The 72089-nt window shown below is 36.1% G+C and overlaps 1 protein-coding gene across 5 annotated transcripts; it reads right to left on the bottom strand.

The window, feature by feature from the left end:
* Positions 1-18827: 18827 nt before the first annotated feature.
* Positions 18828-61254, bottom strand: LOC121327007 (kinesin-like protein KIF2C). Of its 5 annotated transcripts, XM_041270745.1 has the most exons (23): positions 61068-61254; positions 52366-52589; positions 44509-44572; positions 26624-26718; positions 25946-26050; positions 25507-25555; positions 25338-25376; positions 23970-24098; positions 23749-23849; positions 23446-23532; positions 23184-23238; positions 22673-22835; positions 22303-22393; positions 22039-22102; positions 21857-21948; positions 21614-21756; positions 21238-21442; positions 20820-20930; positions 20567-20634; positions 19934-20030; positions 19730-19831; positions 19469-19571; positions 18828-19313 (listed from the first exon to the last, which is right to left on the bottom strand). In XM_041270745.1, the coding sequence occupies exons 4-23, from the start codon at positions 26663-26665 to the stop codon at positions 19237-19239; spliced, it is 1923 nt and encodes a 640-aa protein (XP_041126679.1). In that variant the 5' UTR covers positions 26666-26718; positions 44509-44572; positions 52366-52589; positions 61068-61254; the 3' UTR covers positions 18828-19236. The 5 variants fall into 5 exon arrangements, with proteins under 5 accessions (XP_041126679.1, XP_041126680.1, XP_041126681.1 ...); XM_041270746.1 differs by lacking the exon at positions 44509-44572; XM_041270747.1 differs by lacking the exons at positions 52366-52589; positions 61068-61254 and adding an exon at positions 45087-45377.
* Positions 61255-72089: the final 10835 nt, after the last annotated feature.

Raw genomic sequence — 72089 nt, 5'->3', positions numbered from 1 at the left:
GTTAACAAATTATAAACTAAACAAATGATGGCCATTATTTTACAATCATAACTCTTTAAACCCTCCCCAATTTATTTAATCTGTATTCAATAGTGAAAAAAAACAAACACCACACATTTTGAACTAACTGTCAAGATCAAGATAACAGAACTTGTCCACACTGCCAGAAACGTTGTAGAGTGCAGGCTGCTTTTTATTAAAGGACACTTTATTGATTTTAATCCTAGCTTTGTTTTATTTTACTTAGAAATGTTGAGTAGTACAAAATAAAAAATAAAAAAAAGACATTTTGAGGCAGTGTGGTCAGTCACCCCTCAGTGTTTGAGAAGGCTGGTGTCTATTTTATTTTATTTTTTATATATTTAATATCGGCACTCAAAATGATTCAAAACATTGCTATAAGATTAGATTTTTTTTTTTTTTTGCTGCTTGCCTCCCTTAATGTAGACCTTCTATAGACTGTGTCTTTGTATTACTTGAATAAGCTGTCAGTTAAGGAATTTTAAAATGTGTCTTGTGTAAGCTGTACGTTGGGTAAAGTTTGTATTTTGTCAGCTACAGGTGTAAAATTTTGAATACCTTTATGTTTTGACAGATGCAATGTTCACATGGAAATTTTTGTTTTTAAAAAGGGAATCTGAACTCTTAAAGAGATGTGTCTTGTTAAGACTCTTGAGGGCTTATTTGCAAAGCATTTGTGCCAGTTGTAAATGCACTGTGCAGATGTTTGATGAATAAGTCCCTTGGTTAGGGAGCTTTTATAGTTTTTGCTAAGAAGATTCCCTTTCATTTAAGCTACAATGGGGTAAGGGTGCTGTCCATATTAAAAGAAGCCTCATTGCAAGCCAGTTTTTTAATTGTATTTCTACCTTTATTTTAATTTTACTTTGTCAATAATAAGGAATAATTCAGTATTGGTCACATCACTGCCAATTTGAAATGCAGGGAAAATGTGTATAATTTAAATGGCAGCTTCTGTTCTTTTTGTATAAAATTGTGAAACAGTAAGTAAAAAATATGTAGCTACTGTAGATTCTGGAAGACAAAGAACAGCAGAAAATTATATCCACTCCTTAAACATCAGAAATGTCATTATTTGTGGGAGAGGGAATCGGAGGCTGCAGTGGGTTGTAGTTTTATTTCATGTTTGTTATGCCATATAAATTATTTATATAAATTTTTTATTTTTGTAGTTTGTACAGAAGTTAGCCATCTGACTGAAGTTTTATTTTTAAAGAGTAAAAATATATATTATATATAATTATATCTATTTGTTGCTGGGGGGCGGGGGTGGGGGTGGGGTAAGGTGAGGGGGGTTCAGTCCAGGTGTCAAAGTTGGGTTTGGTGGAGTGGGTTGGGAAAATACTATCAAATCGCCCTTTCTGGAATAATTGTACACTTGGAAAATGAAGGAGAGGTAGAGCAATCTGCTATCTCCCCATTTCTTCCTTGCCTTTCCTTCTTCATGTCATAGTTTGAAGTGTTTTTTTTTTTTTTTTTTTTTTTTTGTCAATGTCTAAAACACTGACTGAAACTGTGTTAGGGAAAGTTCATATGTGACCATCCTTGTCCTGCACCCTTATAGGAGCTGAACTAACAAAATAAATTGAATGATTAAAAAAAAATGCTTTGGGCTATTGTTTACAAGTCTAGTTTTCTGCAAATCTATACCTGCATTCCCAGTGAAATTACTTGGACAGATGACACAACATATGTATGATGTTCACATGAGTTACACACAAACAGTCAACAATGTCATGTAGCAATTATTACAAGTCATAACAATTAGTAACCAGAGGAAGTGAATAAGACCCAAACACAGAGTTCATGTGAGCCCCTCCCCCATCCCCCGTGTCTTTAAAATCCCTTTAATTGGAAACATTGTTTTTGATCGTTATCAACCCCTTTTATCTTAAACACGTTCTTCAGTTGGTAAAAGGTGCGACAGCCATGCTTAATGGCTTGTTGTAGGACTTTGTGGCAGCAGGTACTGTACCAGTTGGTCCCCCCCCCCCCCCCCCTTGGCCCCCCCCAAACCATTAGTTGTGATATAGCCAACACTTGGGCCTTAAAACAAGAAACCCTGCCATTTCCCAATCCATTGTTCCAGCTGTAAAACCATCATCTCCGAATAGCAGGGCCACCAATAAAGATGAAAGAGATGTGCTGTAAATTCCACAGCTTCCCACAACAGCATCTCAGGTGTCAACCACCTCAGCCTTGTCTGAAACTGATACTGCGAGGGCGGTGGGGGAGGATTCAATAAGCAGTTAAAACACTGAGCTGAAATGCTGGTTTTTCCAGATCAATCCAAACCTTATGGGTTATTCCATCTTGAATTACATGATTTGGATGAGCAAAAAAAAAATACACGTTATTTGTGAGCACTTGTCCAAGTATTGGAGCTCAAGCAACTTCTACAGGTTCTGTTCCTGTTTAGATGTTTCCCTGGTTGTCTGGTATTTCAACTGCCCTCCGTCTGCAATCGGGTTTTGGGTATGAGGACAGTGTGGTGGGAGGGGAAAGTGGAACTGAGCCAACAACTCCCAGGAACATGACATTTTTGTGTGGAGTGCTGAGGGAGGAGGCTTTAAAACAAGGAAGCTTGCAGGTAAGATTGAACACAGCATATCAGGGAAAAAAGAAGTGAAAGAGTGTGGTTTTCAGTGTCTTTTAGAACCACAGCAAGTCTTCAATTCAGGTCGGAACAGCTCTCATAAAATGCATGTCAGAAGCACTGCCTCCACAGACAAACACAAAGACGCTTTCAATACCTGCCCATTCAATTTAAGAACTACCCTTCATTATTACATATAAACAATTGAACTAAATTGTTAAAGTGCTACAAGTTAACAGTTAAACAGCCCAGCAGTGAATGCACAGCAGGATCATAGTGTCTCATATTTATAGTATATTTGTGTGGTTCCATTTTGGTATATCCTATACATGAGAGAGAGAGAGAGAGAGAGAGAGAAAGAGAAGAGAGAGATACATAGTATATCCTCTGAATATCATATTTACATATATTAAAGGATTTAATTAAAAGACATACCAGACAGAATAAGATCACTGTAATATATTGTTTATGCCCACTTGATCCACTGGTAACGGGTAAAATAATACATTTATATATCTATAATTAGCATAGAGTATTCTATAGAACCTCTGAAATACAGAATTATATGATTTCTGTGCATACGCCTACAAGGAGTTCCTCTTAAAACTATTAGTCTGAAACAGTTCTGTACAGAAGAAATGCAGAACTGCTGTAATGACAAAGTCAAATTTCCAGAAATGAAGGCTAGTGCCACACACATTTCTAATAGAACTTTAATAGTCTCTGTTTTATATCTTTTAGTATTGCTCCTTGCTATCAGAGCATTTGGCAGCAAATGGTTGGGGGCACTGCTTATGCATGCCCCTCCATCCTTGTTGCTTAGTTCAGTTCCTCTCTGCCAAGAATCTGAGGGGTACTTTGTGAGACTAAATGGAAGGTCCATTTTGTTTGGGTCTTTGTGTTATAATAGATATATATATAGATTATAAATATATATAGATAATATATTGATATATATAGATATATATCGCTAAGGACATTGCAATAGTTGTCTCTAAATTTATCAACAGAGATTAAAGCAGAAGCAGAGAGAGAGAGAGAGAGAGAGAGAGAGAGAGAGAGAGAGAGAGAGAGAGAGAGAGAGAGAGAGAGAGAGAGAGGGAGGGAGGGCAACCAAAGACAGCAGCAGTTCAGGAAAAAAAAGCAGCTGGCACTAGCTGAGAGAACTGATCCCCTTAAATAGAAAGTGATGTGTGGATGAGATAACAGCTGACATCTCAAACAACAGACAGCTCAATCTAGGTGGTTCAAAATCACGACAAACCGGCTCTTTTAAAGAAAAACAAAAAAAAATGTAGTAGTAAGAGGACAAAAGAGCTAACACATGATCTGCTATCAAATCTTCTTGGGTGGCCAGGGGATGGGCGACTATTGTGTGAATATAATAGGGTTGATTAGTAAGATGTGTGTGTGTGTGTGTGTGTGTGTGTGCGTGCGGGGGTACCCCCAACCCCCCTGTGGGGGGGGGGGGGTCTGCCATTTTCTGGCTATTTTGTCTCGGCGGTGCCTCATTTCTTCTGTTTCTTTGTTTCTACTGTCATTGTGATGCTAAACTGAAATGAAGGGTGTCAGTTTGAGCTGCAATGCAGAAAAAAGGAGAAATTAGTAACATGCAGAGGTTAATGTAATTTGAGGCTTGAGAAAGGTATGGGTGGGTGTCTGTGTGTGCTGATATGAGTGTCTGTGTACTATTGGCTCAGCACTATAACCATTTGTAATGATATTCGGATAATCCAGTGTTAGTAATTGAGCTCAAATAAGTAAAAAATGTCATTGTTTTTGGATCACCTCAAACAATTGTGAGACACAAGTGAGACCTTCAAAATAAGTGTTAGAACTTCAATTTAGGGACACATTTTGCAGACCATCTTTTATCATAGTTGGAAATATTTAATTAAGTATTCAGACACGGTGAGGACTAACAAAGTCCTGAGGTGGATTTCTAAAACTAATATTGGATTGGTCTTAAACAGTGGACCAAGTTAAGTTTTTATATTTTCTGAAAACAAAGTAATTCATTTTATAAGAGCTCTCCTGCTCAGCTGTATATCCTCTGGATACTGAACACTAGGTGTCACTGTATTGTACATGTCACAGTATTTTGGCCTGTGATTTCATACACTGTACACATATATTCCAAATGCAGTTACTAAGCTGCAGTCACAGTGCACTGCAGCCAAACCCCAATTTAATGCACTTTTACAGATACTGTTTACAATAGTGTTTGTACCATGATAGAATCTGCAGAGCTTACTATGAGACCATGGTAGGAAATATATTTGAGGGAAATTAGCTATTCATGAATCTCAAAATATTTAGGCTGTACCCCCTGGTGGGAGAAAACCTCTGGCAGTCCCGCCGGAGAGATGGCCCCCACTCTGGGCTGGGACCAAGGCAGAGCACAGTCAAGGGCGAGGAAGAGCCATAGACCAAAGCAGAGAAGGACTCTTTTGTTCCTGCGACAACGGCGGCCGTTGACCGAGAAACTCTAATTATATTATATAGGATATATATATATATTAGGATATATATATAATATTATATAAATATATATTTATAAATATTTATTTTGGATAAAACTACATCTATTGAACAAGTTACATACTGCAACTAACTATTTTATTATGCACGTTTCCCTGACTTTAGTCCATTATGGGGAGTGAAAATCATTGTTTATAAAATTCATTCCAAACTAACAAATGTCTTCACAATTTATAAGTTTACTTTGAATGGAGCAACATTTTGAATTTTTAGGCAGTCACGAGCAATGTAAACATGTTTTAAATAAACAGGAACCAACTTAATGCCCTTTTAATTGATTCATTCTGGCTGGAAATGTTTACAGAAGGGCATAAATATGAGCTTGTAATGTAAACCCAGTGCTTAGAAAGAGTTGGTTTGGTTAAAACAATAATATTTTGAACATGAGCCATAGGCGTGAAACTCCTACACTGCTTTCACAAAGTAAAAGGGTGCTTTAGCTTTTTCCTAGAACTTTGTTCTACTTTGTTTCAGCTTTTGCATCAACATTTTTATATATTCTCCCTAGCTCATTGATAGAACATAAGAACATAATGAAAGTTTACAAACGAGAGGAGGCCATTTGGCCCATCTTGCTCGTTTGGTTGTTAGTAGCTTATTGTTCCCAAAATCTCATTAAGCAGCTTCTTGAAGGATCCCAGGGTGTCAGCTTCAGCAACATTACTGGGGAGGTGGTTCCAGATTCTCACAATTCTCTGTGTAAAAAAGTGCCTCCTGTTTTCTCTTCTGAATGCCCCTTTATCTAATCTCCATTTGTGACCCCTGGTCCTTGTTTATTTTTTCAGGTCGAAAAAGTCTCTCGGGTCGACATAGTCAATACTTTTTAGACGTATCCACCACCGCGTGACCAGGTACAGCGCAACCCCACCACCGCGTGACCCAGTACAGCGCAATGCAGCATGACCCCCACACCGTGGGACCCCTTACCACGGGACAACTTTACAGCGACAGACCACCACCGCGAGCCCAGTTAAGCGCATCATCGCATGTAGCTATACTTGCTGCCTGCCTGAGATACATTCAGGGTCTTAAGTTGTTGTGAAGTAGCTGCATGGTTTGTTTCAAGTTATTGTTATTATTTATCATTTATTATTTTTTTACACATTACCTTAACATTACCTTAAGCACTTTTTAATTTTTTTTTAAAAGGCATACAGTACCAAAATAAATTAATAAAGTCAAAATATAGTGAAACGATTCTCTGCTTCCCTCTGTAACAAAAATAGTTCTAGTGTCACACTAATGTCTGCTCGGTTGGAAAATAAAACTTAAAAAAATACCACATAAATAATAATAATAATAATAATAATAATAATAATAATAATATAATAATAATAAATAATTTTAAAAATCGTAGGAAACGAGCAAAGGACATTTCCAAGTTAAAGGGCCAGATGGCCCAAATACTCTTGGCCAGGCAGCAGGCTCTTTCCCCAGTGCCTGCCCAAGCTCCACCACCAGCACCTGTCCCTGAGCAGACCCAGGCTCCACGATGGTCGCTCCAGGTGTTTCAGAGCCGGACGTGGTGATGAGGGAGGAAGAACAGGATATGATTTTTATCATCGCTTCCTGGGATGAGGAGTCCCTCCTACAGGAAGAGACACAAGAACAAGATCTGACCCAATAAATGGTCTCCAGCTCTGAGCTTACCTCAGAGCCTGAGTTTCCAGCGCATACTTCAACCCCCAGCCTTTTCTGGTGTTCCCGGACTTTCTGGAGGAGGTCAGATCCCCCTGGCACCAACCAACCTCAGCGCCCAGTGTGTCCAAGAGCGCAGCCTCACTGGCCTCCTTGGAAGGTGCAGAGGTGATAGGGCTAGCACAATTCCCACCGGTGGACTCCACCATAACAGCCTTGGTGCCCCAGTAGGAGGCCTGTCCAAGGATCCTGGCCAAGCGCAAGTAACGCACTTGGCCAACACGGGAGGTCTCTTGACAGCCTACCTGGATGGCAAGTTGCAATCTGTAACCCTTCCCAAACTACTGGTTTCAGAGCTACGCTTGGTCTCGGGTACCTTGCTACAGATCTCTGGCTTCCAAGAGCAAGCCTTGGGTAGAAGCCTGGCAAGCGTGGTGGTGGCGCGTAGAGAGCTGTGGTTGTCTCAGGCGAGGGTCCCAGATGCGGACAAGTCCGCCTTACTGGATGCGCCTATCTCCCCTGGCCACACGTTTGGACCAATGGTAGATGAGATACTGCAACACTCTCACAGAGAGCGAGAGGCATCTCAACAAGTGGCTGCAATGCTCCCCTCCCATGCCCCAGCAATTACTGTGGTAACCCGGACTATTCAATCTCCAAGAAACCACTGGTCAACCTGAGGCACTGCCTCCAAGCCTCTACGGCAGCTAATACATTGGGCTGTCAGCAAGGATGGGGAAATGTCGGTTGTGGGGCCCAAGTGTACCAGCACTTAGGGAAACAGTACCAACGGAACTGCCCCAGGCAGCCTCCAAGGCAGCCTCTGTCCCAGCCCCAGCAGAGGCCTTGAAGGCTTGCGGCCTCATACCCACCCGTTTGCACAACACTAGCTACAATACTGGCACAATTGCACCTCAGACTCCTGGATGCTTGCCATCGTACACACCGTTTACGCACTGCAATTTCACTCGGGACCTCCTCCCTTTTGGGGATCACAGTCAGATCTTTGAATGACCCTCTCCAGGTCTTGGCTCTCAGACAAGAAGTAGAAATACTACTTCTAAAACAAGCCACTCGTCTCGTAGAACACACCTCTCTTGGTGTCAAAAAAGGTCGGCAGCCTTCGCCCCATCCTAGACCTGAGAAACCTCAATGGATTCTTGAGGGAGAGGAGGTTCCAGATTGTCACACATCGCCACATCCTCCAGTCTGTCCGGCTGGGCGACTGGTTTACAACTGTGGACCTGAAGAACATGTATTTTTACATTCCTATCTGTCCAGCGCACAGGAAATGTCTCCGTTTTCTCTTTCATGGGAGCGTCTTCGAATTTTCTGTGCTGCTATTTGGCCTCTCTTTAGCCCCCCACATGTTTTCAATATGGATGAAAACATTTCTGCGGCTGCAAGAAATCAGGGTTATGAATTACCTAGACGACTGGTTGATTTGTTCCCAGTCCCAGGAAGGAGCAGTGGCCCACATAGCAATTGTGACACAGCAACTGTCGAGACTGGGTCTCACCCTCAACGATGCCAAAAGCCAATTAATTCCGGTACAAAGTACGGTCTACTTGGGTCTCCGGCAGGATTTCTTTACAATGTGAGCCTACCTGTCAGACGACAGAGTAGTTGCCTTTCACAATTGTCTGGCCCTGTTTCAACAAGGTCCACAGTACAAAACTATTGGGGCTGATGGCTGCGGCTTCATCAGCCGTCTAACTAGGGTTACTTCACATGTGCCCGCTCCAAGAGTTGCTCAGTGCCTTTCTGCTACACCCCAAGCACAACAGACACCATCGGCTGACCGTGGTGGAGGCAATCCCCTCATCTGAGTGAAGGCGTAAGGATGGGAGTGATACACAACCATCAAGTGGTGACAAAAGACACATCCAATTGCATTTGGGGGGTGGTCTGGGAAGGCAGAGGAGTCCGTGGATGCTGGTCAGGTCACAGGACATCCCTGCACATAAATGCGCTAGAGCTGAAAGTGATTCACCTCGCGCTGCAACATTTCCTACATGTGCTCCAGCACAAACATGTCCTTGTCAGCATGGACAACATGTCAGTAGTTGCATATGTGAACCACAATGTTTAAAATTCACATCCTAGTCTTTTATTTAATGTATTATGCCTATATGTAATGTATTTGCATTGTTTTATAATGTTGTATTTAATGTACTATGCCCTGTATTTCACTGGGTATTATGCATTGTTCCTCACTATCTAGTATAGCGCTTTGTGATGGTGGTCCACTACGAAAGGCCCTATATAAAATAAATATTGATTGATTGAGTGATATACTGCTGCTCCCTGCCTTCCTCGAGAAGGTCAGGAGAGACAAGTCAACAGTTCTCCAACCTCTGCCAGCTGCTGCAGGGCCAGCCTTGGGAGATCTCCTCAGTAAGACAAAAGGCACCCTCTGGCAGCCAGAGACTGACAGACTTTAGCTGTAAGTCTGGCTCCTGAACAGGATCGTCTGTCTGCCTTAAGGCTCTTAGCCACAGTCGTCAGTACACTGCAGAATACTACAGCTTCTTCCACAAAAGCACTGTATGCCTACAAGTGGAATTATTTTCAAAAACCAGAGGTCATAATCCCATCTATTGCTCTTTAGCAATTATAGATTATCAGTTTCTGCAAGATCTCTTACAAGTGGGTAAATCCCCCTCTATGTTGAAAGTGTACCTTGCAGCCATATCTGCATGCCATGTCCCCATTGACCCAGTATCCTCAGACGCTCATATACTAGTGACCCGTTCTAAAAGGTGCTTGGCAGTTATGTCCATCTAGGAAGAATGGAGTCTAGATGTGATATTGCAGTCTCTCACTAAGGCCCCATTTGAGCCTATTCATTCTATAAAGCAGAAATAGCTCCCTATGAAGACAACCTTTCTATTAGCTATCACCTCCTATCGTTGTGCACGAACCATGCTTTCCTCCCTAAGGTGATTACAGATTTTCACTTGAATCAGTCAGTGGAACTAGAGGCTTTCCATCCCCCTCCCTTTGTGGAGGAGACGGATTGGAGATGCAAGTTCCTCTTCCCGGTTCGGGCATTGATAGGTTATGTGGATAGAACGAGAGTGCTGCGTCAGTCCGACCAGCTCTTCATCTGTCATGGTGAAAGGACACGAGATCAAGCACTCTCTATGCAGCAACTGTCCGATTGGATTGTGGACACGATTTTGACTGCGTGCACTAATGCCGGCCTACCACCACCTGGGAGGGTGGATGCACACTCTACCAGAGGTGTGGGTACGTCATAGGCTCTCTTCAGAGTTGCCCCGTTGACTGATATTTGTACGGCAGCTAGCTGAGCTGATTTGCATACATTTACCAGATTCTACCAACTTAGTATGGTAGATCCCTGTATGCCCTCATTAGGCACAAGGGTCCTTGAGGTTACTAGAGTGGTTACTGGTGGTAGCGAGATGTCCCTCATGTGCTGTCCGCTCATTCTCCCTCGTGACAGCTTTGTTATACTTTCCCAAAAGTATTGTTTTGGTGGTCATCTTCTCTTTCAGGAAACCGTGGTTACATTCATAACCTATCGCTTCTTTGGCTGAGGAACATTACCTTCCTGAAGGCTTCCTGTTTGTTTTTATAAAGTACCCTGGGATCACACAGTACGGCAGACAGACGCCACCTGTGTGACAGGTACACCTGACAACATCCTCGCTATTGTTCCAGAGGAGATTGAAATTTCAACTTCAGAGTGTCACACGCTAAGGGTGTTCAAGAGTGGTTTCAAATTAACTGAAAGCTTCAGTTTACTAAAACAGCATCAAACAAACCACAAGAAAGGGAGCTCCTTCTAATTTCAAACTACTTGAAAATGGTTTTATATTTGTATACAGTGCCTATTCATTAAAATCAAATCCCAAGATCACACATGGTGGGACATGCCTGTCGCCCACTCTTTCTGTCTGTGTACGGGATTTGGTGAATGCTGTACCACTGTATTAAAACTATGCTGGGTTGATGTCTCGAAAATAAATGTAGAACCCTTTAATTAACATTTTATGTTTTTCTTCTTTAATGACATAACTGTATACAACAACAAAATGCAATATGTATTTTGAATGACAAATGACATCTTTCCTTAGAATTGCCTTTAACAGCGCAAAACCATCACAGCCAACTCATGGTTTAAAAGCTAAGACAGTAATTAATTCTAGTTATAAGGAAGAATTTACCTTCAAGCTGCCTGAATGTTTTTTTTTTTCTCTTCACATTTAACACTATTTGTGGCGCAGCTAGCCTGCCCTCTAGTGTTCATTTAGCAATCTGCACAGCTGATCCATTGCCCTATATCAAAATTGTTTATTCCAGTTATTTAAAACAGTTAAATACAGTTATTTAATTTGCAGTTTTTTAGGTCAAGAGAAAAGCACAGTAACATTACAAGACTAGCAGTTTTTTTTTTAATTAGTTGTGTAAAAAAAAATCATATTTTATCACTTCTTATCCTTCTATTCAGCATTGATCCCTGTGATTCTGTTTAACCCTCTGTCATCTGCAGCTATGTCCAAACGTTTTGCAGCGCCCTATAGAATTAACTAATTTTGCTTCACAAAGTCAAATGAAAACTGCTGAATAATGTCACGTTAACATTTTGAATTATCTACTGCTTCACAGTTTTTCCACATACTTAACAAAATAAATGACAAAAATTGAAAAATGTGACATTTTGAAATCTAACATGAAACATTGTGTTACTATTACAACTTCCGGCAGACTTTTTCAATATCATAATTGCAGTTTCTTTGATTACATGATGTTAAATAAAATATCTACATTGATTATGTCTCAGTTCTAAAATTCTAGGTGATGCAAAATCTTTGGCCATAGCTTTACATTAATCCCAGTCATGTTTAATCACACCTAAATGAGAGCTAAGTGTTGCCAGATTGGAATAACTTTGTTCTCTTTACAGTCTGAATGCAGATGAAACACTGTTCCCAGAAAAGATGAGTGCATGTGTAAAATAAGAAATGTACCCCAGGAATCTATCTATCTGTCTATCTATAGACCAGTCCAGTCTATATCCCACAATAGATATCCTGTTTAATAAGGGGGGCTCTCCTTGTCTTGGAATATATCACTCTTTTTAAATTGATCTGATGTGTCAATAGAGACCGGGCAGGTTGTGCGGAGCTGCTGAGTGCTGACAGATATGGGCGGCAGGTCAGTTAGTACACTCAGGGTAGGAACAATTCTACAAGAGAAAAAAAAGGGTCCTGCTTTCTCCCCAAACGCTCGCAAGCTCACTGGGTGGGACATATGTTTATTTAGTCTGTCAAGGTGATGGGAATAGAGTTCTGACCACTGCCAATTTTTTTTTGCGCTGAGAAAATATTCATCTCGACAGCTGGGAGCAGAGTCAAACACCCCTGCAGCCAAGAGATACAATAGTACTCACATAAACACATTTCCAGATAGAGAATAGAGGACCAGCCTGCTGCCAGTAGAACTGATCATGGGTGATTGAGCGGAATATCTGTGGTCTACCTGATATTGAAGATATTTGAACAGGATTGATTCCCTGAGGCAAAATATCTCTTTTTTTTCAGGGCCGTTGTTTCCCCAGCTGCAGGGGTAGGGGAATGTCATACATTGCAGATTTAATCAAAGTTGAGGGAACTAGTTTATTCAAGCCGTGCATCTGGGGTTGACTTTTAACACCCTGCGTTTCTTAGAAAAAATGACCTTGGTTTCAAGTTATTCCATGTTTTGAGTCTCCTAACACCAAGCTGCGTGTTCGTTGAGTTCAGGCCCAAAGAGTATGTACAGAGGCATGTTTATTTTGAGGTGTAAACTGCAATTTATGCAGAGATATGAATTTAGCTCATAAGTGCACATACGTTGGTCATATACACTGCTGTGCAAAAGTCTTAGACATGTTGCATTCTTCTACTCTGATGCATTATGAGCATCAACAATTTACACAAAGCCTCTAGTGTTTTCTACTATTATAACAACCTTGACTTGCATAAAGAAGGACAAACAATGATTGAAATAGCTCGCATTACTCGATTTTCAAGGTGTGGTATCCAAAGCATAATCAACAAGTACAGAGAAACATCATCTGTAATTGACAAACCCAAAAAGCTGTCTAACAAGGACGATCAACACTTGAAGATAATATCCTTAAGAAAGAAGACAAGCGTTGAATTGACAATAGAACTGGCAGAAGGCACAGGTGTCATTGTCCATCCATCAACAGTCCAAAGCACCTTTGACCATTGTTCTATAGTCCAATTTCTGTGTTCTTGCTCATTTTTTAGACTTTTAGTCTTGTTCCCCTTTCTTAACAGAGGTATTCTTACTGCAACACATCCTTTAAGTCCTTATTTCAAGTGACCTTTGTACTGTTGATTTAAAACATCACTGTCACTGTTTTCTGCAATTTAAACAAAGGCGGCATGGTGGCGTGGTGGTTAGTTTTGCTGCCTCACAGCTATAGAGTCCTTGGTTCAATTTCAGCATCAGGGGTATGTCTGTGTAGAGTTTGCATGTTTTCTTCATGTTCAGGTGGTTCTTTTGTCCAAAGACATGCTGCCTAGATGGATTGGACTCTCTAAGTTGCCCTGCGATGGACTGGCATCCCGTATAGGGTGTAGTCTCGCCTTGCGCCCTATCTCACCACAACCCTCTATAGGAAAAGCGGTTAAAGATAATGGATGGATGAAATTCAAACAAATTCAACTCGACAATGTAAAGAAATATAATGGGCGGGATATAAACTGGATTATGCAGCATTTGGCAAATGAGATGGAGACATGGTAAAACATTCAAAAAGATTTTCTGTTATTTATTTATTTACTTATGCTGTATCAGCTATATTTAAACAAAATATATAAAGTCGTACTTATTATCCAACCTTGCCCTTTGGGAAGACTATTGTTACCTCCATGGTTATCATCCCGTCGGCAACAATAGTCAATAATTTCTACTATAGCCCTCCTCTCCAATCCATATTTACTATATATAGTTCATCATCATATATATATATATATATATATATATATATATATATATATATATATATATATATATATATATATTGAAATATATAGTAAATATAGTCTGGAAACATTTTAATAAGACTTGCATCTGGCTTAAAATATGGAACTGGCAACCACTTGCATACAGAACTAACGCTTCTCAAGGGACTTAATAACTAATAGAAGAATGTTGATGTAACAGTAAAGTTTTAAACAACATTGTTTCATTGTTTCATGCAGGGATTATCAGATTAGTGCTGTATTAGCACAAAACAGAGCTGTTTGGATTTGGGCACTCTTAACATTAAGACACTTCGAATGCTAAATCCTAATGTCACCCATTTTATCAATGTATAATAAATCCTATTGCATTACATGCATCCCAAGACCAAGTGAAGGCAATAACAACTGTATGTTATGGAATAAAATTAAAGCATAATAAACAAGTTTTTTTTTACAAATCTATGTTCTCCATCTTGTTTCCACACCGTAGTTTCAAAGCTGCTATTTGTATTAAGATTCAAAACTTGATATTTTGTATTGGGGTGCTATCACTATGGAAGTAAGATTTCCCCAACACCAAATTACTCTACTTCAAAGTGCGAGTGACTGATAGGTTCGCGTCCTGAAATCCAGTTACGAAAGCATCTTAAAAGAGAAGCCCAAAACTGCAGTGAAAGCCAGCTGTGAAATAACATTTATTTGGGAGATGGCTTTTATACCTCCCTCCTTACTGGTCGAAAGTTTTACTTTCAGTGGGATCTGTACAGCTGAAACATCGAGAACAAAAATAGATGATATAATGAAATCCATTGGCAGAGTTAGATGCGCTTGTGCTGGACTCAGTTTAAATTTAACCTCCTTTTTCCCCTTGACTATTCATCTGAGAAAGCAAGGAAAACTCTGACATATTTTAATATATGATGTCAGTTTATATTCATTTCTGAACTTTGGACGTGCAATACAAATGCTCATGCTGCTGGGACAATTTGTGAGGCACATAAGGTATGATGGAAACACATAGTAGGTGTGATCAAGAGTAGACTGAAGCTACATACAGGAGGAAAGGAACATACATGTGTAAAGTTGATATGCGACGAGTGGGTTGATTTAAAAAGTAGGTTTTCTTTTCCCCCTTATTTTTAGAATTGGAACATGAAGCCCATTGTTCCCTTGCTCATAGAACACAAATTTGCCTTTTCGAGTATTCTACAGACTGTTTGACCAAAAATGGCAAGCTTAGGAAGAGCTTTTTGGGTGTTCTCTGTAGAGTTGATACTTAAAACAGTTAAAAATAAAAGTAAACGTATTCATGGGACGTGATTATTTAGATATCGTTTCTTGCCAATATGAAAGGCTGCAGGCTGGCAGGTGGGGGAAGGAGGCTGGAGGGTATACCACCCACAGAGACAAGGGCCCAGGCTGCTCTCATAAGAAACAGTTGCACTGTAGGCCTCACACAGATATCAGGGGCCACCCAGCCGCCTTTGGAATCTGTTTATTTCATCCTTTAGGTAAAATTGTTCTCTGAGACGTTTATTAGAGCTTTGATTTGTGATGTCAGCTCTTCAGTTCAGACTAGTATGTATACACGATTATTGCTTGTGTATAGTAATACAAGTTTGTTTAAAAAAAAAAACACAGGAGACCCCACATGTGAGACCACTAAAGCAAGCATTGGGCATTTCTAATACAATTACACTGGTACACTCCTCAGTGTATAAAACACACTCAGACACACACACACACACATATTACACATTTCCAAAAAAAAAAAAAAAGTAAAATGTGTAGAACAAACCAGTAATTTCACTAGATTGTAGATTATGTTTTATTTTTTGAACACAGGCTATGCTACGGTTAACATTTTGCACAACAGACCATTATTTTAACCAACCTGCATTTTAAACAGGGTACAATTACTAATTAGACCACATTTGTATAAATGAACACACAAAAGTGATTTGGTATTTACAGATATTGCTGTTGACCAGTGAGAAAGAACCTGCAGCTTTTGATGTCAAACTTTATTATTTTACTCATGAAGCATAATTGCAGATAAAAAACAAAAAACAAAAAATATGATCAGAAGCAATTTTATTTTCATACGTGTTTCATAAGTGTTACATGTATTAGCATTACTAACTTAAAATATAACCCCCCAAATAACAACTGCTAAGGATAATCCATGCAATTTTATGACACTATGCTTGGACAGCACACTAGCACAAGCTTCCAATAACTAGCAGTGTGAAGGTTTAACACATTTCCAGCGATTGTGTGTGTGAAAATTCAGCCCGGCAAATCAGTTAGTGTGCAACAAGCCTTTTTTTGTTTCTTTTTTAAATAAATAACAATCTAGCCTATTTTTAATGATCAATTTGGAATGTCCAGTTATGTTTTTCTCGTCACCGCAGTGAGTTCTGAGGGTGTGTGAGGATCCTCCAGTCTCACAAGCCCAAAGCCACAATCGAACCGAGCAATCCAGAGCAGAGGTGGGTGGGCTACCGATCCCGGAGAACAGCTTTGCTTTTTATCCACTCTGAATGTGCTTGGTGACTGGCCAGTAGGGTTCACTGTTGTACGATGAGAATGAGTCCCTGCCAGTTACCATCCCCCACCCCAAGAGTCAGACTCAGAGCCAATGTGACACCACCTTCGGAGTTCCCAGCACAGTTAAGCCTCTTTGCACAGTCCAGACACAAACTGGCACCATCCAAGTTGCATGACTCACCCTGCGGTGCCAGCCATGGGAGGGCGGCTTGTTTTTATTAAAAGATGGAATGAAAAATTTTAAAAATATATAAATTTTATATCTACGCCCCCTGTCAAAATTTTCACCTTTTGTTGCCTTATAACCTGGAATTGAAATGCATTTTTATATATATATATCATTTATCTACACATCCTACTCCACAACTTCTAAGTGAAAGGTGTAACCAATCACCTTCAAAATCACACACCAAGTTAAGTGGCCTCCACCTGTGTTACATTGTTGTGATTCACATGATTTCAGGATAAATTCAGCAATTCGTATAGGTTCCTCTGCTGGGTAGTGCATTTTAAAGCAAAGACGCAACCATGAGCACCAAGGTGCTTTCAAAAAAACTCCAGGACAAAGTTGTTGAAAAGCACAGATCAGGGGATTGAATATCCCTTGGAGCATGGTGAAGACGATTTTTAAGAAATGGAGGGTGTATGGCACCACCAAGACCCTGCCTAGATCATATCGTCCCTCCAAACTGGATGACCAAACAAGGAGACTGAGCAGAGAGGCTACCAAGAGGCCAACTGCAACTTTGCAAGAGCTACAGGCTTTTATGGCCAAGACTGGTCAAAGTGTGCATGTGATAATATCCAAGCACTCCACAAATCTGGACTGTATGGTAGGGTGGCAAGAAGGAAGCCATTACTCAAAAAAGCTCACCTTGAATCCCATTTGAAGTATGTTAAAAAAATAAAAAAAAAAAAAAAAAAAAAAAAAACCCTCAGGAGATTCTGTAGCCATGTGGCAAAAAGTGTTGTAATCTGAAGAAACTAAAATGGAACTTTGGCCTAAATGTAAAGCGTTACGTTTGGCACAAATCCAACACAGCACATCACCGAAAGAACACCATTCCTACTGTGAAGCATGGTGGTGGCAGCATCATGTTATGGGGATGTTTCTTACCAGCAGGGACTGGGGTACTTGTCAGGATAGAAGGGAAAATGAATGGAGCAAAGTACACAGAAATCCTTAAGGAAAAGCTGCTGCACTCTGCAAGAAAGCTGAAACTGGGACAGAAGTTCACCTTTCAGCATGACAACCCAAAGCTACACTGGAAGGGCTGAGGAACAAAAAGGTAAATGTCCTTGAGTGGCCCAGTCGGAGCCCCGACCTAAATCCAATTGAAAATTTACGGCACGACTTGAAGATTGCTGTCCATCAATGCTCCCCAAGGAACATGACAGAGCTTGAACAGTTTTGTAAAGAATAGTAAAATATTGCCAAATCTAGGTGTGCAGTTGGTAAACCTAGACCTATAAAAAAAATCAACACAAAGCAAACAGAACCCTACCACTACCCCTAGGTCTGGTGGTGAAGTGATATACAGTATATTTTACAAACCTGTTTTCTGTAGAAAATAAATAAATACAACAATGTGATAGAGTAAGAACTGACAGATCTGTAATTCCAGCAACCAGAACATCTGTTCTGATTCCCACCTCTACATTATAAAAATGTCTCTGCCTGTTCGCCACTTCCATCTGTTATATATTATTTGCTTTTCTTCCTTTAATAATTGGTCCCGTCCTGGAACTTCCTGGCTGATGAAGAGATTTCCCAAACTAGAGCGAAATTTGTAGTGTACATGTCAGGAGCAAAACGTTGATTCGTTTTTACTGGAGTCTAATAAGTTAGACACTAAAGTAACCACAGATACAGGCTTCCTGCCAATACAAAAAAGTAAGCATAAGATGAGACCAGGTGGCTTGGTCTTCCTTACTATAGGGTATGGTTCATCGACATATTTCAAAATCAACCCCCCCCCCCCAAAAAAAAAAAAAAAACACCACACACTCTACCCAAATTAAACTTTACACCTTGCAAATGTACTTTATTACAAAATATACAACTAGCCTCCCCATGCTAGTGTTGAAAAAGGGGTAACTACAGAACCACCATTCACAACAATCGATTCATTTTCATCATTGTCAAAATGGAACAATTTTTAAAACACCCTTTCACAGTTTAACAATACAAAACACAATTATATGGTCTTACTTCTGCATTGCCATAAACACGACGAGGGCTTTTAATGTTGGTGTCTCACATCAGGGAGAAATGAAAACAGATTAGACCACGGGTAGAACTTTGTAAGTGTTTGTACAATTTTTACTTTTAAATATCTCATAGAAAATGAAGTCTCCAAATTGTCTAAATACATATCTTATTTAACATTTTATATATCTCGACTATGGATCTAAACTGTTTGGTTTCAACCCTGGTTTCAACCCCTAATTCCCCCCCCCCCCCCCCCCCCCCAATGTAGAATCCAAGCAAAACTGTTACCATCAAAGAGATTTTTTTAATAAAAAACATGACATTTGGGTGAAGACAAACAAATGTACAAGAACACAGGTGTCACAATACTATGTTAAATATTATTATAATATACTATAAAACTAACTCATGAATGGCAAGGGTGGGATTTACATAGATTGAAATAGCACCTCATTTCAGGTTTGCGTAATTGCCAGCCCCATTCCATTAAGGGAATGCCAAAATGATTCTAAAACACCAACACTAATATTCATGTTCTGGAAACATTTAAAAAAAAAAAAAAAAAAAAGAGGTACTTGAAACCTCACATTTCTAAATTAACACAGTGGAATATTAAAATATTATTTAAACTGGAAGTATAGTACAAAACCAGCACTGCCCTCTTCAGGTAATTAGTGGCGTCTGTTTTTCAGATGTGAACTTGCCTTCTCTTCAGCTACTATTGCAGATTCTAAAGACTTCACATTCTCTGAAGAGAAAACAGAAATCATAAAAATGTTAGTATATTAAAAAAAGAACGGTATCTGTTCCATCCTCAAAAAAACACATCTTCCTTAGAACTCTCAACCAGACGATCCCCCCCCCCCTTGAAACCACTAAACCGTCAAACAAAACTAAACTCACCTTGTAGTGCCACTGCCTCCATCAGAACCTCTTTAACTTGTGTTACAACAGACTGCAAGTCATAGCTTGGCTGCTCAACCATCTTTAAGACCTGCATTCCTCGCTTAAAAAAAAGAGTCAGCATTAAAAAAAAAAAAAAAAAAAAAAAAAAACATGCACACATTCAGCTACCACCCCCAAACACACAGGATAGATGCATTTCAATATTTCTAAAGTAATAGTAAATAAACCCTTCACCCTCACCAGTGTCACTATGCATACCTGTATCATTTCACTGAATTCTTCCACAACTTTCTCTTCCAATTCAGAGACAAAAGACATGGCATCATAGAAACTGGTCATCTGGTTCGACAAAACAGTATCCTTCAAAAAGTAGACATTTAAAATTCATGGATAAAACAGAAATTGCCGTACTACAAACAAGTTTCACTGTGGTGAAAAAGCAAAATGGCAAATGAAGCTCACCTCATCCATAGCAGTGGATTCTTCACCAATTTCCATGTCTTCCTTATCAGAGCTATCAGAATTGCTACCGTTGGAGGTTTCATTCAGTTCCTTTACTCTATATATAAAAAATGAAACAAATTCAAAAATTGTTCTCTGTACCTCACCCAGCACTCATCTATTAACTTTAGGTTCAGGAATATATATTTGAACATGCTTTGAACAGGTACATGTGTATATATAATTGAAATGAATTCATAATACCAGGGAAGTTTCCACACATGTGACAACGACAGACATAAGGAATAATTGTATTGGTCTTTAGTCTTGATTGTCCCTGTTCCAAAAGTAACCCCGAAAAGAACTTAAATCCTTTCAAATCAAATAAAACTTGCGAATACAGCATTGTTTATATTTTAAAATCATTTTGCTAAACTTGCCCAGCTCAAAAGTGCAGAGTGTTTCAGATTGGGAAATTAAGCCCTGCATAGCTGAAGATTAATGTATGGTTTCCAGATTCATCCTACAAAGTTCAAATTAAAGTCTTTTGCATTTAGTAGTCCCTGGAAGACCTTGCTTAGAAACTTCAGCTTTACTGGACTTTCATGTCAAGTTTCCAAGCATTGTTTAGAAATAAATAAATCAGCACTCTACCTGTCTGCATATCTGAGGGTGTTCAGTGTGTATTCACAAGAGTTAATGCCAGGAGAAACCATGGCGATCTATGGGGAATAAAAATATATATGTTTAGGTAACCTGCTGTTTAACTGACACAGGTTGGTTTACAGATCTATTTTAAAATACAACAAAATATTTTGGACCCTCTCTTTTGCAGTGGATAATTTAATGTAGAACAAAATGATGCAGCAACAAGATTCTAAAGATAACCAACATGCAAACCCCTTACCATGCATGTCCTAGAATTCTCCCCTATAAAGGAATCTCTCAAGACCTGGGTCAGTTTACTCATCCTGAATGGGGTGTGAGTTTGGTTGTGCCCCAGAGCTCGAATACACTCCTAAAAAATAAAAACACAACAGCAACAAAGATCTGCATTTATTTCAATTTCTATTAGCTGACTGACCTGATTTTGTCAAGTTGGGTCTTAAAAGATCTGATTCCGCATCAGCAACATGCCTAGGTAACCCATTCCATACCCTCACCATGTCCACTTGATTTCCAACTGTGTCCTCTGGTCCAGTTTAAGCTACTCTAAAATGCATTAGTTAAGGTTAACTTAACGGGTTCTCTTTGTTAAAACAAAGAAATGAACTGAATAACCCAACTGATTCTAACAATGGGGGAACATATTTAAGAGTTCATACCTTTAATGCTAGGAGGCTCCTGTTGATCTCTGCCCCTTCCACTAAAGTTTGTCGGTCAGAGCTGCAGACGTCAGCTCCACGCTCATTCCCTGCCAGATCCACCAATGAGAACTTGCCGTGCAGCTTTCCCCTCCGCCTCAAAACAATCTGCAAGATGGCGTGAGAGCGAGACGAGCTGGAATTTGCAAAGGTCTGTCCAGACGTCCTGCAAGAGCAGATAAATAAAAACAAAAAGAAAGTGTTGAGCATCTCGGTGAAAGGGCAACCTAGGCAATTCTGAAGTATTGGAATTGTGTAAAATTTCCCCTAAGCACCAATCCTCAAATAGTCAATAGCTGAGGTGTAGTTAAACAACTCAAAATGAAAGTAAACATACCTGCATGCACTGCCAATATCAATGACTTTGATGACATCTTCAGCTGATGCGACCTGCCTCTCTTGCAGCCCAACAACCTGGACTTGCTGCTTACCATCCTCTAGAACACGGAGTTTTGCCTTCTTGTTTAACAAATCAAACACCTATTCAAATGCACATCAATTAAAAACAGGAGTACATTTGTTAACTTAACAAAACATGTGCACTTTTGTAAAATATTCACTTCTTAAAATCAGGTCTTGCCTTTCCATTGTAGATCTCAAAAAATGAAACGCACGGTTCCAGGCCAAGAATGGAATATCTGGGCTGACTCAGGAGCATAAAGACATCACGTGCTAAAGTATAAATGGGAAGAAAAGAGCTTCTTGTTTGGTTTAAAGGTTTGCAGAAACAAAAAAAGAGAGGAAGAAATTCAATCCATTTACCTGCAAATGCATAGATCCCTTTTGAAGTGTTTTGGCTTTTGCCACAGAAGTCACCACCCATTGTCTGTCAAAAGCAAAGTTTAATAAATATAATAAATATATAAATATATATATAAATATTATATATATATATATATATATATATATCATTTAATTTGATTTTAGTAATTAAATAGGTGTTATTAATTAACCAAAATAAATGTTACAGAAAAATTTGGTTTAGATTTTAAAAAACAAACAAAAAAAAAAAGTCTACTGACTTACATGAGTTTTCCCACTTCCAGTTTGGCCATAGGCAAAACAAGTTGCCATGCTGCCCTCAAATATTTTTTGTACCAGTGGTCTGGCTGTAAACCTAAAAAATATGATTGAGTCAAGTGATAAGCATCTTAGACACATATTTGTACATTTCTCATGGTTTTACCCAATAACGGGAACACTACATCAAATGTGCCTAACTGCTGAATCAGAAACGGCAAAAATAAGTTAAAGTATTGGCTAAAGGATTCTCCCCCTACACATACTTAAATGTATAGGCCTATGGCAAAAAATAATAAAAAAACCTCTCTTAACCAACAGCAGGGTTGAAGATTGCATTAAACAGCATATTTTTCAACATATTGCTTTAGTGTACCTGTAAACCATTTCATTTGTTGCTGAATCGTCAAAAGAGTAGTCGAATCTGAACGTCTGATTATCCAAGTACTTTGTGAGATCAACTTTCTGCTTGGGCTCATGCACCAGAAGCAGGCCTTTTTCAGGAATGGTGATTACATCAATTTCTTTCTTTGCAATCTCTGTTTCAAAAGAAAGATTGCAATGGAGATGCACAATATTATACAAAACACACACAATTTAAGCTTGGACTAAACAGGTTATTCAGCACGGAGAATCAGATATGAATGAATGGCAATGAATGATGATGATTATTGCAGATGATTTATGAACTGAGAAGGGCGCTCGGGGCCCAATGACTGTGGAGGGCACTCAGGGCACGAGTGAAAGATAAATTTGGCCAGAGGTCTCGTCCCTGGGTGCCCGATGGCTACCTGCATGAGGCCGGCTAGAAAAACCCATGAACAATTACATGCATCCCAGTGTCACAGATAGAAAGTGGCTGTGGCTTCTGTTTTTTGTATTCATACCTTTTTTATTAAGAGGTCTTTTTCGGACACAAACACATATTCGGTGATCTTCGCTCTAAAGAAAAAAAAAAATGTTACAAAAACTGTTACCCAACATCTAAAGTTTCAGGATACTGGTTTTGGCTGTACACATTTTTAAGCACAAGTAAATACGACAGATTTACAGGAGATAGTTATTTTTATTTTTACAGTTTATAGTACTGTTGCTGTACATATAAAACTTGTACAAAATGAAAAAACAAATTATGTGCTGCCAACTTACTGGGTCAGAGAACGAGAGAGGGGTGTACTCCAATGAGTCTCTGAAATCTTCAATCATCTTCTGGAATTCCCACTTTACATCACACTCCTGAAGATGGAAATAAACTTGTCATGTATTCATTCACATCCCAACACAGCATTACTGAGAACGTCATAAGATTTAGAATTAATGAAATGACATACAAGATGATATTAAAAAATGGCACATGGCTGCAGTCAGCCTTAACAAAGTAGTAATACCTGTACTCATTGTACCAGAACACAAATGATCAATGAATTCAGAACTAGAAGTCTTCATGCATACCTTTGCACGCTTGGCCCGCATCTCAGTGTTTTTGGCTTTATTTGTTTCTCGCTTGCTTTTCATTTTTTCCATCTGTTGAACAACAGTGGACTTCCGCCTGGCTGGAAAACAAAGTCATACAAGATGGAGACTTCATTCACCTCAAAATTTGGGTTTTAAAGCAACATAAATTCATACATAGAAACATACAATCTACTGCATGCATCATGCCATCTCCTCACCTGAACCGTTAGGAAAAGAAACCTTGGCTAGAGCAGGGGGTAAAGACTCGTCTTCTGTTTCATTGACTTGCTGAAGAGCGGTTGGCTTTGTCTGAACACTTCTCCTCAGTGAATAGGACCTTTGAGAGACTAAAGAAAAAGGTTTCAAAACATTAATTGTAGTACACAGGATAAAGAAGTTAACTAACTGATCAGATTATCTGGAATTAAATTTTGAAAGATACATTTGAAAGGGACCTAATGCAACATGACAAATCTAGTCACACACAAATTGGACAAACTAAAGTTAACAAATGCATCCTTATATTTAGTGCTCTTTTAAATTGACACTAATACCTCTGACATATGTAACTGAACTCGCACTTTAGCAAAACCACTTATAAAACACAAAAAGGTAAATTGTATGCAAGCAAACATAGCAGGCATGTTTAATTATATAATTCTCTCGGAAATATATATCATTGCTCATCTCATTGCAGTTTTATTATACACTCTCTGCCAGTATATGAAGCACTTTATACACAGGAGCATGTCCTAGTAAGGAAAAAAAAAAGAATGATTACAATTTTGGTAGCGAGGACAAAAGCTTACAATTAAAATACAGAGCAGAAAGACCACTTCATGGTGAAAAAAAGGTGCATGCTGGTATTTGCTGGCAAGACCTGCAACATTGTGCTTTTTACATTGACAAAAATGCTAAAATAATTAAGCACATTAAAAGAATAGCGGCTAGCACACACCACCACAACACACCAGAATCCAGTTTTGTACTAGGCCTTGGAACGAGGAACCATGATAGATACTGGGATCTAATCAACATTTACAGCAAGAGCATCTTAATATAAAAGATGAACTACAGGTTTGGTTCCAGTTTAATGGAATTGTAGCAGAATTGGAACCACCACCGTTTGATCAAATTAATAAATAAGAACAGACAAGATTTGTTTAAAATCACCCCAAACCTAACAGAATTTATTAAATTAATGAAAGGGCCTCCACCATTTCTAGAAGCTGTGAATGATCAGTCAGGATTAGCACAACAGATTTTCAAAAGTTCTATTTCATTTGCTGCAGAACTTCCAAGTCTACAGCTCAAGTACACAGATTATTCAAACTGTTTGATAGCCAACTTCCCTACAATCATAAATCCAGTTTACATATGCATGCACAAGTTTGTTTTACATGCTCTTTCAAACTGGTGGTTTAACATTTAAAATGTATCTTTTACTGAACAATTTTAGAAATGACTCTGAAAATGCCGATTTGAAGTTCACTTATTTGTACCATACGTCAGTCTATGTGAGAAGTGCTAATTCTGACAGCTACTCTCTTCGACTGTGTTAAGTCCATGCTTTGTGCCAGTGTTACCTGGTTCTGGTTCAGCAGTTCGATGTGAATCATTTCGCGCTTTAGAAGGGGGGAGAAAATTGTTTAGCACCAGGGAATAGTATTAAGACTGTAGTTTGTAAACATGCATTCAATAACCAGTAAATAGCCCACTATAAAAGTTTCAGAAGACAGCAAAATATCTACTTACATGCTGGTGGAGCTGGGATTCTTGACATCGTTTGTCTGCTAATCTTTTTCTGAAGGAAACAAAAAAAAGGAGTACAATATTAGGGTTACAATGCCATCCACTTTGGTTACAACTTGAATCAAATGTGTATACAATACTGGGTCTCAATCATGGAAATGCATTTATGTAAATAATGAACAAGAATCCAGGCAAGTCAAATATCACACCACAAACCAAGACTGCCACTCCACACACACTTGGCCTCAGTTAAACAGTATCAAATCGAAGAACAAAGATTGTCTGAGCTCAATTGCCACTTCCACAGAGAGATATGTGGCAGTCTGGTGTGGAGGATGCAATGGCATTCTTTCTCAGAGCACCATTTGATAAATGCATTGTTGTTATGAAATGACACCCTGGCCTTGTGCAGGCCTGTGGTGTCTTCCCTCATCAGACCGACCTGAATGTCAACATTTTCCTTCAATGGTAGTACTTCCGCTTGGTCAACAGAATTCATATATTCAAACAGATCAGCGTTCAAACGAATTAGCTCTCCAAAGTCAACCTGTCAACAAAAAGAAAACATTCAGTTCCCCATTATACAATCCTAGTCTTGAAACAGCTTTTGTGTATAGTACATATATCAATTCACAAAAATGATTAACGTTATATACAAAATAAAAATCTTTAATTTTTAACCTTGCTTAAGATCAGGGGCACACAGGTTCCCAAGTCATGAAAAATTAATAATTCAGGTTGTTATCACCAAAAGGTAGTTTTACAGTGTTTTTCGTTGCATGTCCAGTTTTGGTAGTACTTTTAAAAGGTACAAAAAATAAAAGATCATTGATTTTGGAGTTGTGGACTCACATTTATGGTGTAATTATTAAATTATTTTACAGATCCAATTTTTATTAGATTGCAGTTAGGGGAGATGGAAGATAACATTGTGTGTTCTCACATCATCCACATGCAGCAAGACAAATGCATGCATTTCTTCATCACTTTGGCCTCATTCAGCTGACTGCCTCAACCATATTTAGCAAACAATCTTATCTGTGAAAATTATTAAACACACATCTCACACAAAGTTCATTCTTTTAATTGCCAAATGGATGAACAGATTTTAAAATCTCACCTCTTTTCCTTTAGTAGCTGCATTTTCTACCCATTCAACCATCACTACACCTTTCTGATGGTTGATCCCTGTTATATTAGCACTGTGCACCCTCCCTAAAAGAAAACACACAAATATTTAAAAAATGTGTAACTCTGCAAAACAAGTTATTTTATAAATGCACATTTATAACCGACAGACAATATTAACACTTTCTAGAGAGAAATCGTAGGAGGCACACTGGATGAAATACAATGCAATGGACACTTCAGGATGTGCATTGATACCGCACTCGTATGAACAGGTAATACGTTATAAAATTAGTTTTAAACATTTAGGCGATGAACAGAACTAAATGCACTTTTTCACTAAAAATAACTAGGTTGCCTTGACCATCAATTTAAATTATAAAATAAATGTATTAAATAACTCCCATTATGTGATGTGGATTTGTGTGAAATAAAATGACACCCTATTTTGTAAATAAATGAAAACGACCTGAGGGTTCACCCAAATCATAATCGACTGATTAAATTTTTTTTTTAATTTATCCCGGTGCAAACGTTTGGCAAAAGTAATGTAATATATATATATATATATATATTATATATATATAAATATATATATCTATATATTATATATATATATCTATCTATATAGCTCTCTATAATTTTATATTTATGTGTGTGTGTGTGTATATATATATATATATATATATATATATATATATATATATATATATAAAAAATCACCATAGCAGTTTTCAACAGAGACACTACTAAGCATGACCGAATGAAACCTATCCCTTCAATGAGGAGACAAGATCGCCCCTCTGCAGCCAATCACTATCGTCGGGAAGTGGCATTTTAATTTTGAAATCTTAACTACCATGTTTACAACTTTTCCGAAGCATTTTCCTTTTGGATAAATGGACGTTACTATGTTGAACCCAGTGAGTTGTATGCACTTACATAAGTATATAAACGATGAAAATGTTTACGTTTTTCTTTAGGTTACAAACTCTAGTAGAAATAGACTGACAACATTGTTTATATGTTTTACCCACAACAGTTGTATGATAACTTCCTGCCCGTATAATTTTCTTTACGACTCGCACTTAAACAGACTATGCTAGTCTTTTACCTAAGGTAAGTTAATATCGTAACATATAAAATAAATACGTTTATCTGAGCAACATCTGCTAAGCGAAACCGATCGTAGTTGTTGTCCTACCGTTACTGCGGTTGATTTTTATGGACAATCCGGTGGTCAGTCTGCTGATTGCTGCACTAGAATTCATTTTTTCAACGGTTCTTTATGATATTCGGTCTAAAATCCGTTTTGAACTCAGTAAAATATATTTATTTAATGTGTTAATCCAATTCTTTTCACTGAACACTAACACCACATTCACAGACAACCGCCAAACTTTTGAATAAAAGATACGACAGGAAGTACTGCTGGCATGTCGGGATTTAACTTGAATGATGTCGGAAGTTGTAGTCCAAATGGTTGTAGTCGTTTTGTAGTTCTGAAAACCATAGATGTATATACATTAACATTTTTAATTAAAAACAAACAAACAAAAAAACAGACTGCTTATTAAGTAATGTAATACATTGTTTACGCTAGGTAAAGAGAGGTGCATACTTATTAGTCTGACTTCATATTTCATGTTATTTCCATTATATAAAGGGTTACAGTAGGAACAACATAGCAAATTGTAGGGACATAGTGAAAGTGTGACAAAGCATTAAACTCAGTAAAGTAAATCAAGGCATGGTACTATAAGATGCTGTACCTAGTACCTACTTTATTACTTAACTTGTTTTATTCTCTATAAGACCACATGGTGGCAGTAATTTTTTTTTTTTTTACTTAAAAAAATCTCTCCCATCATGTTGAAAGGCTTTAAACGGCACAGTGCTTGAAACAAACATGGTCGGGAATTCGACTGTGAAATTACTGTATAAGAATTGCACGGGTCAGCCTCTGTATTTAGCTTAATGCTGGCCAAGTAACTGCCAACGTCTTCAAGTAATGGACTTATAAAAAGTGAACGGTGTGGACTGATGGTGGGGTGGTTTGCTGTACAGGTACATTATAGTATTCACTGGTTAATAATGTGTGATGCCCCCTCAGATGTGAAACTGAGTAAAAAAATAATAATAATAAAAAAAACTTAATGGAACCAATTGACAACTAAACTACCTGTAACTAATAGCATAAGATGTAATGCTGAAAATATACGTGGACGTTCTATTTGGGTTACTCCACAATTATAAACCTCTCAAGATGAGTAGAACCCAAATGCTGTCTTCTGATTGGTCTGATACTCTCAGACTTGAAATTCAAAAGCAATCTGCAAAGCCTCCTCCACTATCATTGCTTTTCATCTGTGCAGAAATAAGACAGTGATTTTAAATGAAATGCTGTAATTAAGATTGTAAAATATATTGCTACAGAATCGTAGGCTATGAAGTGGCGACAGTCGGGCTAAACTTAAAGATACAGTAATCCACAGAAGAATGTTTCAGTAGCTTCTGGGGTTATTCATGTCCATAACCTGTCCTAAATATATTCATTTTAAATGTGCGCTGCTTTCCAATGCACCTTGATAACACATCCAGTGCCATATGGTACTTCTACGGGTAAAATCCAACAATATTTATTTTAATTTAAATAACACATTTGTACAAAATAAAACCTCTAATTAAAGAGCACAATGTGACTGAAAATAAGATCCATCAATATTGTGCAAAATATTTGAATTCCCATGTTTCCAGGTGTGCTAATCATGGTTTACTTACTGTATGTACAAGGAATACTATCACTGCCCCTCCTTTAGTTTTGTTGATCTTTTGGTTATTTGCTTTAATTTTATAATTCAGTTTACAATATTTATTTCCTCTATAGATGAAAAGTTCTTACTTCCTGGTATCTAAACTTGTTAGATTTCAAATGCACTCCCATGGTCTAGCCCTAACCCTAACCCTAACCCTAGCCCTAACCCTAACTACAGCTTATCTATAGCATTGTGTTTTAAATATTAGCATATACAGAATTAATGTGAACCAAATACACTAACTACAAACAATAATAATAATAATAAAAAAAACAGGGCCAAAATATTCTGAATAATGTTAATAAGGTAGGCACATATATTTTAAATATTTTGTTATAGTGCTCCACTGGGTATAAAGGCTTAGCTCACTCTGTTGCATGTAGGTTTGACTGTATTGTTCATTGTCTATAGGAAGCCTGGCAGCACAAGGCTGCCTATACCAGCAAGGAGTTCACCTTGAAACAAGCTGTCTAAATGGCTTCAGTGGGAAGCAACAGCCGTACTCTTCCCTGAGACAAAACATCCTCGTCCTTCAGCCAGTATCAGTTTCATGCATACATTATTAAAATTAATTTAATATGAAGGCAGGTTTTGCCTGCTAGCCCCAGGAGTTAACATGTTTGCACTGTTGATAGATAATTATGAGGTGGGCTTTGTATACATACTCCACCATTGCATGGGTGTTTCTAGAATACACTTCATGGCTGGCTTAAAATTGGCAGCTAATATAATATTGGTGCTCCCCGCTTAAAAGCATCAACTTGGACCATATATCTGGTCCATTGTAAATTGTTACACCAGTGGAATCCGGACATTAAAAAAAATGAAAATAATATCATCTGCCTAAAGGTCAAAAATATTGTGGTTACAAGCTGTCTCACTGAAAGATTGACTGGAAAATTAAAAGTTTGTGCAAAAAAAACGTTAGCAAAGGTGGATAGGTGGACATTAGATTTATTGATCAAAGCTGTTCCCCTGATACAGCATGCATTGAATCGCAGTAGTTATGAAGCAATTTGCTTACATTTATACTTGATTCTAAGTGATGAGGAGGGGTAGTGAATTTAGCAAGTCCACGATGAACTGTAAGGCATTTCAAGTTCGCTTGCTCATTGGTCTGCCATTTTTCATACAGTATGTGTGTGGCTTCAATAAGTAAAATCCATTAGGGAATTTGAGACTCTGGTCTTTATCTGGTTTCAGATACAGTATGTACGGGCAGTTTTTTGTACTGACTTTACTTATAATTCATTAACATGTAGAATTAACACCAGAGGGATAAATACCAGCTTAATGTCATAAAGCAGGCTTAAGGTCTGTCTCCCAAACAGCATGCTCACTCTGTACTGGAGAAAGAGTGTACAGGTAGTTCAATTGTCCTGTTTCTGCTGCTTCAGTGTATTGTACACTACATTCACAGTGTAAAATAGTTTAAAGACTCACGTCAGAATGTCTATGCTTGCTATCTATCAATGAAAGCAGCATCTGTGTATTGTCATCAGAAATATAGACTGACTGCCTACATACCTAATTTTGCCTGGGGCAGTCAGAATTCCAGGGTTGATGGAGGCAAGCATTAACTTCTGCTTATACTTTATACTATTTTTCATGACCCTCATATGGTCTGTTTTTCAAAGTGTCCAGACATAAGAAGTCAGGAATACTGAAGAAACTTAAAATGATAGACCATGTAATAATAATAAAACAATACTGACAAACATTATTTATTGTCTATGCTTCTTATAACTGATGAAAAGGTATTTGCCTGTATCCACTCCCTCTGAGGGAACCCATTTGAGCATTTATGGGATATTCTGGAATGAGCCTGAGACAGCATTTTCCACCTCCATCAACCAGGCATGAGTTGATTCACTTTCTCTTGAAAGAATGGTGCCGCATCCCTCCTGCAGAATTCCAGAGGCTGGTGGACTCTATGCCATGGCACATACAGGCTGTACTAGCCGCAGATGGTGGCCAAACACCCTATTAAGTGACTTTACATTGGTGTTTCCATTTTTTTGTCCACTACCTGTATTTCTGCAATGATGTTGTGGTGGGTTTCTTAATAGAGAAAGAACTGGAATTCCAGACTAGCAGTAATAAAGGAAAGCTCCCTTCTTCAAACAACAAGCCCAAGTTGTGGGTGGCTCAAAACATTGACACTTGGTCAAATAATAATGTGACTATCTACTAAATTGCTACCAAAAATCTCGGTCCCGTTAGGAAAGAAAAGAGAACACAGAATTATTTTCTTGTTCTTTTTTTTCTTTCGCTTGAAAGGACACATTTTATATATTCTAATTTTGAGGAAAAGGGACTTACTCTTGCCACTGTAAAGTGGAAACAATTTTCTAAATATTGATGTCACAGGGGAGTAGAGGGGTTTTGGAAGATGAGGGCAAATGTCAGTTTTAAAACAAAGACTTGGTCAATCTAAAATCCATCTATGGCAAGTCTTGTCTGCACATGTATTGTAATTTTTTTAGAAAAAAATTCTTGGTAACATTCTTAATGGCAGTAGCTAGTACAGACAGGAAGGGGGCCAGTACGTTCCTTAAAATGTTTCAACTCTTTATTCAGTTCAAATCAGATAAAACTTACTTTCCCTAATAATTTGAATGCTGTCTGAGACCTTGCCTAGATGAAAGCACAAGGCCTTATCCTGCATTAATCAGGGTTTGGGGGTGGGGGTGGTGAGGACTGTTTCCTGTGGCAAATGAATAGGCCAGCTGATCTCTCATTAGTGAGCTTTACACATGTGTAAAGAGTGTGCATCAGGTTGCATCAAGACAAAATAGTAGACCAGACAACAAAAACAAGTCACGGATATTGCAGAAAAAACTCTAAACAATGCAAGTGACATTGGGAAAGACATATGGGCTACAGGATTGTTAACAGATTGGACTACGTTTTTAAGAGAATGGTAGCTTCATATTAGAAGCTAAAATCTGACACACGCAAATGCCATTTGTGAATTGAAAAAAAAATTGCATGTCTCTGGCACTTTATTGTGTTAGCTGAAGATGAGGAATTCTGTAAAATGTTGCAAGCAAATGTATACTGTAATGTAAAATGAATTTATTGCTAAAAAAAACAGCTAAGTCCCCTTCTTGAGGCCCCAGTATAAGACCATACGCTACTCATGCAACATTTCAATTTAGTATACTGAAATTATGCACAGTAAAACCACAGCAGAATACTAATACGGTGATGTGCATAATATTGGCAACTATTTAAAAAAAAAAAAAAAAAAAACTCCCGTAAAAACAAAACAAAAAAATGTGTTTTTAATTCTGCAGAGCATTTTAGTATGATATTAGTGTAGGGCTAACATGTTGAAATCATAGTAAAGCGTTTTATAGTGTGGTAAACCATAGTCAAACATCCTAGCATGACAAATTATTTTAATTTGTTTTTTCTCTTGCCGTTCTGAATGCCTGGGCAAACTCAAATTTATATTTACCTCTTTTTACTTTATCTTCTTTATCTATTGATGAATTGCCTAAATATCTTTATAGACAGTACTGTAGTAAAGTATTAAATGATCTTGTATATGCGTTACATCCTTAAAAACCATTAAAATTAGCTGTGATATTAATACATTAATCGTGATGCTTTACAAAATATAACAGGTATCACGATGCATAACATTTCGTAACCAGCATATCATGATATTACAGTGTATTGTTACACACATATAACTCATGCACTTCAATGATGTCATCATAATTTAACACGTAACATGAAACCTGGCTTTGCAAATTGGTGACATTTAACTGTTGTTCTTGGTTCTGTGCAGAAAGCGACATGAAATGGAGTTTAAACATTAAATCTTCATTTGAATCCATGAATCCGATTCTGTCAGTGTTGTGTGTCGTGTGTGTGTGTCTAAATTCAGATAATCTATGTGTGTGTTTAAATTCATCTCCACAAATAGAGGGCATCACTGCTGATTGAAATCAGAGACTAGAAACACCTTGTCATTAGAGATGGTATGGCTCTCATGCAGGATACCCTTGCCTGGGATTACCAAAAGCTGGCGGAGGGCCTGTCTTTCCTCACCAGGGAGACAGGCATGCGAAAGCTCCACTGTTTTTTATTACGACTGATGAGTGGGGCTTTTTTAATTTTGTATTTATTATTATTTTTTTTTATAGTAGTAGCGTAACAAGATGCAAGAATCCGCTCCAGTTACGAAAAGGGACAGTGACTGCCACAGAGTGTGGTCAGGACAGCTTCCCTAGCATACTTTGTGGTTTCTCAAAGGCCTGAGTCCTGAGTAACAGCAGCAGTAGGCGGCATGACTCATTCTTAGTCAAATGGAAAAAAAAAAAGTACTTGAGATGACATCGTAAATGTCAGCCACACCCAAGCTAATAAGAGAACAGTCAGAGTGAATTCATGCTTTAACATGCAAGTGTTTATTAATTATACAATTAATTAAACAAAAATGTTGGTAGTACAGATTTAAATCAGTGATAAATGCAACCAAGTATACTGTGGCAGGGTGAATATTGAGTTGGCAGGGAGGGGGTTAAATTCCTCCCTGTCAAAGCATGTGGGAATGTGGCTGGAGCTGTAAATTGAATAAATGATGAATGATTCATTAGCTGCAGGGGTATAAAAAGTGTGATGCCAAGTGTTAATTTAGAATTAGTTTAGAGAGTTAATGTGGGTGTTGTTGGATGTTCGGCTTGCTGTGTTGTAGGGTACTGTATGTGGGGTATAGTTAAAAGTGATTGTCTTATTTTTGTTTAACCGTTTGTTTTGGCCACTGTGCCTCTGTATTATTATTATTATTATTATTATTATTATTATTATTATTATTATTATTATTATTATTATTATTATTAACTTGCAGCTTTCTTGGCTGTGACACTATCCTTTCCACATATATAGATTGTATTTATTAAGTTTCTTTTAGTATTTCTAAATGTAACATTGGGTGTTTAGTGCTGCAAATTGACAGATTGTAGTGATTTTTTTTTTTTTTTAATAAAATACAAAGGGCTTTATTGTCAAAGCTTTTTATTCTGACATTTACAAGTCACTAAATTAATCATCTTTCAGAGACTAACCTGAAGTGTATATTCAGGATAATAACATAATGCATTTTCAAGATACAGAATATTCAACCACTGAAAATTCTGAATACAAATGTTTTAACAAAAAAAAAATAAAGGAAAAGGACATGCTTCTTTGGTGATTTTTTTGCCCATCAATCTTAAATTTGGGTTCACATCGAAGGACTATTTCTTTAAGAAAATCCCATCATAGTGTTCTCATGCAGATGCAGTCATATTGTGTGCAAATGAGCGACAATATGTCTGCCATGAGAAACCTGGTGGCTACACATCTTGCAGCTGAATCCATGAGAACGTTAGATGTAAGAATTAGTCAGAGAATAGCATTTCTGATTTACAAACCAGTCAAATGTATAAAACAGCAGAATCGCTTTGCATCACATCAGCACTATACTTATTTTTTATCCATGCTGAGTTTTTACTTTATACTAGGCATGTGGACTACTCAACAAGAATGGTGCACAGCAAGAACAGGTTTGAGCCTGCTATTGACATTTACAAATGAAAAAAAGTTAACCAGCTTAAATAAGTATTAAATTAAGCCTTTAAAAGGTTGTATCCAAGTACAGCATATGCTTAATAACTGTGTAGAAGGAGTACCCGCTAAACAAGACAATCAATCTTGTATTTTTTGCTAGAGTGAATTTACTGGTGCAGCATTTATGTGTTAGTGGTCTCAGAATGTAATCAGTAGACTAAACTATAGCTAAAAGTTCAGCATCACCTAGAATTTAGGATTGAGACATAATTAAAGAAAAATAAACTATATGGACGTAATTTAGATTTTTTTAAAATAGTTTAGTTTAGCTTAGTTGCCTTACATTCACACTTTAACTCAATTGACAGCACTGAAAATAATGAAACATACATGTAGTGCATATCTACTGCCCGATTGTGTCAACCTGCAGCTGCATTTTTGAATGTCTGTCAGGTCTTTGACCAAAATCAAGCAAAGAATCTCGGCGTTCCATAAAGGCATCAAACCTCTCAATGTACAGCATCTGATATCAGAATGATAAAATAACAGCAAACTGCAGCAGAGCAGAAGCAACAGATGCACACAAAGAAAGTCTTTTGAACTGTAAATGTATGTAAAACAGCTTTTGTTTGCTGTCCTGTAGAAAACTCACCAAATGTGTAAAACTATATTTTTGTTTATAGTTGTATATGCTGTGAAGCTTACCGATTTACACAATTAAAACTCGAACCTGATGTTGTGAAAACCATAATAAATAAAAATAATATTTAGATTAATTTCCCTTTTTTCCTAATTATATATACAATTTTATTTTGATGTAGCTATACTGTATAAAAAGAAAAAAAAAAACATTGAATTTTCATCCCCGTGACTTCACACACCATTTCCTCCTTCCTCCGTGATTTTGAACAAATTTACTGTGACTGCTCCGTGATTTTAGTACACATTTCCGTGACAAAATCCCAGCCTTAATAATAGTAAGTACAGTATTTCATGTTACATTTCAAAATGTCACATTTTTCAATTTTTACCAGCTTCTCGTTAACGATATGGGGAAACTACAAAGCAGTATGTAATTCAATATGTTAAAGTAACATTATTCAGCAGTTTTCATTCGACTTTATGAAGCAAAATGAGTTCATTCTATAGTTGATGCAAAACGTTTTGGCCTAGATTTGCTGACCCTCGTTTGTTTCTGTTCACACTTGGGAAGGTCATTCACAGTATGGAACAGAAGTTCAGCAGGTACCTTTCATGCTTTAAATAAATATGGATAAGAAGGTACCCAACAGTGTAAACAATTTGTAAGGGAATTAAAACATGAAGGGGTCTTTTTAGTTTTGCGCAATCACAGAGCCAAAGGTTATCTTCAAAAAAAAAAAAAAAAAGTCCTGGTAAAAGTGATGATGTAACTCATCTTAATCTCAGTTTTGTTCACTTTGTAACCATGAAAGCCCACATTTGTTCTGTAATTAAGGCCCCCTTTTATTAAAAAAAAAGGAGCAGCGTTGACAGATTAAAAGGCATACTGTTTGCTAAATGGGCATGAGGCCTACTCGGCTGCCAGGAAAACCTCTTCAAAGTGGTGGGGGCCTTGTTGTGATTAGCAGGGCTGCCTCCCTGGAAACACAAGCCTTTCTAAAGCGGGAATCGTTTGGAGACATGTGGCTTACTTACTGCTAAGGCTCTGGAACTAATCCCTGGCAGGGGCCAAACACTTCCACAGGATACTGTTCCTCTTCCAAACTTCCACTCTGAGAGATACAGAGAGAAGAAAATCCCAACAGCGTGTGTGCAGTCCTAGGTAGCCTAATCCCCTTGTGTAAACTGGCATGGTTTCCAAGGCTATGAATTTGCAATACTGTCAAAGCCTGGAGTTGCAATACACATCTTAGTTATTCATTTGACTGTTGCTAATATTCTGAGAAGTGTAAATATGTTACCCCAAATTCTAGGATTTTCAAGACTATTCACTTGTACTGTATAATATTTTATATTATTATTTTTTTCTAAAATAACTTCTGTAACTGATGCATTTACCTGGTTTATTGAATCTTTCTGCAGATTGGAACCTTGCACTTAAAGACTGGACAAATCTAATTCAAACCTTTGGGCTGACATAATGGTATGCTGTGGCACAGCTAAAAAAAATGTAACCCTAAGTTCCAGTCACTTTCTAAATTTACCATGCAAGTTTTGTAATAATGCCTTATGTGATATTAAAATGGGTTTAAAAGGGGTAGATAGCATATAGGGTGTTAGGGGCAGGTTATATAGGTATTATAAATAGTATAAATTCATAATGAAAGATTTACAGGGGGTAAAAATAACTTGTGAGAAAATAAAAAATGAAGGAAAATATCAAGAACATCTCAACACATCAATGCTAAATTAATTTAGTTACATTTTTTAACAAGGAAGATTAAGGGCACAACATTTAATTTAATTTGAAAACAACATATTGTCTGCAGATGCAAGGCATGCTTTGTATTTAATATATGTGTGTTTTTGCTACGTTGCTGGCACTTGGTGGGAAAAACACATATTTAATCCTTCGCTCTTCTGTCCTCATAAACCCATATTTCTCCTAAAGACTTGCGGTAGCAAGCCGTTCCAGCTTACTGCTGTACTGCAGGTCCAGATGGGTGCCCAGTGCTAGTGAAGATGAGTTTTGAACTAGTTCTTTTAAGGACATTTCTCTAAAGGGTTTCAGAACTGTACAAGATTCTGCCATTACTGTTAGTGTATAAATGAAAATAAAGTTTTGAACAGTGGATGTTAATTTTGACATGCTTTCAATTGTACTTGTTATGTTGTTTTAAAGGTTTCCTAAAATGTAAAATCGTGTAAGAGATTTTTTACATATTGGAAGATGACGTCCCCCATTCCTGCATTTCTTCTTTCTATATGATAAGAAGATTTTCTTGAATTACCTATAGATTTTCTCTATCTCCCTCTCTCTCTCTCTCTCTCTCTCTCTCTCTCTCTCTCAAAAGTTTTGCTTTTGTAAATGAGGAAAAATTGATAATCTCCAAAAATGCTGATTGAAAAGTATTCATACCCTGACAAGGAAAATGAAATTAATAGCTAGTTGAAGCACCTTTAGCAATAATAACCTCTTTTAAATGCTTAGGATATTTGTCAGTTAGCTTTTGGCATGATTATTTGGTGATTTCTGACCTTTCTTCAACGCATAATTGTTCCAGCTTATTCAAATTCTGAGGACTTCTCTTGTGCACAGCCTTCAACTCATACCAAAGATTCTCAATCGGATTTAGATCGGGACTGACTCGGCCATGCAGAACCATGTATTTATTCTTCTTTAACCATTCTGAAGTAGATTCTTATGTGTGCTTTGGATCGTTGTCATGTTGGAACGTCCAGTTGTGCTTTAAACCAAGTTTTGTAGCGAACGGTTTCAGATTGGTCAGTATATTTTGGTATGTTATGGAATCCATTTTACCATGTACTGAAAATAAATTTCCTGTGCCATTAGAGGAAAAACAGCCCCATAGAAGGATATTACCACTTCCATGCTTGACAGTAGGTATGGTGTTTTTTTCTTTGCATACCTCAACAGACTTTCTCCAAACATAACGACTATCAGTGTGACCAAATAGCTCGATTTTTGTTTCATCACTCCACAAAACCTTTGACCAAACCTTTGTGATGTTTCCTAACAGTAGCTTTTTCCTTGGCCTGCGACCATTGAAACCATCACCATGCTCGACCTATGGTTGAAATCGAAACCCTAACCCTACTGCCAATTCACTTTGAATATCTTTGGCAGTCAATCTCACAATTCTTCAACTTGTTCTTGGTGAAAGAACCTTCCTGACTGAGGGAGCATTGTGACTGTTCCATAAATCTTGTGCTTCTAAATAATAGAAACAATAGTTGAAATTGGAATATTCAAATGCTTGGAAATCTTCTTGTATCCTTCTCCAGCATTATGACAATAAAGCTTGTCCCAAGATGCAAAGAGAAATGTAAAACCTATTAATATGATAAATACAATAATATTTGTGCATATGGGAAAATCCAAGATCCCTTACTTACCTTAAGTAGTGTACAGCTATGGTCAAAAGTAGTTTGTAGTTTCTTTAATTACATGATTAAAAAAAAAAAAAAAATCTAAGTAATGTTATTATAGTTTTTTTTTTTTTTTTTTTTTTTTTTTAATTATGTCTCAATCCTAAAATTACTGGTAATGCAAACATTTTGGCCGTATCTGTACATTTGGGGGGGAATAATGTAGAGTTATTGTCTGATGAAAATGAATATGTTAGAATTGGTATTAAGGAGAGGATTTATTTTAAGGGATAGTTCATTAGTGTTACAAAGATCACTCATGGCTAAGGGTACAGTATAGTATTTCTTGATGGAGCTTTTAAAGGACAGAGCCTCCACTGTGTATAAATCCCTTTGGGCAAATTGTACTGTAAGAATGAGGGTGGATTATTTGTCAGCTGGTGGAAAAAAAAAAAAAAAAACCATTAAGAGATCGTTGTCTTTCCTCCCGTCTACAGCTTTGTCCTGATAGCTTCAGATCTGGCAGACTGTGCAATTTCCTTTTCTGCATGATTCACATAGTTTGATATTGCTTTGTTGTGCTTAAGTTAAAAGTAAAAATAACAGTATTATTTAATCTTCAGCCTAGGAATCACTAGAATATTTCTAACATAGAAAAATGTAAGTCACTGCTGCATACTAGGCTAATTCTGTTTTGAGTTTTCTACATTTGAAAGATTGATTAACTTGATTGTCCAATATATGAAGCAGTACAGTAACACTTTGTACTGCATGTAGTATTATTCTCATTATGTAGAGTTTTCTACTTGATAGGCTGTATGATTAAGGTATATGTCTCAGTCAATATGAACGCAGTGTTTTGAATCTGCACATCTAAGTTGTAGATGTGCAGAGTTCTTGTCCCCTCTCCCTCTATCTATAGCATTGCGTTTCTAGCAAACCCACCTCTGATGCACGTTGTGATGCATGTCGTGACCAAAACAAAAAACCTCACATCCAACACACGTGGACGGGAAAACTTTAACACTGGGTTAGTTTCCTGTGTGGCCCATTGCTGTTTAACTGTGTAGTTGCAGTTTAACTAGCCCTATTACTCTATGTGAGGTCCAACACCATTTAGTATTAGTCTTATCACAGCTTCTAGATATTTTTTTAAAGCTCATATGTGCTTTTTGCGCAAGACAAAGACAAAATATATAAGGTGCATATTTTGCTACTCTTCTTGTTAGGTTTCAATACTTGAAAGTTAGGGCTCAATACTTGAAGTCTTCTTTTCACCAAACTTTTGAACTTAATTCAGAAATCCTCAATTGCAAGCAGAACTGGAATTTTACCTCCAGAGAAGAGTTCAAGCATCCCCAAAGGACAGTTTAGAAAGAATCACTATACTATTTAGCTTCTCTGTTGTAAATGGATGAGTAAGCCCTTGGTACACAGTACAACACCCAGACAGTGTATATATAATGGATTTTTCAATTCTAGGGTATACCCAAAGAGGTGGTCAAGCCAGTTGATTTTCAGAAGTGCTCTTGGAATACTAGCTTAGTATTGTGGTTTGGTAAAGAGGGATCAATCACATTTTAGAAAACGATACAGCATGTGATAATACCTTGGTATGAACATGATAATGAAGTCGCAACTTTGCCACTGGTGTGTAATTATACCATTGTCACTTGTATGATTAAAATATTTATAACATGCTGAAGCAGTGTCTCAGTTTTTTTTCTCATACAGTACACATTGCTGAAGAATGTCCTTTTTCACTTGTGCTCTGTTCTTGTAGGGCCACTGTGAGTTGAGAAGATCAAGCAGTCCTGTGGTCCAGTGGAGAAATTAGGCTAAAATGTATTAATAAGTCAGTAAATTTGCTATGAAAAAAACACTATATTAACAGCACTGCAGAAATATTACTTTATATATTAATTGGTATAGCTCTCAGTATTACAGTAAACTGAGAGCTACAGTACACAACCCACCTTCACACAATTTATTAGGTAAGATCAGTTTTTGTAATGATGTGGTTTTGTTACAGAATTAACGGGGACTCCCCTTATTTCTGATCAAACATTTTAGTAATGCTGTAGTAGTGATAACTGAAAGTAACTGTAGAAGTCCACAGATAACTGTGAGGATTGAACCAGTCTTATCTTACTCATAATGATAATGACAGTACACATGACTAATGATGGTTTTTGAAAAGCTTGGTCTTTTAAAGCACTTTAACCTAGTGTCAGAATTGTATAGAACATCTGAAAATATATGGCTCGGGTTTGGTTTACTCAGGATAAGGTTGGATTTCTTTACATAGTAAAACAAAAAACACTGAATGTGTAAGTATTAAAATACATGGAAACACAAAGCAGAGTTACACCTTAAACTCTTTATTAAATGCACATTTATTTCAACAATATTACAGATGAATATATTACATGTGCTTGTACGGTAAAAACATTAAGTACTAAGTGTCCAGAAGTGTTTTTAATAATGAGTAGATGCTTCCTGTAGACACACTTCTGGGAAAAACCCTGCAACCGTAATCTGTTAGAATGACAAATCACAGCAGCAATGCTCCACCAATATTCCCCTTTAGTAAGTGAAGAAGTTAACTGGCACTTAGTAGAAAGCAGTCTTTGGTCTTTCTTTGGTCTTTACTGCTGATGTATGGGATCCACATGTCAAGGGGCAGAACTCCGGTTCCTGCTGAACTGAGCCAGCGCTCAATAAAATAACTGTTATCAGTTCAGTAGGCACAGGAGGTTGAGCCCAGTCCCTTCATTGCTCTGTTCTGGCACTGGACATGATTACCATTGATAGGCCCGCTTCCTCTTTTACATTTAATAATTAGATTGCAGTGACTGGAATGGAAACTGGCTGGAACGCAAACCCATGGCTCAAGGACAAACCCTTGGGGAAGCAGAGAACATCATACCTTTTTATAAAGCAGTCCGTTACAGTACTATAAGACAGCCCACGCAATGTTGTTGTGTGTTTTTTGCTAGCTGTCTTGCTCATTGTTGTATTTGTGTTGAATCTGTATTTAAAAAAAAAAAAACACACATACACACACACACACACACATATATATATGATTCTGATGTGTCCCCCATCTTTTAGCTGAAAGTAGAATTTTCACGAGTCAACAAATATGTTAAGTGCACTTCTTGATTCTTTAGCATGATGTGTGCTGTGTTTTACCTTTGAATTTTAAGCATGCTTAATTGTAAACGTAATCTATCTACCTAATGTTAATAATGCCTATAATTTTGCCCCTGCCTGAGTCAACACCCCCCCCCCACCACTTTTGCCTTAACTTGACTCTGCAGAATCCCGTTTTCTTATATGATTTCCAACAGCATTAGGTTATCTTATATCAACAACAACAACAACAACAACAAAGTTTGTCAGAAGTTTTAAATACGTGGTACCAAAAAATGGTGCTCCTTTGAAACAGTTATTTATGGTCTCAGCAGTAATTGTACAATATGTCAGTGTTCTACATTAAGCTGAGCTTATATAACCCATCGGCAATCAGCAGCATAGGGATTTGATTGCTGAGTGGCAATCAGAGGTTGTTTGATGCTGTTTGCTTTGACTTTGAGTGAGGAAATGGATTTGAAAAGGAGGCAATTGGTCCCACAAGTGTTTATTTTAAGACACAGTTCTGGCAAGTGGCTGGATATTAAATGTAACTGACATGTGAAATTCAACTTCACAACTAAACTCAACGTATGCCTCTATCCAACTATCTGCTGTGGTCTATATCAGGGCAATAACATGTACGAGACAAAACAGAGAAGTACTGTAGTACTGTATTGATAACTGACTGAGAAACAAAGAGTATTCACAGAATTTGACAGCAAGATGCTTTTATGATTGTCAGCTTATACTTGTTAAATAAATACTGTTGGTAGTCACAAGAATGTAGTTACGTACAGAATAAATGCAAATGATTCATACTGTCTGGATTTTAAGAATCATATAATAAGGTAATTTCTACACATTGAGATTAGTCCAACAAAATATACAGAACTATTAATCTTGTAATTTCTTCACATCTGCTCCCTTTTACAACAATTAACCTTATTAATTACTACCTGCATTAAATAAACAAGGTGTAATACATGTTAAAAATGCTACATAAAATATTAGCTATGGAAGTATGAAAATATTATATACCAAAAGCCTATTAATACACTGTGGTCTCAGCCTAGTATACCTTTTGACCTTATTTTCCTTGATAAAAGTGTATTTGATGTTAAAGGTAGCATCATAGCTTTCATTTTAATATACAGCTATAGACAAAAGTTTTGCATCACCCTATTGGATTAACACATTTTGTTTCATAAAGTCGAATGAAACCTGCTGAATAATGTTACATTAACATAACAATTAACACTAACAATAACATATTGCTTTGTAGTTGTCATTATACTTAACAAATTGAAAAATGTGACATTTCAAAATCTAACATGAAATATAGTAATAGTATTATGGCTTCCGGTACACTTTTGCAATATCATTTTGTAGTTTCCTTGATTTCATGGGTGATGCAAAACTTGTAGCTGTACATGTTTTCCATTATAGTCTGATACATTTTGGTGCTCATAAAACGTGCAAGATTGACAGCACTGGCGACAGAAGTCCTTTTCAACAAAGCAGGTATTAGGGGTGCAAGCAGGGGCAAAGTGAGCTTAAAACTGCCCAGTGTTGCCAACTTTGTCAGGTGGACACTGTTCACCAAACTGTGCACCAGACTGCAAAACGTGAAAGTTTGCATGAAATAAACACAATTAAACATGAAGTCAAAACCAAATAAAACCCTGTCTGGAATTACTTGGAAGAGATCTACATTTCTGTCTGGCCCCAAGGAAGATTCAGAAGAAAAAAAAAAAAAACATTATCACGACAAGTGGTAGTTGTATCTTTCTAAAAACAAACGCAGGATACAGCATATTGTAAACAGCTATTTTAATACACTTCTATTATTACTGCCTGGGGCAGAAATGTTCATTGTCCTTGATAACGTGTGAGATAAAATGACACAAAAGCTATTCCAGTCTGAATTTACTGTGTGTTTTAAACAACAAGACAATGAGTGGCCAATAACAATCGCCAAATAGTCTTTCACAGGTGAAATAATATCCCTGCTGTTTGATACTGGTTATTAAAAAAACACTACTTTATGATTCTAAATATGTTAAGGTAAACATGTATTGTTATTGTAAATGTCAATAGAATATTTAATTTACTGAGACAGCTGTACAAAATAATAAAGTGGCTTTATCTTTAAACATTACTATTGGCTGGCAACCCAAACTGCATTAGTCCCTAATACTGTAGATCATACGGGCCGAATTTAGTTTTGACTGACAAAATATGAAGTAATGTATAGTTGCAGCTGTGGTTACCAAACTCTTGTGTGTTTGACTTGCTCTAGTATAGTGACTTCGCAATTACATACACATACCTTCCTTATATTGATAGAAAAGTCATAGTCCTGGGCTCCAGCAGTCGTCATATGCATCTACAAACTGGAGAAAAGGGAACCCTGTAAGTATTTAATAAGTTCACCCACTTCTAGATCTGCACTGAAGTCAAGGAATACAGTGAATGTGTATTAGCAAGTGTACAGCAGATAAGAGGTTAGGCAATAATCTCAAAATGTTCAAACAAACTATTAGACTTAGAAATGCTAACTTTACAAAATACCAGGAAAACCCTTCAGATGAAACAAACTATACAATTAGGCACTTAAATAAAGTGGATCTAGTTTATCTAGCAGCAGTGGATTTAAAGAATAAGCTGAAATTTGAACATTTTATCTTGGAAGAGACACTTGGGGAAGTTTTATACAATATTATTTATATTGAATTACCAAAAGAATTATGTAAAAAAACATTGCTCCATATTTGTGTTGTTTTCTTAATTATTTTTTTCACAGATTTGATTTTTTATATATATATATATATATATATATATATATATATATATATATATATATTATATATATATATAATATATTATATATATAATATAGGTAAATACCTGTAGATGAGCACCAATGCTATCTAGTTATGTCAGAATCCTCAAGAAAGGTGTCGCAGATATAACTGGATCTCCCACTTAAGTCTTTACGGTCTTCTTGTGTTTTGTCTGCGTGATTCTTCCATGCGTCTGTTGTAATGGCCATACAGTGCCTCTCAAGTTCTCAGCTCTCTGTCGATGCAAATCAGCTCCAAAGGAGCGGAACTTAGCCACTGTGAACATGGGATTGCCAAAATCTGTTCACACAACTGGCTAAGTCCTGCACCTCACGAAACTCGGGCGCCAGAACACTCAAACCAGATGTCCTTTCATCCTTCAGCATTTCAATATCTTTCTGTTTCATTTCTGTCTCTGAGGTTTCCTTAATTGCACATAAAACCTCAGTGATGCAGATTTGTTTGTGTTACAGCCTGCAACAAAATAAGTAAGTCTAAAATACAAGTTTTTGTAATTAGAAGTAATAAGAATGTTGGTGTGGCAGCACGCAATATTTCAGAACTCAGGGCAGTCTTGTTAAAATGTTTGGTAACACTTGATTTAAGAATCCACCATAATTGCCCAGATTTGTCTTCATTAAAAGCTTTCAACTATTACACATCCTATACATACATAATGGCAACAGATTGCTTTAATATGTTGTACACTACATTATTACATTATGTGATATAGGTATGGAACATGTATTTCTTATTAAAAAATAAATATTTTGCAAAAGCCTGCAGTCACATTTCACATTTTATTAACTGAAATATAACTACAGCAACAAGTAAAACTAAAGATTAACAGAGTAGGGATCCTACAAAAAATGTCATTCTGTTTACAACCAATTTGGCAAGGTGGAAGTTTAGTTATTAATTTTAATTAAAAACAGTAAAACTTGGTGGTTAATTAACTGAAAAGCTTGACTAACAAGGTTTGGTTACAGTCTAAGCAGTAGAAATAATGAGTACCATGCATTAGGAACATATTGGCTTGCACTCTTCCTGGTACTGTGTGCAGTTAGGGTTTTAGTTCTGTTAATGGTGTTATGTATGATAGGGAGCATTATACAACAGTACCTATATATTTAGAAACAACTTAGCATAACCCCAAGGCCACTAAAAAAAGATAATAATAAAATAAACATATGTAATTGTACAATTCAGTATGCTTTTAAATTCATCTCTACTGCAGGCTGGGTCCTTATTGCCATTTTTTAAAAAAGTGGACTTTGAGGGAAAATGGCTGCATTAGGGGCCGACAGGGACTATAAAGGGAGAATGCAGCCATTTAAAAAGCAAAGCGATTTATTAACAAGTCTCTTTGTATAAATCCTGGCCTATTCATCGGCAATGTATTTTGTCAAATGTAAATGCCTGTGATTTCCCTGAAATAAGATAGGGAATGTTAAAACATGGCACAGTTTAAAATCAAACAAAGCCACATATGTTATTTATGGGAATATAAGATTGTTTTTCTGATTGAGATTTTATCTTATATACATATTCAAAATGGAAAATGAACACTTTACAACTTCCGAGGCCCTTTATATGACACAAGATGAAACTGGTAATGACTACATATTGAGGTTATTATAAAATACAATAATGATGTCCATACTGGTTTACACTTCCACTGTGGCTGTTTTTATTGAGGTGATTGTTGTGAAAGTCACTGACTGCCAAGAATCTTATTTGCTGTTTTGAGTCCTAACTGTGATTTGTTTTATCAGCTGACAGCATTTCCTGTAAGAACCTTGAACCCAGTAAGCTATTGACAAGGTTGAGGATGTTTATAAAGTGACCTGGTTTGTCACATTCAGGAAACCCATGTTTGGTCTCTCAAGTTCTTAATTTGCCATAAATACTAGCCATGGGGTAATGGATAATGATCTAAAAGAAATAAAACAGCAAATGCAGTGTAAAACATCTTTTAAAAAAAATAAAATATTGGCACCAAAGAAAAATCAGGTAAAAATAAGATCACAAATGTGCATAGTATAATATTTATACATTTATTTATACTAGTGTTAATTTATTATCTGACATGAACATTGTATATGTATTCCTATCTTTTGGTTTTATTCAGCCATTGCTGAAGGAAACCAAAACAAATTTTGGCCAATAAGCTTAAGATTCCATTGGTAGAAACAGTGAATTCACAGGTGGCTCAATACAAACATCCACTACTCTTCATGTTAAATCTTCAATAAACATGAATCTATCAAGGACCGGCAACTTGTATGACTCCCATGGAAGAAATGAGCAAAGTTTTCAGTATGATCAGTAGTGATCTCCTTGAAGAGTAAATGTCACTGAAGGGGATGGCTGCAGCTGGTTGGAAATCCCTGGCAATGTGATTTTATATACATTAAACCAAATCACTCTGCCAGGAATCCCTCCAGCCACCGCACCAGCATGCCTTGACAGAACTGAGTTAACAGTGTGTGACTGACAATCCCACAGGAGAGACTACAATCCTTCACACGAACAAAACGATTTGTGGTAGGAAAGCCACCCATCACAGAAAACCTTTAAAAAATCATGTTTTCAGTTTCAACAGCCATGTTTAAAAAGTGTTTGGCAGTGTCATGTTGACTTTTATGTCCTTAAAAAAGTCACTTGCAATTTTTTTTTTTTTTTAAATAAAATAAGCATTTGCAGTATCTCGCAACATTTCCACTCACTGAATTCGACCATGTGTAGAGAAACTGGGGGGAGGGGGGGTGAGACTACTAACTGTCAATACGCCGCCTGTTTGAACACAGTTGCATTTGAAAACATCAGAAAAAAACAATGGGAACATTTGAACACTTTCGGGCTGTAATACAAAATATGGTAATAAGAAAAACATTTGTGCATATGAGAAAATCCACAATGCTAGTATTATATTGAAAATAAAAAATAAACTTCAATATCACAATTAGCTACGGATGATGTCAATTTCAAGCTTTTTAAAATATGTGGGGCTGTCCCTGCAATGCTTAATATTTCAATAAAGTGAGGACAGTGGTGTTCATTAGTCACACACCATCTATCAAGTTTACAAGTTAAGGGGATTTACCAGTATGTGCTAAAGGACATATATTTTCTCTTGTGAAAAGTAATTTTTTTTTTTTTTTCCCAAAGGAATAATGTACAATGAAAAAACAAAACAAAACCCAAAAAGAAACCATGTAGATGAATCCAGTTCCCAAAATAATACCTTGTGGTGTTTACTTCCAAAAAAAACCCCAAAAGAAAGAAGTTGAGGTAAGCATACTGAGCTTTGCCTTTCAGAGCAATTCAATGCTAATAATAATAATAATAATAATAATAATAATAATAATAATAATAATAATCCTTTTTCAATTTGTTTCTCTCGTGTGTAGATTCATTGCAAATGTTTTTCTCATTAACCTTTAGCCTCTTTCCTACTGCTATACTGTATTTAGTCTGTTTCCAGCTACACTTTACCTTCTGCAGATTTATTTTTAAAATTGAAAATTGAAATTAAACTAAGGTCGGTCTGCACTTAATTTCATTTTTTTCTGCTGTGCCTTTTATATTTTAGCAGACAGAGCCCCATTTACAAGAAATATCTTTTGATTTAGATATATAAATGTAAAACCTGTTTACTTTTTTTATGGCCATTTGTTGTGCACCCCTGCTGTTGTATCCTGAAAAAACAACATAAGGATAACAACTACTTTATTAATCAAGTGCATTCAGCTTGTTGAATATTTCTTAAGCTGCTTGTTTCTGTCAAAGGATAATTGGCACAGTTTTTATGAATGGAAATAAAAAAAAAAAAAACATCTGTTAATCCACTAAATTAGTAAGAAAGAATGTATAATTCAGAGACCTTATGAGCTGTTTATTTCACGAACAAATATCAAATTATACTTTGAGTAAACATCTTTGAAAATATTCTACATGGTCCAGGTAGCATAATTTAAAGTATTTAAAATACAGTTTATTAGAGTTATGTTGACTCTTGTGATTATATTGTATGTTTTAAGTCTTTATTACATCTGGACTTCCTACAATATTCACTGCACTACACTCTTGTATTAATGATAACTAGTATTACAGCTTCTACTGTTCTGTGGAACAAGGTTACACTAATAAATTCATATGAACATTGTTATAAATCCATCAAAATGCAGCTATGGAATGGACAATTCTTGAATGTGATTGGCCAGAATGTTTCAGAAAGAAAGAACTGCACAAAACTGAAGAAACTATTGCTCCTGCATGTAAAATAAGGACCTACTGTATGCAAATATAAAATAGGGTCCAAAAAATAATTATTCTACATACTACAGACTGAACCCTTCATAATGGCAAGATTTTGTTTCAAGGTAATACTCCTGCTTCTGTAAATTAACAAAAGTTACCGCTCAATTTTTTCCATAAGTTTTCCATGAAGGCATTTACAACATTTGGCAGGTACAGTAGGGAAGAAAATTAATTGGGCACTCAACTCCCTGTCCAAACATAGGATTTTCTATGGATTAACAGACATGCATCAGCACATTGTGTTATTCAGCCTTACAGGGTGGAAAATATTTCACCTGCGACAAGTTATGGATGCATTACAACAGACTAGACAATTTCTATTTTTATTTAAACAGGATAATTGTTATAGTAATCCAATATGCGATGACACACCATGATTAAGCATGAAAGAAGAATTCAACCTCTTTATGAGTTGAGACAACCATGGCCAATTGAAGGAACTCACTAACCCCAAAATGGGATCTTTAACCAAATAAAATACCGTAATATATTATAAGCCAATATCATCACACAGTATATCTGAGCTTTACAAATTACACTCTTGGGAACATGTGTGCAAAAAAATCTTACAAATTCATATAAAGTAATCAAATTGCCAACTCCTTTTCACAGTACTTAAATTAAGGAATTTTACAAAAGTCAAGAGTAGCATTCTAAGTTCCAAAACAGTAAATTCGCCTTTTCTAGAACAGAAAATGTGCAAGTTGCTATGCTGCAGAATATACAGTTATTATACCCATCTTTGTTTAGCAGCACTAGTTACTCCCGGACCCATGAAAGCACATGTTGAAAGAAGCTGTCAGACTGTGAGTTTAAGCTTCTATTGAAAAAGTCTGAATTCAGCTCTATTGCAGTAAGACTGTGTTATTGTGCTTGTACCAGTTTTAGTTAAATGTAGTTAAAATAAATGTGTTGCAAATTACACATTTAGTCTCAAAGGACAAAGGGCTTTTAAAGCATACACAAGTCAATAACTGCATTGAAATCATATGCATTTATTTGCTTGCTAATGCATTATGAATACACGTCAGTAAGTGTTCATTTTATAGTCAGATGAAACATGCACCTGCTTTGCTCACCTCTAACCTGACCCTTTTTCATGGTGTATTTTATCCCCATCACTCCCACCCCAGATACTTCTTGTCAATTTGAATTTATGACAGCCTTTCCCTGCAGCTGCTAGGTAGACCTGCAAATGAATCAGCAGCACTAAACTTTGTCCACAGTAATACAGTGTACAAGCTGTAGGCAGAATCGTAAAATAACCGCTTGAGTACCTAAGCCAACTGCAAGCTATAAGTATATCACATTAATTTTTTTAAACTGGTGGCAGTTCCCTCTGGCTTAAAATCAATACATTTACACTGAGATCATTTTTAATGTTGCTTGATTGTTTGCAACATTTCTAATTTTGGTGTAAAATTCTGTTCCCATATAACAGGGCCCTTGTTCTTTATACAAACAGTAAGGTAGCTTTGGTAATAAATGTTCATTACCTCATACAACACGCTTTAAATCATGTCCTCATTAGCCAATAGGAGTCATTCAGAGTGAAGCGTTTCATTAACAAGAGAACTCATTATTTGTACAGGTGACACAATACTCATTGTACCCTAAGCTGGCTTCAGATAATCTATGTAAAAGTAATGATTCCACGATTTGTGAATGAATTGAATGGGGGGACTCTCATTTTTAGGTAGTTTAAGTCCTGAGTTTAAATTCTTATTTCCATTTGATTTATACTTCATCGTCATATGTTTGGTTGCTGTAATCCTGTCACGTTTTGTTGTGCACGGCCCGCTTTACTGTTTCAGATGTTAATGCTCTTGTGACCAGTCTGAAACTATGGCAACAAAAATGACATGTTGTTTATTTTCTCCGTCTGGTATGTAATTCCCAGTGTGAAACCAGAAAGAATGTAATGCAAAAGCACTGTTACTATAATTCACTGACAGGAATCGTAGTCATAAGATAATAGTAACTTTTGCACATATTCTAAGGCATATTTTTGTATGGACAAAAATATACTTTCAACTTATTCTGATTAATTAGTAAAACTTAAAAAAAAAGACTACACAGGTGTAGTATAACAGCCCCTCAGAGCCAAACAGCTGTAATGACCTAGAGTACTCATTAGACCATTCCTGAGCAGAAATTCACCTTGGACAATGGCTGTTAACTATTTCCTTTGTGAAAAGGAACAAGCAAAAAATGCTGAATTATACAAATAAAGCCAAAGGCCCATAAAAATAGTTTTTAGTATCATTAATGTTTCTATTTCTGTAATAATTACCACTGTACTAACATTGCACTTAGTGTGTAATCATACTATTTTTAAACCAGTAATATGATACATTTTTGTAAATGACTCCTTGTTCATGAAAAAAAAAAAAAATCTGTGATAGAGTCATTACCAGTAGCCAAGAAGAGCACGGCAACAGAAAGTGAATTTCCTCGTAAACTCAGGAATACTTAAATGCTAAGCAAGCTCTCCAGTGATAGAAACGGCATGATTTGAGATTTGATAAACTTATCTAGATTAATAGTCTGATATGAAACTCAAAGGAATTCTTTACCATTATTGCCCAATTCAAGTCCCACCCCAAAATCTTAACGTAACCACTTACAGTACAGGTTTCTTTGCCAAAAATTTCCTTCCTAAATTTGCCAAAAGTAGAGATTTACTTGGGGCTGCCTGCCAAACTGCTCAAAGATGAGTTTATGAATGTATGTGTGAGTGTGTATGTATCTTTGTGCGAGTGCGTGTGTATGTGTGTATGTTTGTGTGCTGAGAGGGTCATTACTGATCCTGCTTTCTACATTTCTTTACTTGAAGTTTGCATCCAAAATAGTCTTGAATCACTGGACCCCTAAAAGGCATGGCATTTCAATGTTTACATACTGGTATGATAAGCTAATAGAGAAGATCCAAACAAATCAAGCTGGTAAATAAAAATAATCCAAGCCCAGTTTAGCCCTCTAATTAATTCTAAGATTGAATAATAAGATAAAATACTTACATGTTACAATGGATCTAGATTGGGGCTACTTGGCAGAAAGCTGAGAAGGATAGAAGTTATTTCCAGGATGTCAAGAAAGGACGAGGGCGATCCTTTGGAAATCTCAAATGTCCAAGAGACAGCATTCCTAACCCAGGATCTCTCCTGTTTGACATCCTCCAGCCAGCCATCTTGAAGACGCTTTCATTGCTCAGTATGATTCTCCCAGTATGACATACACTGGCCTGCAGGGGGAACACATAAAAAATAATTACGTTGACGTCAACTGCCTGTGCAAAATTAGCTCTGCAGAAACTCATCAGCCACCAAATGTTTTGTAGGATGTTAAGCTGAGGAAGATATGATCAGGAAGAAAAACAAGTCTGCAATGTATTTACTACAACATTCCTTTAGATATGCATCCCTTTTGCAGCAGAATTTCAATTGCACCGTGGTTGCACAAGCTTAATCCAGTTTAAAATGGAACATCTGAATTGGAAACCCACCCAAACTGGATTCAACTAATGTGAACAATTTACTTTAATGTAGATTTTTTTGTCCAATAAACCTATTTACTGTATTTTCAGTGAACCTCAAAAAAAAGACCACTGAGACGGATAAGAAACTCTCTTTACAACAAAATGCCTGTTTGTCCAAAGAGTGCAGTTTATTGATAAAGCATGTAGAGCTCCAGAAATGGGATTAAATCCAGATTTTAAAACAAAAAACTCTCAAAATATGACATATATTACATATGACATCCAATCCAATATATAAAGTTAACATAATTAAATCAATGAAAATGCTAAATATTCAGTCCCAGTACCGACTGTAGCCAATAATGTTTTTGGTTTACAGCTACGCATTGAGAAGGGGATGAAAAGAAACACTGGTCACACTGCACTGAATTGTCATAGCCCTGAATATTAGCTAATCAAATTTAAAGTTCTGTGCATTCCCATAGATTTTATTCAGGGTGAAATTTCTGAGAAACTGATAATCAACTAAAGATTGAATAATGCAGTACTTACTTCAGTTACACCCAATAATATAGTGAGCAGTGGTGACAATTATTTGGAAGAATAACTACAATGGATTGTGGAGGTCGATAGAGGTATGGGTGGGGTTTTGAATTAGTTCCCATTCTCTTGTTTTGTGGGACCAAACTCATTCACTGGAGAAATGTCTCAATATTAGCTATACAAAAGCCAGTAGAAAAAAAAAACCTTTAAGATGTGTAGTTTTATGTATGTACATCGACGTGTGAAAAAGATGCACAATAACCGCTGTGCCGAACCACCTTTACATGAATTACTGGAAAAAGTAGGTTACGCAGATACAGATCTCCCAATGCAGAACAAAAGTTGACAAACTAATAGAAATGATCAATAAAACTAGACATACAAACAAAACAAGCAAAAAATCCAATCACAATATTATTTTTCCTTGCTATTACAAACCATTTCAGCCAATTTTTTCAATGTAATTTATTGAACAAACTATTAAATTCCTCCCGTGTTGCATTTGGGTGTATGCTGCTCAAGAGTGCTAATGTGTGGATTAAAGCTGCTTAAATGGCACACTAATCAGGTCCATGGAGACAAGTGCCAACTGCCTCTGTTTCCCACACATAAATGAAGGTAGACAGACTTTAGTGATTTTATTAGTTCTGGAAGAATGCAATAAAATGGCTTTCACTGAATACACCCCATCTGTTGGAATTTAGAGAACTTCCTGTAAACAATACCTACAGAACAAATCCCACACACCGGGTTGCAGCATAAAATGTCTTTCTTTCTTTCTTTTTTTCTTTATCTCACAAGGCTTTGTCCAGAAGAAGAAGATGATGATTAAAGCATTGGTGCTTGGGCTTGAAATAAGGGTCAGATTACTCCCCTATGAGCACAAGTGTACAAAAACAATTTACTTTTCATAATTTCATAATGTTTGGGTCTATATTGTGTGATCAGTTTGAATTTTAACTGACCCCGGGACATGGGACCTGCTTTGAGTTTCTCATAATTGATCCAACAAAAATTGCTTTTTTTTTTTTTTTTTTTTAAATAACCTTTTAATAAAATAATCTTTCTGTTGCTGTCACTAGGACAAACAAGCTGAGCAACTGTGCTCATGTGGTGTCTCGCTGGGACCCCACAACATTCTTGAAGTAGGTATTGTGTCAAATTACTTACTATACTCCAAATGGTTTTGACGCATGGTCGCGTGGGTGTTTTACCAAAATGCATATTTTATATATATATATAATCGTATATCATATACAAAATGCATATATATATATATATATATATATATATATATATATATATTATATATATATATATACATATACACACTATATATATATATATATATATATATATATATATATATATATATATATATATATATATATATATATATATACACACACACACACCACACACACACACACACACACACTTAGAAAATATTATGAATTATTTACAGTACGCTTCACCTTGAGGCTGTAAAATGTATTTACAGAAAGAAAAAAAACAGCCCAAAATGATGTATACTGTCTTATTGTTTTTGATATATCAGTATTTTTTCTAAAAAATATTATATTCAATATATTCATTTATCACTGTGTTGTTTTGTAAATGTTTTGTAAATTATAATGTATGACTAATTTGAGGACCACTACAGTACAAATAAAACCACCTAGCAATAAACTTTTCACATCAGATTTTCAAGACAACAGCTTCTGTACTTGTTACAAATAATATGCGCAGTTGTGTCAAAATAAACAAAATAAACACAATAAACAGATGCAGGAAGGGTTTAGGTTAAACTACAGAACATATTGCAAAATCAAGCAAGTACACTCCATTAAACTATATCGGAGATATTGTACTAAAAATTGAACTTCCAAAAAAGCTAAAATACATATACACGCAAAAGGCCACTTAACATTCTCAACTTTATTGTGGATTATGTCTTTCAATACTGCACTTTATCTTATGTTAAAGGTACACAATGTTTTCAGCCATCTCTTAACAGTAATTAACAGAAGAAAAAATTACAATTCACACAATGAAACTATTTGCTTTGTTAATGGCCATTCTTGTTGAATTTCTAAAGCTTTGCCCAGTAAAGTTTAAGCCTTATAACTATGGCTTCTGACTTTCGGTTTTAACCAATAAAAAACAATAAAACACCCCCAACACAAAAAAATTAATCGTTGTATATCCAATAAACACCGGAAAAACACTGAAAATGAGAGTCAATTCACGTTGACGACCCCTGTGAAAAAAATACTCATATTCAAATACTTTAAACCCACCCCAATTACTGAGTGGCAGCAAATTCCTGCATTTCTATTGGAGGATTGTAACATGCTTACGAGATTTAGGTAGTATTTACACGCTTGTGGAATTTAAAACAGAATTGCAAATTGTGGCTAACTGTAAAAAAAAAACACCTAAACACACAAAAAAAAAACAGAAGAATGTGCCCGTAACCAGAAGGATTTTGTTGTGGAAGACAGCAAAAGAAAGAAGGTGGCCATGAGATAAAATAGCTATTTTGTGCACACAACATAAAACAGCTATCTTGTGGCCACGAGATAATATCTTGTGCGCTTGACAAAGTAAGTTTTGCACGCAAGATACTAAGATGTGCGCACAATATATATAGTCTCTCTCTCTCTATATAGCCTTCTCGGGTTCTGTAGCAAATACCTCAAAATAAACACTGAAAAATGAAATTAATAAAACCGAAGAACGGAAGCCCTAGTTATAACATAAAGCCCTGAGCCATTGCATTTCTTCATGGTTTTATATTCAAGAAACTCTTTCTTCGCTTTAAACAATAACCTTCAGAAAACACCAGATGGGTTGAATTCTAATATTAGTTTCAGATTTTTTTTTCTAAATCCTATGCATTGTGTAAAAGAAGTAATCCATTAGGATCTGAGGGACCGAGTTTATAGGTCTTGTGCATTCGAACATTACATTTTCTGTTTACTAAAATAATGAAATATGCATAATCTCCTTGGCTATTACTGTGCACTTGTTAAAAGACTCAAATGGTTGTATCACCAGGTGTGTGCTCACTGTGTAAAACCCTAACCATTGCTAAAGGGTGTAACAAAAAAAAAAAAAAAGATTCTCTAAAGGAACATTAAAATGTAATATACTACTTTTAGGTGGGGTAAACAGTAACATATTATATAATGATATTCCGTTATGATAACCATAACATATTATAATATTATAATTTCGTTTGGTAAAGTTGTTCAGTTTTTTTTTTTTTTTAAATGGTGCAATAATTGCATTATTAGTTAGGCTGGGCTATTTTTAACCCTATACTGAAAAGATCATAAGCCTATGAAATGTATAGATTTTCCAAAATATTATCCTGTAAAAAGTTGGATGCTAAAAACTCAATTCCTTCTGACAGAAAAGGGAATAAATCAAATTCCACTGTGCAAATGGTGTATAACATTTCCAACACAAATCTATCAAAATAAGGTTGTTCCTAAAACAGTAGAATTAAGTGAGAAAAACAACTGGGCAAGTTGGCAAAATAAGTAACACTTAACTAAACTAATAGCCATTTTTAACATATCAAATATAATTAAATAAATAAAGCTTATAAAGGGTCCATAACACATCTGAAAGTATCTTTAGAAAGTAGTATTTATAGGGTTAATTTAAATGAAAAGTAAATTCATACCACATGCATTGCATTCAGATTCTACATCTGACCTCTCATTCTAAGATAACAAATCTCAGATGTAAAGACAGTACTTTAAATAACTTAAAATCTTTCTTACTGCAGTGTTAAATGACTTGCTGTTTGAAATGCATGAAGAGACAACAGGACTTATTTGCAAAGCTTTATCTCATGATCTTCTTTTACCGATATCGGTATTACAAGGCATAATCCAAAAACCAGGTCTTATAATTGGAAGCTCTTTGCAAAAGCTGTCAACTATGGATTTTTTTAGACCATATAAATAATACTTTTAAATTATGTACTTTGTAGTTCTGCAGTTCACTGTACACAAGAATGGAATGTTTGTTTTGTTTGTGGGATATATTTCTGTATCTCCGGTGGAACAACAAATCGATATACTCTAATCGTCTTTTCTGTGACTACACCAAATCTTCACGTTTCTTTGTTTGATGGATGAATGCTAAATTGTGAATTTTATTTGCAGATAATCTCACTACCTAATTAACATATTTTGACAAGAGAGAAGATTAGACCTCAAACGTCAGGTCTTTGGTTGTTAACCTGTCCAGGAGGCTGAAAACTTCAGTGAGGGTCATATTCTGGTGAGCAATCTACTAGATGACACCTGCATAATCAAAATAATTAAATAGCAAAAAGGGGGCCACCTCTGGTCTGGGTGTACCATCAAGGCCACTTTGACCCAGACAAAAGGAACATTTTATTATTATTTTTTTTTTTTATCAAGGAATAAAATGAGACTTTGTTACTTAAATACAAATATTATTCCACTTTTGCTCTGCTATTGGCATGAACAACAAACTGGTGTTAAGTTTTTAGTAATAGTACTTATAAAAAAAAAGAAGGAAAATGATTAACTTGTTTACTTATTTAACTCTTAGTTCATTGTATAAATACATTCGAGCACACTGTAACTTATAGATATATCTTTGTGAAGGTCTAACTTCTGTTAGAAAAATAAGAAATTGTATTTAGATCTATATTTCAGTTTGAAAATAAATAATTTCTTGGGCTCACATAAATTATTTTATAAGGTATGAATCTTGGCACAAAAATATCTGATTTGAATCTATGTATAAATATGGGAGAAGCAAGAAACCCCTGGGCTGTTGAGCAAACATTTGGTTTTCCAAATAACCCTAATACTCCTCCTCATTGCTAATTTAACCTGACTTAATCTACAGGCCTTAAGGAAAAAGGCAGATATTTGCTCTTGCTACTTATTATTCGTTCTTTATAAAGCAGTCAGTATATTCCAACTTTGCATCAGAAACCACAAGAAAGAAAATAACAAAAAAAAAAAAAAAAAGTTTTCCAAATGGATTTCTGGTAAGCAAAATTACCTTAAATCAGAGTTAATTGAGTCAACAAGGTCTGGTTATTAAACATGTTTTGTACCTTGCAGTCATTTTTATTATACCTTTTTTTGTTATCAAAAAAACAAAAAAAAAAACATTTACATGTACGTTTATTGAATTGACAAAATTGATTTAGAAGCTTGCTGAGCAAAATGTTACGCGATTATTATGTAAATCTACTCAACTTCGGAAAATCGGGCATCTGATACAATGTCTGTAAAATAAATCAAATATAATTTCCCCTGCAGACTTTTTTTTGTAATCACTTAAATGACGGAAGGTGGAAAAGGCTGCTTTGCTTCAGCCGTGCACGTAAATGAGCGGGAATAATAATAACCTTTATTTTTAATATAGTGCCTTTTACAATAAAGATTGCCGCAAAGCCCTTCACATGAATAAAACATTGACAGTTTTTTTTTTTTTTTTTTTTTTTTAAAAAGAATGCAAGAACAGCAATAAAGACAAAAGAAAGTAAAACAAGGCAGAGAATAAAAGGAACATAATTTTAGCATAAAACACTGCATTATAAAAGTGTGTTTTTAATCTTGCTTTAAAAGCAGTGACACTTGATGCTTCCCTTACAGAACTAGGCAGATCATTGCAGAGTTTTGGGGTCCTATAACTGAATGCTTTACCACCTGTGTGTGTGTGTGTGTGTGTGTGTGTGTGTGTGTGTGTGTGTGTGTGTGTGTGTGTGTGTGTGTGTGTGTGTCTGTGTCTGTGTCTGTGTGTGTGTGTTGTTTTTTTGTTGTTGTTGTTGTTTTATTTGTAATTTGTGGGACAGTAATCAACCTGGCGCTCTGTGATCTGAGTGAGCGTCTTGGCCATTTAATATTGCTCTCTTTCACGATGGACAACCTGTGAAATTCATATATGTGAAGACTACTATTATTAAAAAGATTCCAGCACTTATGTTTATATTCAGACAACAACAACAACAATAATACATTACATATAAGTTTGAATTCAAATAATTGTTTTATAGTATTTTTCTCCATTTCAAAATTTGAGGCAATTAAAAAGGAAGGAGTAAAAGCTTTGAAATTTCTTTTCTGCTTGTTGAATTTATTTATTTATTTATTTAACCAAATTACCTGTTATGTGTTGTATAAAGTTAACAGTTAGACAGCATCTATAGTGCAAACGTTAAAATACTGGCAGAAATGTCATACTGCAATTCCCTTTTTTTTTTTTTCATTTATGTTAAAGACGGGCAATCGGTGAAAAATTAGTATAAAGTGTTTCTCGCCTTCCGGAAGGGTTAATATATATATATATATATATATATATATATATATATATATATATATATATATATATATATATATATATATATTTCGAATGGATTTACATAAAGACAGTACAAATTTAAATCTTACCTAAATGTATTTCTGTCATGTTTAAATACTAGAATGACATACTAATATTTTTATATATGATGGTACTTGTGTTTTTGTTTTGCTTTGTTTTGTTTTTTTGCGAATAGCCTACTTAGAGTACAGTGCAATACAGTACATAGAATAATACGAGAAAGACCGAGGAAACAGTTTAAATGAGTCCCAGGGCTGAATGCCAGAAGAATTACAGATCATCACTATAAATAAAACTGAAGAGAACTGCCAGAAGCAGCCTCCCTGAGCCAGGACTAGCAGAAATTGAGACATTTTGATTAAAAAACTGGTACTGTCTGAAACTAAAACATAATTCACGAAACGTTTCACATATTCCACAGCCCTGTTAATCAGATCCCTCGGTTCATGTCACGCACCACGGTGTCAATTAACGGCATGGTATTTTTTTAGTGACTTTACAACATGGAAAGTCTACTTAACGAGAACATAAGGCGCCTTTTCAATAGTGCAGTAATTCTGAATCTTTAACGGCATTAACTGCCTCTGAAGCCAGTAAAGTCAAACTTTTTTTTTTTTTTTTTTTTTTTTAACTTTATGGTCTGTTTATTTATCAAACATACAGTGACCGGTGCTTGAACGCCGAGTCTAGCAAACAACAAACCCGCATCTGCAAAGGAGCCGTGCTGCGTATTAATACACTACAATAATACTGAGGGCTGCGAATCCGTAAAGTACAATACATGTCCATTCACAGTACTCTTAACATGGCCTAACGTTATCTGAATTCTTCCATTACGGATTGAGACCATTACCAAATTAACAATTCAGTTATCTTTTCTTTTTTATTTATCACCCTTTTTTCGAATAGAAAAGACCTGTTGCTGGAACTTGACAATTAATAATGTACTCCTCTTGCATTCTTGTACCTAAGATGTTGTTATTATTATTATTATTATTATTATTATTATTATTATTATTATTATTGTTGTTGTTGTTGTGTTATTATTATATAGCTCGACACAAACAAAATTTTATTTGATAATAGTTATACGTGCATACTATTAATTATAATATTCTGAGCAACTCACTTTTGGTGATTCCCTTTGATGTTCGTTCAGTGCCTATTGCAATATATATATATATATATATATATATATATATATATATATATATATATATATATATATATATATATATATATAGTAAAACATTAACAAATGCAAACTTAAGTAAACAAACAAACATTTAAATAAAACGTTAGAAGATTTTCACTTACATACACAAGCAGGTTTCGGCTTTTCAACAGGAACATTTGTATACCACACTGCAGCACAATCCACAATATCCTTTACGGCCAAAATGCTCTTTAACAAAAAGAAAATACAACTATATCCTTTTCTTTAAATTAACTTGTACCGGACAGCCCTACTCACCCTCTCTTCCTTCAGACAGGCATCGAATCAAAGGCATACACATCATTCGTAGAACTTTGTCTTTCAAAACCACACCCAGGCCGGGGTTTAGAGGAGGGGAAATACAGTACTGCATTTTCCTTAGCCAAGACCAGAAAAGGCGAAAAACTTCAGTTTTCTGCCTTTTTTTTACGCAGAAAGAGGTGCAGTAGGGGCAGGTTTAGGATAATTTGCCTCTGAAAACACTTTGAACACTGAATAACTGACAGTTATCACAAATACAGCTACCTATCTACTTCTGAATTCAGCACAGTGGCCAACATTACCCCCTGCTTCCATTCTGAAAAAAGCTACAGTTTTAATTACATTGGGAGCTCCATGTATCATTGATTTTTCTTTGCTATCTTGACGTTTCGTATGTGTTTGTGACTTCGTAGACCAACCGTAATGTATTAAAGTAATTTTCACACCCGTAACTTAGTTTCATCCCTGCTGCGGTACTGTGTTAATTTTAAACTACTTTCATATGCAAATATACGAATCTCGTTATAATGTAGAAGTTCTGCGCTTACCCTTGATAAGCGCAGAACTTTGGCATTATTTTCTTTATTTATGACTTCGGTTTGTGCCTGTTAATTTGCGCGTGCCTCTTACTGGCGAAGATTCACCTACTGTTCGAGTGTGAAACTTCCTGTGTAAATACATAAAACTAAAATACATTTTAAAAAAATACGTAAAAACAATGTCAATACATAAATGTTGTGTTTTGCTTTATTTTATATGTTAAGGATGATTTATTAATGAAGGCAAGCAAGGGAAAAAAAAATCATTGCAGAGTTCTTTATAAACACAAACTGAAATATCTTCTCATCAGTAATTACTTGTGCCCTGCATAGACAGCTGAATACGCTGAAAAGTACAGGTAATTACTAGCGTACTGTATACACTGTGCTTTTCCCCTTTACACAACTAAAATATACACATCAAACAAAAGTTTTAAGCTGTATTCTTAAATAAACATGCTTTTGGGATATTGATTTGTAAATGTGCATAGAATTAGGTTTTCGCTTATGAGTTGTAATGGATGCATTTGTACTGCTGGCTAGGTTTTGAGATATATATATATATATATATATATATATATATATATATATATATATATATATATATATATATATAGGTGCAATCTAGTAATGTGCCGGCAGCAGGCAGGCGCATTACACAGGGCAAGGCAATCCACACACAGGCGGAGGGAGGCCGCGAATGCACAGTGACACCCTGCTGCCATTGTCTCAAATAATGCTTTGCGGAGGTGATAGCCACGAGGAAGGCTGTCTTCATGGACAGGTACTTCAACTTTATGGAGCATATTGGCTCAAACAGGGCCTTCGTGAGAGAATCCAATACAATATCAAGGCTCCTTTCGGGGAGAACAATCCTCCTGGGAGGGCGTAATTGCCAAGCGCCTTAAGAAATGAGGTAGCCAAAAAAATTGCACCCGGAGATATCAAATCTGCAAGGGCATGGCATGCAGAAATAATACATCAAAATACACCTTCAAAGTGGAAGGTGACTTACCAGCATCAAGCAGTTCTTGTAGAAACTGTAAGATAACTGGCACAGGGCAAGATATTGCAGAATTCGCCTTCATAGCCCTCTCCAACCTATTTTCCTTGACCCAGGGCTGAAAAGCCGCACAGATGCTGCAGGCCACCTCCCTCTCCAGGGCCAAGGTGGCATGTCAGATGCCCAAGCACCAGGCACAGAGGGTATGTTTATCCTCCTGTGAGATTTTTGCATTGCAGGCAGTGCAAGGGTGGAACCCTGACTTACCTGACATGGATCTGGTGTTTTGCATCGGCTGTGCACAGAACACCGCTTACACTGCTCTCAAGCACTGATTAGTAGTGCAACGCTGTGCACTCACCCACTAGTGCTGTATCGGAGGGCATCAAACACTCTGCACACCGTGTACACCGTGCGTACCAAGCACCGTGTGCACCGAGTACAGTGGGCACCGTGTACCGTGCAGCACTGTATGCCCGTGCACTAGTGTAGCAATGGGCACCAAGCATCGCGTGCACCGCCTGCAAGGTGCATACCGAGCAGCGTGCACACGAGTACCGAGAGCACTATGTGCACCATGTGTTATGCGACGCTGTGTCTGTGCACTGACGCTGTCCGACTCGAGAAGCTCTTTTCTATCAACACAATCAGCTTAACACAGAGGTCTTATCGTACCATCTTTAGAAGGAAAAAGAGAAATAGCTTCCTCCGGATGACGGTTTTAATCCCTCAGTGGGCGGGACCAAGTGCATCATCCCAGGAAGGGACCTATCGGCAGCTCTGGTACAGAGAGCTCAGCAATTACCTACCCAATGGACAGGCATATCCCATACACAATGTTTGTTGGTGGTCGTCATCAAATTGAAAGAGAACAAGTTTTACAAAATCACACATTTACAAGATCGTACTTCAGTTCATTTGATTTTCAGATAGTGTATTTATCTTTTACACAAACATATTATATATTAAATTTTACAGTACTCTTTGTGGGTTCATGATGTAATAAACACTGTCTGTAGTTCAGCCAGTTTTCTAGGCAGTGTATATTAAGCTGGGGAAAGGAATATCGTTCCACTGTTTTTTTGGGTGGAGTCGGATCCAGGTCTAATAACAAGAATTTTACATCAGGTCCGATTGGGTCGGGTCAGGTTGATTAATTTGGACCCGTAAAGACGTCTACTGTGCAGTGATTATGTCATGTGACTATATGCAATCTAGGCAGGAAATTAAAATACAACACACGGTAAACAGTTTTACACAGCAATGGAGGCAAGCTCTTCTGTACATCCTGCAACGTTACTGTAGATCACTACCAAGAATCGTCTGTTGACAGACGTTTAGATTCAAATATTCACAGAAAGAGAAAGGCAGAAATCCAAAGCAGTACTGTGACTGCTTTACTTGCAAAGAAACAAAAAACAGTCACTTGCATGTTCCAAAGTCCACTGAAAACTGTGAAGCATGAAACACATTATATGTTGACCTGACAGAGGCGTTTGTTTGTGGAAATATCCCTCTTGAAAAGTTGAACAACCGGAAGTTACATAAATTCTTCAGACTTCAGAGTGTAGCAAAAGGTGGAGTGAAGCCTTCATCAGCCCAGTTGAGACATGCATACTTATCTAAAGTTGTCAAGTATCACAAGCAGGAGATTATGGAATTGGTAAAACAGTCTAGTAACTTGTCAGTGGTCACTGACGAGTCAACTGATGCCCAAGATCAATATGGGTTACTATGACAAGGTAGCCAAGTTGACGTCAGGCCAGAAGCAGGAAGACACAGACAATGCAGTACTGCAGGGCAAAAAGGCACTGTGGTGCCGTTTATTTTTGAACCAACACAAAAATAAAATAATAGGGTGAACAAAAACACAATTTAGTCACAGAGCAAAGTAAAAGGTTCAAACAAAAAACCATATAGGTCAGGCTGAGCAATCGTCTTCACTGTTTCTATATTTTACTTTTTACTTTTAAATTCCTCTCTCGCTACATTATCTCCACCGAACAAACACCCAGAACTGAGAGCACTACAGCTTTATATGCAGGTGACCATCTCCCGATTAGCAACAAATGAATCACTTAATTCAGTTTTTAATGTGGATGGGACTTCCCATCCACGCTACAAAACATACTGCTCTTCACCGTCACATCTCATAAACAATAAAAAAACAACTTGGTTACGCCATCATATAAATAAATCATAAAACACAAATACAAAATAACACTAATGAGACACAGGGGTGGAGGGCAAACCCCGCTCTAAAAATAAATAAACAAATGCAGGAACAGGGCTCCTCGCCTTGTTACAGTTACACATCGTATTTGTTTTGCAAGGCCTAAATGGTGAACATGCACCTAACATACTAGAACTGAAATCTGTCCTTGCAGATACATTTTACCTACAGGCTGTTAATTACAACACCATTTCACAAATATTGTAAAGTGCTTGAATCATTTTTACATTGATTTTGATGACTGATCTTTATATTTGATATTTAAAAAAAAAAAAAAAAAAAAAAATCTGTACTCATAATTTATAAAATAGTTCCGTGCACATTCTGTAAAATACATTACTCTACCCCTGACATTGCTGTCAATTTTAAAGAAAATTTCAGTGATTTTCACTCGGCCTTGACTATTGGTTATGACACCTGTGCCATAGTTGCATCAAGGTCGGAGTCTGCAGAAGCCCTATAGCTAGATCCTATTATATTTGCCTATTACTTCTTTCTATTATCTATACCTAGGATGACCAGATTTTCAAAGCTCAAAACCGGGACACATTGTTAAGTAATTGATAAAGACTAATTAAACCATTTAAATAGAGGCTTATTTTAATGGTTATTTAAATAGCCACATCCTTTCACTTAGTATTATCTTTCTTTTTTTATGCAGATAGCTAATTTCAGTACACTTAACGAGCCAAATTGTGTTATATACGTGTTGCTACTTTTATATTGAGTTTTTTATTATTATTATTATTATTATTATTATTATTATTTATTATTATTATTATTATTATTATTATTAGTAGTAGTAGTAGTATCAAAAATAAATTAAATTATTAAAAATACATTACATTTTTGCTAGTATATGTTGTAATTAAAACAGTATTTTCCAGCTGTGCAGCATTTTTCTATTTCCTGCATTCACAGTTCATATATGTACTGGGGTCCATCACACTATTCTTGGTCAGGTGTATTATGTGATTGAGCAAAAAATGTTTCAAACCTGTTTAGAATCACTGCAATTTTGAATGAAGAACATTCTATTAACTAGTATAGTCCCATTGTTAAGATAATATTAAAAAACAACAGAACTGAAGCAGCTAGGAATGTTTTTTCAAACAGAAGCATTGCAAAGTCACTGTGACCCACTTAAAAAAAGAAATAAATAAACTCTCCTTACTCCAACTGAACAGACACTGATTCATAAGTGTACATTTATGGTTTTTTTTACATTTTGTCGTTATTTATTTGTAATCTCACTTCAAAAAAATGCTCCACTCAGTCTAAAGGTCTGCAACGCCTACACTGATAGGGAGGGGTGCTAGAAACAAAACTATAAAACTCTGTTAGGTCTGGGGTGTTGCCCAGTGACCAAGTCAAAACAAAGGCTGCCCACCCACTCCATATCTTGGACTTGAAACAGACTTCTGAAGTGTAAAGGCAAAAAGGCAGGCCCACTGTAAAACTTTCACCTGTATCTCAATGAAAGGAAATCCTATCGCAAGGAAATTGTGTGAGTGTGTGTGAGTGAGTCAGTCAGGGAAGACCCCACCCTTGCGTGGGAGGAATATCAGGGCCTGTCAGTCAAGGTTGAGTTCCACTGCAGAGACAACCACTTTCTTTGTTAAACTGTCATTTAAGAACATTTTCTTAATCCCAAGCTGCATTCTTATTGTACTATCCTAATGTTATTGTCTAGGCTCTGTATGTGGTACCTGTTATACAGTATTATCCATAGCGTCTGAATTATTTTCAAAATTTACACTTCAAGTTTTCTTTAAAGTCTCTCTTTCTTTTTGAAGGTCATCAGTTAATTTTCTTTGGTGAAAAGGCATATGATTTTTGATTTAGGTTTTTAAGCTGTAAGGCTGCTAACATTAAGGTTCCATTCAGAATCAGTGTAACACATGTATGTTTGTTCAAGAGCAGTGTGCTAGATATTCATCAGGTTTTAATATGGACTAGTGTGGAAAGGGCGTAGTAGCTCAGTAATTTGAGGGCTAAGATAAAGGAATAAAATTGCCTTCAAAAAAGTATGACTATTGCAAATGTATGTTTTTTTTTAATTGTTTCATTATTTTTGTCTATTTTGTAATATATACATTCAATAGATAATTATCATACAGGTAGCATGCCTCCTACAGGTAAGCACTATTTAATAAGGGCTGCTTTGGTAACCATTTGGCTCAGAGGTTTATATGTTTTACTACCTTTCACAGGCGTCTTGTTGACTTCCACCTGGCGTGTCTGCCCTTTCAGATAATCTCAGCCGGAAACAGTTTGCTTCTGTTTCTTTTGCTATGTAAATGCAGCTCAGCCTGCACATAAAAGTGGTAGTAAATTCCTTTAGCAACTGAAGAAAAGCAGAGGATTCCTCTGAGCAGCATGCCTGGAACTACGCAGGGATGCAGGGGAGTAGTTGTTAGTTGATGGTGGGAAGTGATAGTAACCATTTCATGGGCTATGCCATTGGGTGTTATTCACAGTGGTTGTAAAGAAAAAAGTGAGGGGAAAAAATGACAGTGGATTTTAGTAGTCAATGAGAGAATCAGAACAATCAAAATCCTGTAGCTGTTTGTGAATGGTTGGACAGAAATACTGATTAACATTAATGATCTTTACAGTTTAATATATATAGGGCTGGAAATACCAAAACCATATATTTTTCAATAGCTACATAAACAAACTTTTAGTATCCAATTTTTCTTGAATGTTGAACGGTCCAGAGTATACTGGGGACAAGCAGAGAGAGAGGATAGGTTTCAAAAGACTTTACACTCGTCCTGAAAAGGTAACATAATTTGTTCTGCTTTACAGTAGGGGTGTGCCTAAGTACAAGTACAAATCAGTATTCATAACAAATATGGTAATTTTTCAAAGTAATACACTAGCAATTTTGGAATTGCTTGTATCTCTCTGTGTGTGTGTGTGTGTGTGTGTGTGTGTGTGTGTGTGTGTGTGTGTAGATTTAGCAACTCAGCAGTCAATCTATAAAATATATAAATTTACTGGTTAATAAAATAACCAGTATATGTGTAGATTTACCAGCTTAGGAGATGGTAGTTATAATGCTCCATCATCTGAGGTGAATTCGGAAATAAAGTTAACTAATTTATTATTTATTTTTCTTAAACTCCAGCCTTAGGATTTATTTTTATATTTGATTAATCTTTCTAAACTTCACTGCATCCCTTCTTGCATTATTATTATTATTTTATTTATTATTATTTATTATTATTATTATTATTATTATTTTATTATTATTATTATTATTATATTATTGTTTTTGTTGTTATTTAATTAATAATAATAATAATACTATAATAAATAATAATACTAATAATAATAATAATAATAATAATATTTAGCAGAGCAGTATTAATGCTCTCTCCTATATACAGACATAGTTAGAAAGATTTCTGGTTTTATTTGTAATGATTTTTTCACCCTTGTCTTTCGCTTTATGTAAAAAAAAAAAAAAAAAAAAACAGTTTCCTGGTTTTAATTTAAATCAGAATTTACCATAGAGCAAACATTAGGTATGGTAATAATGACATCTCTTCAACAAATGCCTATACTAAGTGTGATTTAGTATTATTCAATTTAACTAATTTAATAAAAAGCATAACCTAAGTGCACGCAGGTTTCAATGAGAATCATAGTGTGCTATGTCATTTTGCCGGCAAAACATTATTTTGTATTGTGAATTGCTGCCAGACAATGATCATGGATGTAAGTAAAAGAGATCATTTACCACCATCTCCTTAGTTATATTATACGTTGACCGTTGAGCTGGTAAACCTACACATTTACCGGTTAATCTATAGATTTACCGATTTACACTGTAACATATATATATATATATATATATATATATATATATAATATATATATATATATATATATATATATATATATATATATATATATGCATGTAATAAAAACTATTGCTTTTATTGACAACTCTGTGTGGATATGGTCTTGACTTTAACAGGAGTTGCTATCTCTTTTTTCACCTCAGCTGTAGCCGTCCAGTGGAGGAGGTTTTTGTATTCAGTTGTCCCAAGACGAAGTGCCCAGTGATTGAAAAGTTTTATGAACACTTTTGTAGTGCAGGCATTTACACTGTTATAGTATGCTGATAGCAGCCGTGGAAACCAATTTCATATTATTATTTTATGAAAAGAGTGAAATTACAGATTTTTTTTTATATTACAAATAATTAGCAAAAGCGTCAAAAACATAAAGACAAGACCTTTTTAGTATGGCACACATGACCATCTGAACAGGGCCTGCTTCAGGGCCTGAGAGTCTACTTCGCATATACAGTAGAAGCGCATTGTTTTACCTGAAGAAACAAACATTCAGTGTGACTTTTCGGAGCTCGCCTTTCAGGCATTGTTACCTCAAACTGTATATGACAGGCCTGGTGTAATTAAATAAATCCTGGTCAAGTACCTTCAGATCCAAAGCACTGCCTTTCCACAATGTGTTTGCGAATGGTGTGTTTCTGTTACCAATTAGACATCAATCTCTACTAAAAATGTCCTGAAGCCTGTTTGTGGTCCTGTGCGCTTCCTAATTTTGGGTAAATGGAGACCATGTAAACTGTTCAGAGGTGTAGATGCCAATTGGTAAGCTAGCCACTTATACTTAGAGCATCCGAATCTAAATTAACCCCCCACACTACCAGTTTTGAGGTTTACACATGTGCTGGTTTATATGTTCACTGTTTTAGATCTATGTGCTTTTATGTAATGTTATGGTTTAAATAAAATGACTAAAAACTGTTTTACAAAAATTATTCAGAAGTGGCCCAGTTTGTGATTTTGTCAACTATGATCTTTATACATTGTGTTTAAAACGCTCTGGAGAACACAGCACACTACAGTAAGTAAATATATTGTCACTAAGACAATATATTAGTCGTTCGTGGTAATGTTATTATGCTTGTGATTTAAGATATAACTACCACACATATCTAGTTGGCAAATCAACATCTCTACCAATGTATGTCTACTTCTAGTGTGAAAACTTGGAGACAATAAAAATTAAAACTTGCATAAATTAAACACAAGCCCTGGTAAATGACGAGGGGTTACCTATTATGTCAGTGTAAATGGGGGGGGGGGGGGGGGGGGGGGGGGGGGGGGGGGCACCTAATGTAATTATTGTCTTTTGCCAATGCATACACTTTTATTTAAAGTGAAAAAAAAACATGCAGGATTTCATGTACCCAAAAGAAAAGAAAGAAAAGGAATAATAATAATAATAATAATAATAATAATAATAATAATAATAATAATAATAATAATTAACATGCAATAATGTTATTTAAAATTATATTAGAATAAAGGCTCTTTGTAGCTAAATAGGCTGAACTGGGAGAATTCACAAGCCTATCATATCAGGAGACATGGATTCAAAGCTGACTCAGACCATGTGTCAAAATTGCCAGTTTATCTCTTCTGAATGTGCTTCACATCTGCTTACTCAAAGGTCCTGTCAAGTCAAAAAAAAATCTCAGGAAGTTCATTTTTAGATAAGCGACTATTTTTGGAACAGTTTAGTGGAATTTATCCTGTTAAACAAAGAATCAGGCAGAACGAATGATTAATACTGTACAATATGTTCCTCTTAATAATGTTAAATACAAGTAGAATGGATTACACATGTTGTTCAAATATTCAAATGAAAAAATACCAAATGTAAAGGATATAACATGGCTCATATAGCGGGAACAGCTGTATTCACATTAACAGCAAAATAGCTGTTACCTTTTAAATCAGTAAGATATTGTTTTATTTATTTATTTTATTAAGAAGCCAAGTGATGTATATGTAACTTGTAGGTTATTTTTTACTCTCCAGATTAAACTACATAAAACAAGCTCTGAAACTTTTAAAAGTGCCATGTAACATACTTTAATAATGTTAATGTAATAATGTTTAATAGTATATTGAGATTTTTTGTGGTTTTAAAACTGATAAAAACACCCCTGATAAAAAAAAAAAAATAACTAAAAATTAAATCAGTGTATAGCCAATAAACACCAGAAAACACTGGAAAAACTGTAGAAATTCATGATGACCACCCCTTTCCCATAAAAAAAAAACTAATATAAAACAAACAAACCAAAAAAAAACTACCTTTCACAGTGCAGCTGGGCAGTATCCTCCTTCCTGACTTGTATCTATCATTGATTTGTTGTGAATACTTTAAACCCATCCCAACTATTGAGTGGGACCTGTTTCGTAGATAAAGGAAAGAGATGATATCCTATACAGTAGGTATACCAGACTGTCTGCAAAGTTTAACAGACCTGATACAGAGTTTATCAGACCTAGTAATACCAATACTTTCCAAATCAGCAGTCAAATGCAAATCCTTAGGTGGCAAGTGTGGGGCATTCAAACCATCTGACAAGCATTAATTAGTAGTGAGGTTATACAACTAATACCAGTTGCCTGCAATTTAAAAAAAGATCCATGCACTACATACTGTATGTTCATAAATACATACATTGCATATAGCAAAATCAAAGAATATGAGCTACCTGGTTACTCCCCCTTCCCAATTTACTTTGACACAAATTGATATGTTATGTTTTCCAATGGTCAGTTTTCCCCAAGATTATGCTTGTTATTTTTTGTCAGAATGGTGTTTTGAAGTGGCTAAATAACTTCCTGAAGTAGCTGTACTGACTTCCTCTGCAGAGGCTCTTGTACCTTTTCATTATTTTTCCATCAGCTCTAATTGAAAAGGAAGCACAAGTTAACCTCTCATAGCTAACCCACCCCATCCCCCCAACCCCCACCCCCATCAACCCAGATGTCCTTCTTTTCAAGCTTCAAGATTTGAATAAATACATGGTACTATATTTCATCTTTGGCCTGTTAGTTTAGAAACCGGATAAATCAAAATATTAAGATAAATCAATAATAATAATAATAATAATAATAATAATAATAATAATAATAATAATAATAATAATAATAATAATTGTTGTCAGGCAAATAAGGATAGAGCAATAAACCAAATTAAAACTAAATTTGAAGTTCTGCAAAGTTTGAAAAAACAAAAAAACTGGCAT

The sequence above is a fragment of the Polyodon spathula genome, chromosome 14 (assembly GCF_017654505.1).
Source record: "Polyodon spathula isolate WHYD16114869_AA chromosome 14, ASM1765450v1, whole genome shotgun sequence".
NCBI lineage: Eukaryota > Metazoa > Chordata > Actinopteri > Acipenseriformes > Polyodontidae > Polyodon > Polyodon spathula.
Note: the sequence above shows the minus strand (reverse complement) of the source record. Positions and strands in the feature narration are given on the sequence as shown.

Excerpts from the sequence above, each read along its gene's own strand:
- LOC121327007 (XM_041270743.1), bottom strand. The coding sequence starts at position 27,902 with ATGAATTCTAGTGCAGCAATCAGCAGACTGACCACCGGATTGTCCATA. Across the intron at positions 25,377-25,506 it reads AATCCCAGCTCCACCAGCAT|CGCGAAATGATTCACATCGA; the intron begins GTAAGTAGATAT and ends CCCCTTCTAAAG. Across the intron at positions 23,239-23,445 it reads CTCTCTCGTTCTCTGACCCA|AGCGAAGATCACCGAATATG; the intron begins GTAAGTTGGCAG and ends TTTTTTCTTTAG.